The following is a 59,934-nucleotide window of genomic DNA, read 5'->3' on the forward strand; positions in this document are numbered from 1 at the left end:
ATGGTAAATATAGAGCCATACACTGATAAAATTTGTCGGCTCTATGAATTTGGAAAAATGTACTATGTCCATAGTACTGGACTTTGGAGATTCAAAAACAAAACAATCCCTCACCTCAAAAAACTTATATTCTATTATAAAAACAACACATACTCAGGTAAGTAAATATAGATTATATACAGTTAATACAGGTGAATGAGAAAGGGTGGCACTACTAACTAGGAGTATCAATATAGTCTTTGTTGAAATTCAGAAAAGTGGAAGTGAGCAGGATGTACATTCCAGATATAAAAGAGAATCCTTGCAAAAGCATGGAGGTAGAAGATGAAATTTCATTGATAACATACTATAAGCAGGAAGATTTGGTTAGAACCTAGATGGTACAAAAAAAGTAGGATTATGGAATCAGTTTGGAAAAATGGAAACACCTTTTGAAGAACTTTAAATAACAGATGAGTTCTTAGGCAGAGGAATAAAATGATTAGGGAAATATTAGGGAAATTAGGGGAATTTTAGGGAAATATTAATTTTACAGCTATGTGGAAAGTAGAAGAGAAAAACTGAGGATAGGGAAACAATTAGAACTCAATTGCAAAATTTCAGTCAAGAAGTAATGAAAATTTCTGATGTTACTTGCATTTCTGAGATCCTGTGCAATTTAAGATTATAAGTACCAAAAAATATCTGAGAAACCTCCTAAATATAAATATTGAGTCAATGAAATCACCTCACTTCTTTTTTTAATTTGTCCTTACCATGCCCATTTAGCAATTTAAATCTATCCATCTTACCCATATGATTCCAAAGACTTTGAGTCTTTTCTATCCTTCATTTAGAATTACTTCTAAATAATTTTATTATTATTATTAGTTTTATTAGCTTTAGTATTGTTAATTGTATTATTTATTAATGACAATATTATATGTTATTATTAAATAAAAATTTCTGAATCATTCTCTCAGAAAATGAATGAGATAAATTGAAGTACACCAATGTTTGTGGATTCTACAGGGTTAATAGCTCTATTAACTACAGCCTTTTAGATGTGGTACCTTTACTAAAAGAATTGTTCTGAGTCCAAAAATGTGGACTTTGTGCCAGTCCCTTATTAAAGAAATTTTGGAGTAAATATACACATCAGAATCGCACCATGTAACATGCTACTGTCCCATGCTTAGAAGGATGTAAGTGGCTTAGCAGATACAGTACAGAGCCTGGAGCCAGGAAGACCTAAATTCAAAGTTAGCCTTAAACACTAACTGTGTGACTCAGGGCAAAGCACTTACTCTTTGTGAGGGATCACAATAGCACTTATCTTCCAAGGATTTTGTGAAAATTCAGTGGAATTGTATTTTTAAAATAGCACAATGTCTGGCACTTAATAAATGCTTCTTTCCTTTCTCCTTCCCTTCCTCCATTCCTCCTGCTCTCCCTCCCCTTTCTTTTCTGTTAGTTCCTTCCTTCACATGTACACATAAGAATCAGGCGAGGTAACATAATAATAATAATAATACACATTTACATTGTGCTTCAAAGTTTGCAAAATGCTTACCCCAAAACAACACACTGTGTGTAATAGTGATAAAAAAAAGTAAGTGATAAAAGCATTAGCTTTAATTTACCAATGAGGAAATTAAAGCTCTGGAAAGGCAATTTGGTCCTTCTTCACCATAGTCATGTGGTCCATGGTCACACAGCTAGCAAATGTTAAGAACCCAACTTTGGAAAAAGTGAATATGAATGAAAAACTTATTTATTAAGTTATGATTTGGTGCCAGACACTTTGCTAACAACTAACAGTTCCAGCTCTTGTTTTTAATAGAGAAAGAAAACAGGGGGAATGCCAGAAAGGCCTGATTTAGTCTGAAAAGTCACAAGAATGGCAGTTGACTGACACATCTTTTCCAGGAATAGCAGGGTTGATATGATTAATTTTCCCAGAGCTAGGAATTTGGGGAGTGCTCAAGGGAAGGCAGAGGTAGGAGCTAGTCCAATTTAACCACATCATAAGAAATTAAGATTAAGGATAGACTCTAAGGTCTATGAATTCTGAGGCTTTAGTCTAAATTGCCACTCTCATTTATTTCTCAACTGTAGTGTAAAGACTCTCTGAAATCAGAGGCTCTGAGTTCAAATTACACCTGTGACACTATTTGTGAAATCTTGCTCAAGTCACTCTACTTCTCAAGGCCTCGGTTTCCTAATTTATAAAATGAGGGGATTAGACTCGATGGCCTCTGATATCCCTTCCAACTCAAAGTCTATGATTATTTTTTCTTGTTTCTCTTAGTCTGCATTTGAGAAATGTATTTCTCTCTGAGATAGTTAAGATATGAAATACCAGAATGACAAAAGCTCCTAATTGCTAAGAATTTAATATACTCCTTCCTGAATTCTCTGTATACCCCTGAATTTGCATAGTACATTACATATATTCAATCATTATTGACTGGTTCTTGGCGGAGACAATACTTTGATGTAAATGCCATTGGTTTATAAATGTGAATTTTAGATAAACATGAAATTGATTTATAGACATAGGACCATAATGGTACAGACAGTTTGGGGCCAATATTATATGAGCCAGGGTATATGAGGCACTGTAGAAGATATCAGGGAGGAGAGTGAAGAGGGTAGAGAAGACAATGAGAATGAAGGGTATGAGCCAAAAGTAGAAAAGAGATAATAAATCAAAGCTGAAGTCAATAGAATAGCAGCTTGAGCAATTGGACCAAGACTAGAAATTTATGGGAAAAAGAAGTTCATATGCTCAAAAAGTTATCACACTGTGCATACCCTTTGGTCCAGCAGTGTTACTATTAGGCTTATATCCCAAAGAGATCATAAAGAAGGGAAAGGGACCTGTATGTGCACGAATGTTTGTGGCAGCCATCTTTGTAGTGGTCAGAAACTGGAAAGTGAGTGGATGCCCATCAGTTGGAGAATGGCTGAATAAATTGTGGTATATGAATATTATGGAATATTATTGTTCTGTAAGAAATGACCAACAGGATGATTTCAGAAAGGCCTGGAGAGACTTACACAAACTGATGCTGAGTGAAACAAGCAGGGCCAAAAGATCATTATATACTTCAACAACAATACTATATGATGACCAATTCTGATGGACCTGGCCATCCTCAGCAATGAGATAAAGCACATCAGTTCCAATGGAGCAGTAATGAACTGAACCAGCTATGCCCAGCAAAAGAATTCTGGGAGATGACTAAAAAACATTACATTGAATTCCCAATCCCTATATTTTTGCCCACTTGCATTTTGGATTTCCTTCACAGGTTAATTGTACAATATTTCAGAGTCTGATTCTTTTTGTACAGCAAAATAATGATTTGGTCATATATACTTATTGTGTATCTAATTTATATTTTAATGTATTTAACATCTACTGGTCATCCTGCCATCTGGGGGAGGGGGTGGGGGAAACGAGGGGAAAAATTGGAACAAGAGGTTTGGCAATTGTCAATACTGTAAAGTTATCCATACATATAACCTGTAAATAAAAGGCTATTAAAAATTTAAAAAAAAAGAAAAGAAAAAGAAGTTCAGAAAAGTCTAGAATGGCATAGCACTGCAGGGATAGCAGTTAGAACCCAAATCTGCACAGTAAATCTAGAGATTAGTCAGAATAAACCTTTCTACAAAGATCAAAAACTGATCATACCTGGCCTAAAAATGCAATAGGCAAAGGTTTTTTTGTTTTGTTTTGTTTTAGAATTGAGCATGGGGATAAATAAATATGGATTGCACAATTGCTCTAGGTATATCAGAAGTGTCAGAATACTCTGTACAATTATTGAGTTTAGTTGGGAAATGTTTAACAAAATAAATAAAAATACAATTCAATGTGGATAATGTTAATTTGTACTTTTTTAAGTCAATTATTTACATTACCCACATTACCCACAAGGGTCTTTTTTTCTATTTGAGTTTGACACCATTGATCTATACCATAGGATCCTAATATTATAGCAAAGTATTTCATATATATTTAGTTTGAAATAAATTGATAATCATCTACAGTAAAGAGATTACTCTCCTCCCTCATCTACAACTCTGGAGTCTCAGGCAAGATTTAGCTAAAGTTTTACCTTCCACAGGAGGGCTTTTGCCACGCATTCCTACCTCCATGTGTTGGACCTTTCTTGTCTTATTTTGGATGTTTTGTTTTGCATACACATATATCATATGAATGTTATGTTGCATCAGTTCATATAAGTTTCCCCATAGTTTTCTAAATTATATATGCATATACACAAATGTATATGTGTGTTTGTGGAAGGATGGATGGATGGAAAATAAAGTAGATTGCTTACATAATCATCTTTGTATTCATAACAACTACTTGTTGCTTCTAATTGTAAGCATCTAAAGATACTTCATTGTTTTCTTTGTACCTTCAGCACATAGTAGGAACTTAGTAATTAAGTAATTGACTGGTCAATTGATATTAGACATGAATGGATGCCCAATCTCTACACCAAGGTATCATTCTTTTAGTAAGAATTCAATACCTATTTTCCCTGAAAAGTGGCTGTAGAAGCAAAAGCAGTCTATGACAGTAGAGTTGTATTTGATACAGGTACTGCCAATTTCATCACGAACTTAAATCAACACCTGCATCTATTAAAGATGTCAGTTGAATGATCAAAGTTAATAATATACTGGAAAAAGAAAAAGACATAACAAAAGAACAACCACCACTCCCAAAAACAAAACAAAACAAAACAAAAAACACAAACAAAACTCAGTATGGTGTATATATAGAGATAGAGAGAGATAAAGAACACTAGATTTGGAAAGCTAGATTCAAATTTCATAAAATGCTATTTAGCTTATATGTGAATGCAGATGTTTACCTCTCTTCCTGCTTTTTATCTCAATTTCTCTACCCACAAAATGAAGGGGATAGGATCAAATGATATTTAAGTTTCCTTTCAATGCTAATCCCATGATCCTGGCTGCTAAAAGGTAACATGTTATAGTAGATTCAGTATGAGACTGGGATTCAGGAAAATCAGTTTTGGATTCCCACCAGAGGTACTTACTTTCCAAGTAGTGTTTAATCTTTGTAAGGCTCATTTACCTCACCTGTATAAAGTGTATAATGATAATAATACCTCCGAAAGATTATTTTAAAGATAAATAAGACAATGTAAATCACTTTGGAAATCTTAAACTATTATATAAATGTACAGAATTATAATTGTTATCTATGATCCTATAAGGTAGCACAAATAATGCCATTTCCTCAGTAGTATACAATGTATATTGGGATGGGGAGAGACAATTAAAGTTAGGTGACTTGCAAGGGTCCCAAAACTAGTAACAGATTAGACCTGAACTCAAGTTTTCCCATCTTCAGGATGAGTGCTCCATCTACTGTGCTACCTAGCTACTTCTTAGACAATGTTATACTGAGAAATCTCCATTAACATCTCATTGATGCCTGGGATAATTGATTTTGAGAACTTCCAATTATCTAAAAAAAAGACTTTTTCTATACACAAAAATAGTAGGTCTTTATAAGGAAGTGTTCCAGAATTTCATACAGAAGTCATCCAAATTCATCAAATAGAAGGTTCATCTACCTTCCTGTATTTAAAAAATTAATGTTTACTGGAATTTTTTTTTGAAAATCCATAACAGAAGGACCATACAAAAATTAGTGAAATAGCTTCAAAGAATGTATTCTAGGTTTTTAGAGGGTTAAGGAAAGAGGTAGTCAGGTTTGTTTTTGTTTTGTTTTGTTTTGGTTTTTAGAAGAGCACTTCTTCTTTGTTTTTCCAGTGTCCCCTTCCTGGGGGGAAAAAAAGGAAAAAAATCTCAGTAATATCTGATTAGATATGTGTTTTGTGGGTATAATTAGTTAGCAGCACAAGAGAAAGACTATTGGTTTTGAAGTTTGAGAATGTGGTTTCATATCCTGACACTACTACTCCTTACCTGTTTGGCCCCCATCCCACTTTTTCTATTCCACCTCCCATTAATGAAGAATGGAAGAGAATAAGCATTGTCTAGAGACAATGTACTCAGTAAGCATTTTAATCTCATTTGAATTTTCATTCAAAACCTTGGGAGTTTGGAGATATGAGAAGCTAGGAAAAAGAGCTTAAGTGATTTGACCAGATTTATGTAGCTAGTAAGTGTCTAAGAGTGAATTTAAACTGAGATCCTCCTAAAATGCAGCATTTTATCCATTGTTCCCTCTACCTGCCTCTGAGGAAAAAACATTAGTTCAGGAACCAAGGAGTCATCTAGACAGGATTTTGGAGGAATGTTTTTCAGGTAAATGACCAAGAGAATTAGAGATACCAGATAGACATCAGAGTCCCTGAATTTACCTGTGATCAGATAGATAAAGATAAAGATGCACCACAAATTATCCTTCATCTGCAGTCTGACTGACCCTCCAGCCAAATGACAATTCAAGCTTCTTTTTTTCTTTATTAAAAATTTTGATATTTTTAGAAATTGCATCTCTTTGAACATTGTCCACAGGAATAACAAGATTATGATATGATCAACTGTGATGGACTTGGTTCTTTTCAACTATTCAGTGATTCAAGGCAATTCCAATAGACTTGGGATGGAACTCCATGCAGACAGAGAACGATAGAGACTTAATATGGATCAAAGGACAGTATTTTCACCTTTTTTTATTCTTATTGTTGTTTGACTAATTTTGAAGAAGTTTTAGTATTCTGGGTCCAAGTGGGATTTGGAAAAGATGGATGTATTTTCTGGACTTTCAGTAGAGATGGTTAAATATGTAAAGGAGCTACCAAAAAAGCAGTGAAGTCAAGTTAATAACCCCCTGAGCCAACAATGTAGTAGAAAGTTTTCCCTTTCTAGAAGAAAATAACTTCCAAAGAACCTTCCCTTGCAGGGCTGGGATATTAAAAATCTGCATTGAACTCATTTTCTTTTTGACTCTTCTTTCACCCAGGAACAAGGTGCAACAGAGTAAGTAGAATGATGCTGGAGTACAAGTGAAGAAGAAATGGGTAATTAGTTAGAATAATTTGACAAAAGGGATGAATATTGCAGGCCAAAAAGTTTTAAAAGTAAATAGATCATTTCTACCCTCAAAATCATGCCTTTCACAAACAATTTTTCAAAAAATATATTTTTTTCATAGCTGTTAGAAGATTGAAATGGAAATGCTTCTGAATCAACTACTCTTCTTTTTTTTCCTCTCTCTACAATTTGAGAGGTCAGAAGAGCCAATTTCTTTCTTTTGTGAGGAGAAACAGTCCACAGGTTTCTAAAGCAGAGAGCGAGAAATTGATTTCAGCTCAGCCGCACAAACGTTTTTAACACACAAAGGCTGAGTGTCTCTTTAACTCTGGACTGAGGAGGTTGTGCTTGCCCCTTTCTCACTGAAAGTGGCATTAAGCAGCAGGTGACTGACTCAAAGACAGAAATTCCATCAAAAGAGGAATGAGCACATTCACATTTCAGGTAAGTTTAGCTTAGAAATGGGAATTTCTGCAGTGCTGCTAAGATTCCCTGTAAGTAGCTGAGAGCCCGGCTTTCTGCCAGGTCAGTCTCTCTCTCTCTCTCTCTCTCTCTCTCTCTCTCTCTCTCTCTCTCTCTTTCTCTCTCTCACACACACACACACACGTGTGTGTGTGTGTGTGTGTGTATGAGCGAGCGTGTTTTTCAAAGTCCTCTTACTTAAGGTTGTCAGAAAAGGAATTCTCCAAAGAAAAAAATTTTGAATTGATGAATACTGGATAGGAAGATCATGTGCATGTGTGTGGGTGCTCTCTTTAAGGGGACGGTCTATCATTTGACAGCTTTACTGAAGCTGTATGGTCTGCTGTCCCTTGGAAAGGGCTGGGAGGGTGGAGAGGGTGGAGAGAACTGCAGTTCTGAGCACTGAGCAGCTGCCAAGTGAGCTCTTCATGAAATAAAGTACAGACAAGATTTTCTGCAAGACTAGGAACTTGGACCTGTTACCTTTTCATCTACCCAGGAAACTAGACAGTGCTACCAAGGACAAGGTAAGGGAAGAAATCCATCTATCCCTGTCTAGTGTGCAAGGAAAGATAAGCTTTAGGCAAAATTGTGGATCCTAATGTTTGCTATTTTATTACATAGGGACCTCATCTCTTTATAGGAAAAAGGGGAAAAAAGTGAATTGCCGAAATTACTGATGTTTTTCTCTGTTTTTTTTTCATCCTTATGCCTTTCCTTCTCACCTCAACAGTTAAGTTGGACTGTTTAAATTTTTATTTCTTTGTATTTAGCTTCTTGTTTTAGCATCATAGTCAGAATAAAGAGCTTTCCTTTTTAATTTTGTCCTCTCTCATTCAGTTTTCCCCAAGGAAGGGTAAGGTAGGGAAAAAAAGATTTCGTTCCTGTAAATAATGCCAATCTGCTGTCATATCTTACAACAGAAGGGTAATAGAGATGCTCAATGTCCCTCTGCTAGACATAGAAGGGGTAGAGGGAACTCAAATGAGAAGTTAAAGTTACACAGGAGGGACTGTAATTTGCTATGAAGTGGTAAAAAGGTGAATGAGTGTCTCATACAATTATTCATTTGTACCAACTTTGTTACAGGGAGGGCAGTGACACTGAATGAATGTGAAGACCCTGGAAGATAAGATGTACTGAGCAGCAGGGACTTGGGAGAAGCTTTAAGCTGCTAAAGATGGAAAATAAAACAGGAGGTGAACTGAACCAGACACAACTTCAGGCCCGAGCATTGGTATCCTTAGAATACCAAGTGGTCACTATCCTCTTAGTTCTCATCATTTGTGGATTGGGCATCATAGGCAATGTCATGGTGGTCCTTGTGGTAATGAGAACCAAACATATGAGGACCCCAACTAACTGTTACCTGGTGAGCCTAGCCATAGCTGATCTTATGGTGTTGGTGGCTGCAGGTCTCCCCAACATCACTGACAGTATCTATGGTTCCTGGGTCTATGGCTATGTAGGATGTCTCTGTATTACCTATCTCCAGTACTTGGGCATTAATGCTTCTTCTTGCTCCATCACAGCATTTACAATTGAGAGATACATAGCCATCTGTCACCCCATCAAGGCCCAATTCCTCTGTACCTTTTCAAGAGCTAAAAAGATCATTATCTTTGTGTGGGCTTTCACCTCCATTTATTGCATGCTTTGGTTTTTCTTGTTGGACCTCAATATGGTCACATACAAAGACGCCACTGTAGTATCTTGTGGCTACAAAGTATCTAGGAATTACTATTCACCTATTTATTTGATGGACTTTGGCATATTCTATGTTGTACCAATGATTCTGGCCACTGTCCTCTATGGACTCATAGCTAGGATACTATTCTTGAATCCCATTCCTTCAGATCCTAAAGAAAGCTCTAATGCATGGAGAAATGATCCAGCTTATCAGAAGAAGAATCTGAATGCTAAGACAGCTAGCAGATGTTTCAATAGCACCATTTCTTCCCGGAAGCAGGTAAGAAATCCAATTAAATGAGTAAGCAAAAGGAGGTAGAATACTGGAGTGAGTTGGGATTTTCTTTTAAGTGCTCAATTGATGAAAAACATAACATGTCCAGTTTTCCAGGTTTCCTATCTTCATGTTCCCCATGCTCTGCTAATATATAAACCATCAAATCTAATTTCAAAGCATCTATAAAAGCTGATATGATAAAATTTTGAGTATATATGTAAGATCTTATTAGTTGGGTTATTGATGAGATTCAAAGGAATACTAAAAATTTACTTTTAAATTTTGTATTCCTCTCTGAGAAATAAAGTATTAAGTTTAGCATATGTACCAACATCAAGAAGGCACTTTCACCTGATGATGTTAAAAGTATAGTTTAGTTGTACCTCAAGAAACTGACAAGACAATATGAGCAAAAATGGGAGAATTTTTTAAAAATTTTCTCATCATTCTATAGAAACTTACAATTCAGAAACAGAATTGTTGTTTTAAATTACAGTGAAGAGAGGCAGAGAAAAATCCTCTTCCCCAAAGGATAGGAATTCTCAAGAATATTATTTAAGAGACTAAGCAACAAGTCAAGTCTAATGCAAATAGTGATTGAATTTTGCAGATTACTTTTTAGTTTTGCAAAGCTGATTCTTATAATCACTTTGTATCAAATATAATAAAAACATATATGTTCACACACATGACAAAACTATAGAGTAATTATGTCTAACCATAATTATTCAATTAGTAAATGTTCATTGAAACAGAGATGGTTACCAGATTACTTATAATATATGTAATATGTTTACATTTGACTACTTTCCTTCTTTTCATATAGTGATTTTTTTGAACATGAAAGAGTATGTACAGAACATTCAGTCTTTTTTACACTTTTCTGAAGAGATAATGCTTAGTAACACCAGTTATCATTGAAAAAAAGCAAACAGTGGAGTGCTGCTGTTTTCACATGAATGCTGGATGTCGTCATTATATTTGGATGAAGAATGCAATTCTTACTATGTGCTGTCAAAAACACAGTGCTCTGTGTGTGTGTGTGTATGTGTGTGTGTGTGTGTTTTAAAGATTGAAAGCTAAGGTAGATACAAGTAAATATGATTAGACATAAGATACTCTTTTCCTTTCCAATCATTTCAAATTTGTGAAAGAGACCCTGAAAATAGGTAGCTGATACATGTTTGTTGAATGGGATGAATGGAATAGGATAGAATGGAATTGAAAAGGCAGCATATACAGAAAAAGGAGCAATAGCTGCACATGGAGGCCCTGAGTTCCAGTCAAGATTCTGACACTAAGTGACCTTACACAACTCACTGGTTCTCAGTTTCTTTCTCTTTTAGTCTAGATTTCCCAGTTTCCTTCCAGCTTTATATCTATAAGCCTATAAATATACTGAAATGAAAAACAATATAAACTTCCTCATCAGTGCTTCCAATACAAAGTTTCAGCATTGACCAATGCATTTGGCAAAAATAGTGAAAACCCTAACTTGATTTGAGGGATTGTCAAGACCAAATTACCAAGTTTATAATTGAAATAACAAAATAGTAAAGCAATGGGGGGAGGAAATGACATCAGGAAGGTCTGTGTTCAACTTCCATGTCTATAACCTGAACAAATTACTGAATGTCTTTCTGCCTCAGGCATCTGTCCTAGGACCAATTCATTACTATATCAAGTAAACAGACATGTAATAAGCAACTACTATGCACTAGTTTGCGTAGTATTTAGCATTTAGTTTGCATTAGTGAAGGAATTTTCCCCAGTCCATATGAAATTAAACATATCTATCACAGGTAAAAGTCATGATATGGACTAATATCTGAAGCAAAGAATGCCAATTAAGAGGTTCACTAATTATGCTCTTGTTTATAATTCTATTATCAATTCTTAGCACTTTAGTCTGAATGCCTTCAATGCTTAGCACAGTACCTGGCACATAAAAAGTGCTTAATAAATATTTATTTATTGATTGAAAGTTCCTATCCTTTTTTCTCAATATTAACACCTAAAAATGAAGTATAGTGTTTCAAATTTGATGAATATGCCATATTTTTTATACTCAATCATTTCAAAGCAGATATAAAGGATTCACTTCCCATCTTCTCCCCTCCCATAGCAACACCTGTATGCAAAATAGAGACATTTTTGGTTATTAAATCATTTTCAGTCATGTCTGAAATGTCATGACCCCATTTGGGATTTTCTTGGCAAAGATACTATAGACGTAGTGATTCTCAAAGTATGGTCTAGAGAATCCTGGGGATCTCCGAAATTCTTTTAGAGGGTCTACAAATTCAAAAATAATTTTTACTTCCAATATGGTAAATGTCTATAAATATAACCCAGATAAACAAAAACACTTTGGAGAGATCCTCAATAATTTTTAATAGGATAAAGATACTGAAAACAAAAGTTTGAGAACCACTGCTATAGAGGTTTGCCATTTCTTTTTCCATAGAAATACTTCTAAGATAAAATTTATTCATTCATTTATTTCTTCAACCAAAATTCTCTGAATCCTTAACAGTATGCATGACACTAAATATTCTGACTATTTCAACCCTAGATTCCTACTGCCCCAAGGATCTTCATTTAAATCTTTCTCTTCTTTTCCTTTACCAGGCAAGTGTAATTTACATTTTAATAAATGTCTTGTCTGAATCAGCTCTATGTTTATAATAAAGCCAATTTCATACAACTTAAAAGAACTACACATAAAGGATTTAAGAGTATTAACATTTCTAGGAAACGAGAAGTAAATATGAGTTTTTATGAATTTCTATGTAATTGAGGGACTGCAAAGAATGAGGTGTCATTGGAATAGTAGAAAGAATGTTAGACTAAAAATAAGGAAACATGGTACGAATTCTGGTTCTATTATTACAGATTTTGGGTCTTTAGTCACACTTACCACCTTACTGAGTCTCATTTTCCACACCTGCGAAACAGGGATAATACAGTTTCTCCTTCATAGGGTTATTGTGAGGAAAGTGTTTTGTATAATCCATTGTGGTGATTGTTGTAACATTAATTTACCTTGGAGTCTTTGCTGATGCCTCTTAATGGCTATGGAGTTGACCCTATATCCTCAAAAGTTATAATATCAGAGCCCATTTCAAGTAGGTACCATTAATCTAGAAAGACTCTGAAATCTGCTTTGTGTCTCATTTGTAGACTATTCTAGGTTAGTTCATTTAGCAACATAATCCCTGAGTGATATTTGGGGAACCAGCAGTTTTCCAGACCAAATGTCAAATCTGGAAAGGGTGTAATCTATGTTAATGGAGAGAGTGCTCTCACTGGAGGAGTTAAAAATCCATGAAATCATGAAACATTATTATTGTATGCATGCAGTGGAGAAAAATAGAGGCAAGATCCTTTTCTTAACAGGAACAAATTCAATCACATTTAAAGGTCATATTTAAATACCTGGTTAACTGAATTAAATCAATGCCAAAAAAAATTATCAAACTACTCCTTCAGCATCACAGGCAAAACAATCAACTGATTTCCCCCCTTTTCTCTTTATTAACTGGAGGATATGTAGACCTCACTTGAAAACAGGATCATTATCAAATCGTTTCCTTGCTGGTGATTTTTTTTTAACTTTGTAGGTTAAGGGTCAAAATAGCACTGAATTCAAACATTATTCAAATGATTAGTGTTATGTAAACAATATATCTCAATGGTGAACTGAATTCTATATTGATACAACTAGATATTTTCACATTGTGAGCACTACTACAGCAGGAAACACCTTGGTAAAAGACTGGTTTATAGGGAAATTGTGATGCAGTGTAAAGAACTTGAATTTAAATCCAGAGAACATAAGTTCAAATCTTTCTTCTGCTACCCTCTATGTGACCTTATACAAGTCATACAGTGACCCATAGTTTTCTATCTTCTAATAAAAATATTTATTTTTAAAATTAATCTGCTTTCTACTAAGTACAAAAAGAAGGAAGATATTTTTCACAGAAGACTTGTTCTTGTGTCTTCTGCCAATACCTGTCAAAATGCTTTTTTGCTTTTCTCAGAATGAATGGTGTGATAAGAATGTGATATTATCCAAGTGAAAAAACTTTAAGAAAACTTGGCAAAATATTTAGAATAAGTTTTACTGATTACAAGATGTTTTAAATTAGTATCAAGATCCATATATCCATCAATGTTTCAAAGACATTTCTTCAAAGGAATTATTTTAGTAGAAAAATAGAAAAACAAAAAGCAATCTTATTTTTATTCATACCAACAATGTTGCAGAATTTAAGTAAAATTTTGGAGAGAGTAAAATTTTCCCTCACTAGTCTCTCCTTCTTCATTCCAAGAAACTTTCTTATTTCCTTGGCTTATCCACTTTCCCTCTACTTTCATTGTTACAACCACAACTGTGTCCCTTTCATTCTCTCATTGCATATCAATTAATTACTTTTAAGGTGTTAATTGATTATTGTCCAGGGTGAGACCCCTTCCTAGGAATATTTGTATTTTAAAACGAAATTCTTGAAAATGGAAAAGCAAAAAGTATAATGGCACCCTAATAGCCCTTCTGAAAATCAGAGAGAAGAAACAAGCAATACTTCCTCAGCAGCTGTGAGAGAGTAACAGCTTAGAAGATGATCAGTTAATACATGCAAAAAAAACCATGTACATACTCCATAAATAGGGTATACCAAGAGTCTTCCTGAAATGTTTAGTTACAGAAAAATTATCTCAATGGATAATCAATAGACCAACAATATGGAGGTGAGGTGGGATAGGAAAAGCCTCCATCTGAAGGTAGTTTTTGATCTTCATCTTGAAGGAAGTCAGAGAAGCCAGGAGAGAATAGAATTTCAGGCATGGAGAACATACCCAGTAAACATGGAATCTAAGGTATGACAGCAAAAACACCAGCGTCACTGAAACAAAGTATGTCAAGGGGGAAAAACTATAAAACGACTGAAAAGGAGAAAAAAGCCAGATTGTGAAGAGATTTCAAAGAAAGCATTAAATATTTGGCCATTGGTAGCATTGGGGAGTCACTGGAGCTTACTGAGCATGGGAGTAAAATGATTAGAACTGTGCTTTAGGAAGAAATGTACTTTATAAAGAATTATATTAACAGTTGAATGGAGAATGGATTGGGGTGGGGAGAGACAGGAGGCCAACTAGAAGGCTATTAAAATAATCCAGGCATGAGGAAATGAGGGCAATGTATCTAGGAAGAAGGGAATACATACTAGAAATATAACAATTAGAAATGACAAGACAGCAATAGATCGGATGTTTGGAATGATTATGAAAGAATAAACTAGAATGATATTGAAGTTTTGAATGTGAATAACTAGGAAGATAGTTATGCCCTCAATAGCTATAAGGAAAGTCAGAAGAGGTGATGGTTTAAGGAGGGAAATAATGAGTTCTGTTTTGAACATGTTGAGTTTGAGGTATCTACAGGCTACCTACTTCAAGATGTCCAAAAAGTAGTTGTTGATGTGAGATTAGAGTTAGGGCTGCATTTGTAAATCTGGCCATACTCTGCACAGACATTAAAATAACTTCATAGGAACTGATGATATCATCAAGTGAGAGAGAGTAAAAGAGAAGAGGAGTCAGGGATAGGCAAGTTTAGTTACCATAACTTGGATAATTAACCATAAAAGGATACCAAGGAAAATTAGATAGGTAAGAAGAGAATGAAAAAAAGATCAGGGTTATAAAAAACTTAGAGTATCTAGGAGAAGATTATGATGAACAGTGTCAAAGTATTCAGGATGGTTCCAAAAAATCATGTGGATGGAGAAAAAGCTATTAGGTATTAAAGGGATCACTGGTGATTTTAGAGAGTTACAATTTTAGTTAAATGTCTAGTCTTCTCAAAGTGTTTATCCAAGAAGAGGAGGAAAGATATAGAAAAGAGCTAACAGAAATAGTAGGGTCAAGGGAAAGTTTTTTAAGGATGGGGGAGGTACAAATGTGTTTGTAGGCTAAAGAAAAGGAGCCAGTAGATAAAGAGAGGCTCATGATTAGAGGAAAAGTGGAGATGATAGAGGAAACAATCTGTTAAAGAAGATGGTAAGAAATGGGTTCAAGAATGTAGGTAAATGATTTTGCTTTGGAAAGGAAAAGGGTTCCTTCTTTTTGAGAGTGGTAATGAAGATAATGAGGGAAGTGATGTGAAATGAGGGAAAGAAGATGGAGCTCGTATGCCCTCAATTTGTTTTCGTTAAGCATGAGGCAAAATCATCACCTGAGAGAAATGGGGAATAAGATATTGTGAAAGGCTTAAGTAAGAATGAAAAGGCTTTCAATACCTACTATTGTAAAGGGGAGGGCAAATAAATTAAGGAGACAGAAAAGAATTGTCTTACTGCAGAGGGCCCATTTGAGACTATATAACATAACTGCTTGTCAATAGGCACTTAATAACTGATTGTTGAATCAAATCAAATTGTTGCATTCTATTTATACTCAAAAAGGGGCATAAAGAACCTACCAATGCAAATAATCATACTCCAAAGTGGATTCTGATATATAAACTAAGGGCTATAGGAATCAATAGGAAGGAGAAATCAATTTTTATCCTTGGCTGGGTTATTTGTGAAAAACTTATTGTGTCATTAGTAACTGGGTAGTTTGAAAGAAAGTTTGGGGTAGACTAAATATGATGTAAATCTAAAAAGCAAAACTAGATAGGAAAAGGTAAAAAGAGTAATTATCTTATACAAATGAGTAATTATCTTATCCAAATGAGAAGAAGAGACATAGAGGAATTAGATGAGAAAGGAGAGCTGGTAGTTCTAGAATCCTACTCTCATCAGTAACATGTTAAAAAGGAAACACTTACATTTAGAAGGGTAAAAAGTATTTTAAATTCAGAAAAACTGAGGCAAAAAATATAGGGAGGAGAGAGGTTAAGGGAGGGCTTTTTAGAAAGAACTCTACTCATATCAGATCTGAGTTAAAGAGAGGACAAAAAGATACATTTAGAAAAGAATAATTCTTCTAAACTTATAAAGAAAAAGATAATGAGGGAATAATATAAAGGAGGCAGGTATAAAAAAGTATATAAATTAAAGGGATAAGAGGGAACAACATATATATAATTATGTATGTGTGTATATATGCATGCATGTATATACATACATATATATATATATATATATATATATATATATATATATATATTAGGAAAGCTATAAACATTTTCTAAACTTCTATAGAAACAAGAGGGCAAATGGAAAGGATGGAAAAAAGACAAGGAAAAGATCCTTTGGTAGGTAGGTTAAGTAATAGAAGAACAAGGTAGCAGATAGAAGTAAAGCAGAGAAGTCAAGAATGATAGGAAATAACAAATACACACAAACATAAAATAAAGATCAGGAACTGAACTTATAGATTAAAAAGCAGGTATAGCAATCATGGTTTCAGAAAAAATTAAAGCTAAGTAAATTTAATCAAAAGAGAAAAATAAGGAAACTTCTGTGTTAATCATATTAATCAATATTTTTCTCCTTAAAATAACTATACAGTATAAGGTTGAATTATTTCTGTGGTGTAGGAAATGATGAGTTGGTGGATTTTAAAAAATATTCAAAGACTTAGACTTATGAAGGAAGATGTTTTCTACTTTCAGAGAAACAGAAGATAGATAAGCAAACTGTATAGTCTTACATAGATTCATATGAATGTATTTATATATGTGAATGATTATAGATATCTAAATTTATGTATGTGCATATGTGTATATATTTCATTTTCTTTTTCTATTTTTTATTTAAGTTTTAAATAAGCTAAAAAAAAATAGAAAAAGAAAAATTTAGGAGAAGAGGTGACTTTAACCTGGGACATGATATTTGACCTGTAAATCATAATAATAATAAAGAAGAGAAATACTGAAGTCATATTTATAGAATCCAAAAGTAGTTAAAGAATTATGTCTGTTATAAAAGACAATCTAAAGAATTTAGGCAAAATGTAACATATAAGTATAAATATTAAAGTACTTAATCTCCTGTGATAGAATATAAATTCCCTATGAAAAAAAACCTGTTTTGTTTTTATCTCTGTATCCCTAAAACCTATTAAAATACTTGGAACATAGTAGTTTATTAATTAATGCTTATTGAATTGAATATAGATGTCTATTCTCCCAACTCCATAACAAAAATTGCTAAAAGGAAACAATATGAAGTTAAAAGAAATGATAAGAGAACAGCTAGCTTCACTTGATAAATTTGTTTCTTGATTAAGAACTACATTCTCTGTATTAAAAAATCAACAGATACGTCAGTAATAGTTAAACAACCATGGCAAACAGGAGGAGTATAAAAGGAATGGAAGATACATATTGTTCTTATTTTAAAATGAGTGAATGAATGAGAATGAAATCTACAAACTATAGACTAGCAAGCTGACTTCCATTTCTGGCAAAATTCTAGAATGAAGTTGCAAAAATAAGCAAGTTAAAGTCTAGAAAAGGAAGTAGGAATCACAATGACCCAGCAGGATCTAATCAAAATTGGGTCTTTCCAAACTAATATCATTTCCTCTTTTTTGAATGAGTTACTGAACTAGGTGATCAGAAGAAAATTATAAGTATAATTAAATGAAGTTTTAGCAAAGGGGTTAACAAGCATTTCTTGTTGTTCTTGTGGAAAATATAGGAGCATGTTGCTAGACAATAGTGTGATTTCATGAAAAGCTAGACATTAAGTAGTTATTAATGGTTCCTCATCAACTTGTAAGTAGGCCTCTGTTGGAATTCTCTAGGGGTCTGTCTGACCTTGTTCTATTTACTACTGTATTAGGTAGTATTTATATTACTTTTTTAATGCCAGTGCTTTAGATAAAGGCATTTTGTTGAGTCATTTCAATCATGTTTGACTCTTTGTAACCCCATTTAAATTTTTCTTGGCAAAGATACTGGAGTGGTTTGTCATTTCCCTTCTCCAGCTTATTTTACAAATGAGAAAACTCAGGCAAATGCAATTAAGTGAATTGTCCAGAGTCACACAGCTAACAAATGGGTAAAACCAGCTTTGAACTCATGAAGATTAGTTTTCCTGATTCCAAATCCACTGTTCTACTTACTGTACCACCCAATTGCCTATAATAAAGGCATTAATGGCATATTTATTGAATTTTCACATAAAACTGGGAGAGACAACTAAGTGAGAATGAAGAGCCAAAAAGATTATGACAGACTTGAAAACAGGAATGAATTGAAAAGATGAAAGTTAATATATTTAAATCAGAAGTCTTTCATTTAGGTTCAAGAAATCAATCTCACAAGTATAAAATATGGGAGCCACGCCAGCTGTTGTAATAAAAGATATCTAGGGATTTTAATAGATAGCAAACTCAATATGAGTGAGCAGCATGACATAGTAGATAAAAAAATAACTAAAATAATACTGGGTATCATGAAGAGAAGCATACCTTTGAGAAACAAGAAAATAATTATCTCTATATTGCTCTATTGGAACTACCTCCAGAATATAATGTTCAGATCCAGGGGAAAAAAACAGGCATATCATAAAAGCTAGAGAACATCTAGAGATATAAAAGAGAAAAATCTTGACGCTGTGCCCTATAAAGACCTTAGATTTAGAGCTGGAAGGGACTTTAAGGGTCCAATGAGTCCTACCTCCTCATTTTATATAGGGATAAACTGAGACCCAAAGAAGTTGTGACTCATTGAAGATCACACAGCAGACCCAATTATGTTAATCTTAGAAAAAATGCTTCCTCCCCCGCCAATGTCCAAGAGAAAATAGGATCTTGACTCCTATAAATTCACCAATTTGGCCAAAGTAAAGTTGTTAAAATAACACAGCATTAAGTACTAGGAATGTAAAGCAAAATAATTTAAACAGTTATTGCCTTTAAGGAACTTATATTTTATTGGAACAACCCAACATGTGAGGAAAAAATATATTGTAGACATAAGGTTTTTGTTGTTACTAGAAGTTCAACCCAATTTCTGACAAATAAAAAGTGCTTAATGATTACTTTTTTGATTGACTGATTGAAAGGTAAGTGGAAATCAGATTATGGGAAACTAAATCCTTGTTCAAAACCTCTATTAGCTACCAGTTCCCTGCATGCAATCCATGTACTCTTTACTCCTAGAATATCTCTTTTCCCTCTCTTCTTCCCTCCATCGAGGACAGATAAAGAGTGCATCTCTCTCCCTAGCTCTCTTATTTTTATCCTAACTGATTTTGTGGCATCTATTTTGTCCTTTCCTGAGTTCCTCTTGTGGAATTGACCAAAAGTAAAGGCTAAGGGCCTCTTGTAGTCCTTTGGGATCCCCTTCTTCCCGTTTTGGATAAAGATATAAGAGCTGAACTGATCAAGTTGGTGTGGGCTTGTGGAGGTCCTTCAGTTGTTTAAATAGTTTCCCCTTTCATATCGAAGGATGAACCCTGAGAAGAAAAAGAAAAAGAAAATTATCTAGAGTTCATCATTAGGATTTTAGATCTGGAAGGATCCTGGAGGTCAAGTATATGAAACTCCTCACTTTACAAAGGAAGAAATTGAAGATCAGAGACGTGAAGTATTTTACTCACAATCACATAAGTATGAGGCAGAATTGAAAACTGAGACCCAGACTACCTAATTACCAATGCAGTGATCTTTTCATTAAACACCATACTTTACTTGGCAAAAGTGCTTCCCAATCTGATTCTACTACACCTTTGCTCCTATTGTTGCATATGAACCTGTAAATCCACCTGAAATGCCTTCCTCACCACTTCCTCTAAAGATAGAATTCCTTGCTTTCTGCACTGTGTTCAAGTTCCTAAAAAATGTAAAGCAAAATAGGCATCTTTGCTTCAACAGAAAAATACACTTAGCCTAGAGTTTAGAAGGAAGAACAATAATATCATTCTCTTCAAATATATGAATAGTTGTCCTATGAACAAAAGGATTCAACTTGTTTTCCTTGTCCCTATAAGGTAAAACTAGGACAAATGGGTAGATCTTATTTGAAAGCAAATTTTGACTCATTATTTAAAAAACTATCTAGTAATAATTCTATAAAAGTGGATTTGGTACCTCATGAACTACCAAGTTCCTGATCAATGGAGGTCTTCAAGTAAAGGTTGAATATCCTCAGAGCTATAATTATGTTTTATATATATATATATATATATATATATATATATATATATATATATATATGTGTGTGTGTGTGTGTGTGTGTGTGTGTGTGTGCGTGTGTGTGTGTGTGTGCGTCTGTGTGTGTGTGTGTGTGTCTGTGTGTGTGTGTATTATCAGGGTTTTTCATACTGTGGTACTAGCATCCAAATAGTAGGAATCCTGGAGCACAATGTCCTTGTGCCTCCATTCCTCTGCTTGGACCTTACTATGGAAGACCCATACACAGGCATATTGTTGCAGTACAATTGCTGCTCTCACTTAATGCAGAACTGCTATTCCTTACTGTCTTTCAGCACCATTTCCTGGAGTTTACATTCTCCTTTCGATAGCACTTGTGCCTGGGGCGTCATCTGTGGGGACATAAGTAAGATTCTCTGGAGAACCAGCTTCACATCCTTCACAATGCACTTGACAAACACAGGCTACTTGGGCCTCATTTCTTATACAAAATAAAATAAAATTAATTATTACTTATGACTCTACTCATGTTGAATAAGGACACAAAGAATTTAGAAATTTTACAAATATGAGCCAGCTAATTCAACTCATATGTTCAACAGCTAAAGAAATGATTACAATGGGTTTCTCAATTATAAATCCTTAATAAAAAAAAAAAATCAATTGACACAGTTTCACATAAAATCAGTCCTCTTTTACTTTTTAGAAATGTTTCTAGTAGGAAGAATCACTTAGTTGTGTATCTCTCCTGTTTTATAGCAGATGAAGTTTATTTTTCATTCCTCCAAATGCCCTCACCACTGCTTCAGTATCTTTTTGTTTTTAACAGGTTAAAAACAAAATACTGCTTGTAGCAAGTATCTGAGTTCTATGACTTTTTATTTTCTCTGCATTAGAAATAGATAATGCCTTAAAATGTAAGTATATAGCATATAAAAAATTGAGATTATCAGGGGTGGGATGCTGAATACTTTTCTGTTTGTTTTGAAATACATTTTTGTCATTCTTCCTCAAGAACTTGGAGAATGATAAAAGTAAGAATTTTGTCTATATATGTAAGTTTTCTACATCACTGCCTACCTCCAAAACTTTGTCTTTTTAGACTATATGTTTGTTTATTGCAAAAGGTACTTCTTTCCCAATTGAAGTTATGCAAAATAGGGAATATTCCTAAAATCCAGAAAGGTATAAATCTGTCCTTTTTAGTGTAACTGCCAAGCAGGAAGATTTTAGGTTGTTTTCATCTTCCATTATTTTCCAAATATATAACAAAACTGCAAGAAGTGTAATATGAATAACATTATTCTAATTTCTCAAAGAAGGGAAAGGGGACAGGATACAGATTGGATGTAATTTTTTCTCACTGGGCTTATTTTCCTCATCTGTGAAATTTGAAGATTTTCAGCATAGATGTCACAATGAAGTTTAAAATCTTATGTTTTGAAGAAAGTGATGGCTCAATGGGCAGGTAGGTGGCATAGTGAATAGAGCACTAGGCTTGCAATCAGGAAGCTTCATCTTCAATAAAGTCAAATCAAGTACATACTAGTTGTGTGACTTTCTCTTATTCCTATTTGACTCAGTTAATCATCTGTAAAAATTGAACTGGAGAAGGAAGTGGAAAACCAATTCAGTATCTTTGTCAAGAAAACCTAAATGGAGTCAGGAAAAGTGGGACACAACTGAAACAACCAAGCAATAAAAACAGAAAACTGAATAGTAAAATCATGGGTTTATTATGCATCATTAATTCTAATGCATAAAATTTTGGCCTATGGCTAAATGAGTTAATTTTTCTAAAAATTTAGTGGTTATAGTCAAAGAGGGAGAATATATATATAAAAGGGATGATGTTTTTACAACAGAATGATTGTATACAAGACTACCTCAATGAAGTTTGAAACTTCATTGTGATATCTATGCTGAAAATCTTCAAATTTTACAGATAAGGAAAATAAGTCCAGTGAGATGCAATTATATCCAATCTGTATTTTCAAAAGAGATACTAAGTAAATACATTGTAATTGGGCATCTATTAAGATAAGATTGGTGTCAGTTCTACACATCTAAGTCTACAATATTAAAAGGTCACAGCCTATGTAATCATTACATATTTAATAGCTACTTGGGTAACATGATCCCTATTATTGAGATGAGGGAAGGAAAATTATTTAGTGGTACAAAAGAACATGAACACTTTTTAAAAAGTGATTTATTTATTTAATGTTGTATTATAGAGTCAATTTGAAATTGAAGCTGCGATCAAGAAACTTTCCAAAGATTTCTCTTTTTTTTCCATTTTTCTTTTTTTATTAAAGCTTTTTATTTACAAAACATATGCATGGGTAATTTTTCCAACACTGACCCTTGCATAATCTTTTATTCCATATTTTCCCCTCCTTCCCCTCACTCCCTCCCCTAGCTAGCAGGTAGTCCAATACATGTTAGATACATTGAAATACATGTTAGATTCAATATATGTATATATATATATATATATATATATATACAGTTATCTTGCTGCACAAAACACATGACATCAAGAAGGAAGAAAAAGAAAACCTGAGAAAGAAAATAAAATTTAAGCAAATAATAGAGAGAATGAGAATGCTATATTGTGTTCCACACTTTGTTCCCATGTTTCTCCCTCTGGGTGTAGATAGCTCTCTTCATCACTGCACAAGTAGAACTGGTTTGAATCATCTCAGTGTTGAAGAGAGCCACATCCATCGGAATTGATTGTCGTATAGTTTTGTGTTGCCTTGTATAATGATCTCCTGGCTCTGCTCATTTCACTCTGCATCAGTTCATATAGTTCTCTCCAAGCCTCTCTGAAATAATCCTGCTGGTTGTTTCGTGCAAAACAATAGTATTCCATAGCATTCATATACCATAATTATTCAGCCATTCTCCAATTAATGGGCATCCACTCAGTTTCCAGTTTTTTGCCACTACAAAGAGGGCTTCCACAAACATTTTTTGCACATGTGAGTCCCTTTCCCTCCTTTAATATTTCTTTGGGATATAAGCAAAGTAGAAACACTACTGGGTCAAAGGGTAGGCACAGTTTGAAAACTTTTTAAACATAGTTCCAAATTGCTCTCCAGAATGGTTGGATCCATTTACAATTCTACCAACAATGTAACAGTGTCCCCATTTTCCCACATCCCCTCCAACATTTGTCATTATCTTTTTCTCTCATCTTAGTCAATCTGACAGGTGTGTAGTGATATGTCAGAGTTGTCTTAATTTGCATTTCTCTGATCAATAGTGATTTGGAGCACCTTTTCATATGAATACAAATAATTTCAATTTCTTCATCTGAAAATTGTCTTTTCATATTCTTTGACCATTTATCAACTGGAGAATGGCTTTAACTATTATAAATTTGAGTCAATTCTCTATATATTTTAGAAATGAAGCCTTTATCAGATCCTTTGGATGTAAAAATGTTTTCCCAGTTTATTGCTTCCCTTCTAATCTTATCTGCATCAGTTTTGTTTATACAAAAATATTTAACTTAATATAATCAAAATTATTTATTTTATGATCAATAATGGTCTCTAGTTCTTCTTTGGTCACAAATTCCTTCCTCCTCCAGAAATTTGAGAGGTAAATTATACTAGTTTCTTCTAATTTGCTTATAATATCATTCTTTATGTCTAGATCATGAACCCATTTCATCCTTATCTTGGTATACAACGTTAGGTGTGGATCCATGCCTATTTTCTGCCATTCTAGTTTCCCATTTTCCCAGTAGTTTTTGGCAAATAGTGAATTTTTATCTTTGAGTTTGTCAAATACTAGATTGCTATAGTCATTGATTATTTTGTCTTGTGAACCTAACCTGTTCCACTGATCAACTAGTCTATTTCTTAACCAGTATGAAATGGTTTTGATGACCACTGCCTTATAATATAGTTTTAGATCTGATACAGCTAAATCACTTTCATTTGCTTTTCTCTTCATTAATTCCTTTGAAATTCTTGTCCTTTTGTTCTTCCAGATGAATTCTGTTGTTATTTTTTCTAGTTCAGTAAAATAGTTTCTTGAGAGTTTGATTGGTATAGCACTAAATAAATAGATTAGTTTAGGAAGTATTGTCATCTTTATTATATTCGCTCAACCTCTCCCCCAGCATTTGATATTTTTACAATTAGTTAGCTCTGACTTTATTTATATGGAAAATGCTTTGTAGTTTTGCTTATATAGTTCCTGATTTTCCCTTGGTAAATAAATACCCAAATATTTTACATTATCAAGTTATTTTTAATGGAATTTCTCTTTGTATTTCTTGCTGTTGGATTTTGTTAGTGATGTATAAGAATGCTAGTGATTATGTAGATTTATTTTGTATCCTGCAACTTTGCTAAAGTTGTGGATTATTTCTAATAGCTTTTTAGTTGATTCTCTGAGGTTCTCTAAGTATACCATCATATCATCTGCGAAGAGTAATAATTTGGTTTCCTCATTATCTACTCTAATTCCATTAATCTGTTTTTCTTCTCAAATTGCCAAGACTAGCATTTCTAATACAATATTGAATAGCAGTGGTGATAATGCACAACCTTGTTTCATCCCTGATCGTATTGGGAATGGTTCTAGTTTATTCCCATTACATATAATACTTAGTAATGGTTTTAAGTAAATGCTACTGACTATTTTAAGGAAAAGTCCACTTTTCCCTATACTTTCTAGTGTTTTTAATAGGAATAGATGTTGGATTTTATCAAATACTTTTTTCTGCATCTATTGAGATAATTATATATTTTTTTTGTTAATTTTGTTATTGACATGGTCACTTATGCTAATAATTTTCCTAATATTGAACCAGTCCTGCATCTCAGAACAAGCAAAAGCATATATTAGGACATAATGACCTCAAAATCAAACGCAAAAAGGCAGAAATAGTAAACGCATTCTTTTCAGATCACAATAAAATAAAAACTACATTCAATAAAAAACCAGGGGAAAATAGACCAAAAAAATTGGAAACTAAATAATCTCATCCTAATGAATGAATGGGTGAAACAGCAAATCATTAATGCAATCATTTCATCCAAGAAAATGACAATAATGAATGTTGAGATCTTTATGTTCTAATATATGGTCAATTTTTGTATAGGTTCCATGAATTGCCAAGAAGAAAGTATATGCCTTTCTGTCTCCATTCAGTTTTCTCTAAAGATCTATTATACCTAACTTTTCTAGCATTCCATTTACCTCTTTAACTTCTTTCTTATTTATTTTGTGCGTTTGATTTAACTAATTCTGAGAGTGCAAAGTTGAGATCTCCTACTATTATAGTTTTGCTTTCTATTTCTTCTTGCAACTTTCTTAACTTCTTTAGGAATTTAGATGCTATACCACTTGGTGCACATATATTTAGTATTGATATTGCTTCATTACCTATGGTTCCCTTTAGCAAGATATAGTTTCCTTCCTTATCTCTTTTAATTAGATCAATTTTTGCTTTTGCTTGTTCTGAGATCAGGATGGCTATCCCTGCTTTTTTTTTTTTTTTTATTTCACTTGAAGCATAATAGATTCTGCTCTGGCCTTTTACCTTTACTCTGTATGTGTCACCCTGCTTTAAATATGTTTCCTGTAAACAAAATATTGTAGGATTCTGGCTTTTAATCCAGTCTGCTATCCACTTCTGATTTATGGGAGAGTTCATCCCATTCACATTTATAGTTATAACTACTAATTCTGTATTTCCTGTCATTTTATTATTTCCAAATTATACTTTTCTGTTTCTTTTTCTCCTTTCTCTTTTCCCCAGTATTTTACTTATGAGTACTACTTGCCTCAAGCAGTCCTCCCCTGTTAGAGTTCCTCCCCCTTTCTTATGCCTTTCCCCCATTATTTCTTTTTTCCCTTCTCATTTTCCTCTTCCCCCTCCCACTTTTCCATAAGATGAGAGATGTTTCTGAGTGAAACTAAATATATCTATTTCCCCTTCTCTTTTCCCCTTTCCCTTCCCACTTTTTTATAAGATGACAGATGTTTCTAGTTAAAACCAAATATATCTAACATTCTTTCTTTGGGCCAAATCTGATGAGAGTAAGATTCACACAATATTCATCACCTTCCCGTCTTTCCCTCAATTTTAATGTTTTCCTTGCCTCTTCCTGAGATGTAATTTCCCTCACTTTACTTCCACTTTCCCCTTTTTTTCTGCTACAATCTCCTTTCCATCTCTAGTTTCTTTTTTATATTATAACATTAAAATCAGATTATACATGTACTCTCAATGTATCCCCATAACATACAGTTCTCAAAGAGTTTTTTTTTCTTTTTATCTTTTTATGCTTCTCTTGAGTTTTATATTTGGACATCAAATTTTTTGTTTAGCTCTGGTCTTTACATCAAAAATAAATGGAATTCACCAAGTTCACTTAATATCCATCTTCTTCCCTGAAAGAAAATGCTCAGTTTAGCAGGGTAATATATTCTTGGTTGCATTCCAAGTTCCTTCACCTTTTGGAATATCAGATTCAAGGCCCTTTGATCCTTTAAAGTGGAAACTCCTAGGTACTGAGTAATCCTTATTGTGACTCCTTAGTATTTAAATTGTTTATTTCTGGCTACTTGTAATGTTTTTTCCTTAGTCTGATAGTTTTCAAATTTAGCCATGATATTCCTAGGGGTTTTAATTTTGGGGTCTCTTTCAAGAGGCATTTGGTGAATTCTTAAAATGGTCATTTTGCCTTTTATTTCTATGATATCCAGGCAGTTCTCTTTGATGATTTTCTGAAAAATAGTGTCTAGGCTCTTTTTTCCATCATGTATTTCAGGAAGTTCAATAATTCTTAGATTGTTTCTCCTAGGTCTATTTTCCAGGTTGGTTGTTTTCCCAATTAAGTATTTTACATTTTTTCTATTTTTTCATTTTTTTGGTTTTGTTTGACTGATTCTTTTTGTCTCATTGAGTCCTTCATTTCCATTTGTTCAATTCTGAATTTTAGTGAATTATTTTCTTCATTTACTTTTTTTATTTCTTTTTGTATTTGTCCAATTGAATTTTTAAATGAGTTGTTTTGTTCTATGCAATTTTTTTTTCCATTTAACAAATTCTGTTTTTTAAGGAGTTATTTTCTTTTTCCATTTCACAAATTCTGTTTTTTAAGGATTTTTTTTCTGTTTCACAAATTCTGTTTTTCTGGGAGTTGCTTTCTTTTTCCATTTTATTAAATCTATCTTTTAATGAGTTATATGTTTTTTACATTTCACTAAGTCTATTTTGTAGTGAATGTTCTTCAGATAGTTTCTGTGTTGCCTTTTCCAAACCCTCTTGCAAATTTTTCATTTCCTTTCCCCATTTTTCTTCTAGCTCTCTTTTAAGAAGCTTTTTAATTACTTCTAGGGAAGCTTGTCTGAGGGGGACCAGGTTATATCACCTTTTGGGGCTTCATGTAGAGACAAGCTGCTTTTACTCTCCTCTGGGTTTGAAATCTGTTCTTCATTTTCACCATAGAAGCTGTCTTTTGTCAGAGTTCTCTTTACTTTTTAACTCTTTTTTTTTTTAAGTTAAGGTCTGCCTTTAGGGCAGGGCAGGTTTTCCAAGTGTCTGTAACTGCATTGGGTCAGTGCTGGGCGGAAATGGTCAGGTCCTGTGAAATTCTGGCATTTGGGGGTTCACTATTGAGCTTTGGTTTTTGTGTTGGATGTTTTATAGCTTCTCTTCTGATTTACTGCCTTGCAACCAGAACAGACTGGCCAACACTGCTGTAGATTCCTGTAGATTCCTCCCAGTAGATTCTCTGCCACGTGGAGTCTGCACTACTCCCAGGACTCTGCACTACTCCCAGGACTCTGCACTGTCTGCATTGGCATTTGTAGTCAGATGTTTGTGCTTTGCTGCCTCTTCCCATTTCCACTTGAAATAGACCTTTTCTGGCAGTCTTCAAAATTATCTTCTGCTGATAATTTGTTGCACTTCCAATATTTGTGGGTTCTGCTGGTCCAGAGTTAATTCAGAGGCTGGATTTTGTAATTAGTGTGAGGTTTGTAAAGAAGGTCAGAGAGAAATGTTTGTCATCTCTACCATCTTGGCTCCACCCCCAGAAATCCCCCAAAATTTCTAGAAATAAATGAAATCATTGATATAAACTGTAATTCACCTGAGAAGCCATTGCTTTCTATAGTTTTAATCTGAGGGAAAACAGAATACTCAAGAAATCTTTTACACAAAATTCTCAGCTTTCCTGAGATTGCTTTAAGAGTCTCAGAATATCGGCTATCCAATAATTTTTATTTTTGCTGTATTTGAGCTCATTAGCACATAAAATTTGTTTGTCATATGCTAGTAGCACATTTAATATAATCTAGTTCAGGGTCTTCATGTCAGTGATGTCTAGTTTATATCAGATGAGGATGAAAGGTATGCGTAACTCTGGGTAGTATTTCAGCTCTGTGAAATTTGTAATGGTTTTTCTGAGGTTTGAGACACAAGGTCAAAGTGGTTTAACTTCAACAGCTTGGAAAGAACACTGGCCTTATTACTCTTAAGAAGACCTGGTTTTAAACCTCTATTCAATTGGTAGATGTAGGAAGAGAAGCATACAAATTTTGAGCTCAATTCCCTCATTGTGAAATGAAGACAATCAATAAATTAATCAACAAGCATTTATTAAATGCTTTCTCTATGCAGGCACTATATAGGTACTGAAGATATAAATACAAAGGATGGAACAATCACTGCTTATAATGAATTTTATTCTAATAATGGAGTCAAGGACATATAAAAATATGTACACATCAAAAATACAGTTAGGAATAATAATATTTCAATTATTGTTGTTATAATTATTATCATACTTCACATGGCTATTGTATATTTGGCAAACCATAAAATATTTTAAAAAGTAGATTTTTATTAATCAGTTCAAGTGTTAGAGGGGAGAAAGATAACTAGATTTGGGATTCTCACAGTCCTATTTCACTATTTTTTAGCTGTGTGACCTCAAATAAGTTACTTCATATATATGGGATTCAGTCATATCTTTAAAGAAAAAAGAGATTGGATTGGATTAGCTCAATGGACTCTTCCAGTTCCAGATTCTTTGAAATGAGTGTACCCAAATGAGTGTAATTTTCATCAAAGACTTTCTGAAGCTATTAAACCTTAAAATTTCTCTAAGACTTTCAGAGAACCTGTATATGTTGTAAATTGAAATCTCAGAATATTGTAACCACAGGGAACCTTAAAGGTCACTTAGTCCAAATATTTTTATTACATATGAATAAATGGAACCTAAGGGAGGTGAAGTGATTTCCTACCCCGGGTTTTATATATATATATTCAGTGTCTTACAATCAGGAAAGCCTAGAGAGAAGAGAAAAGATGCTTTTCAAAAACATCAAAAGTATCTTTATAATAATAACTATCCAGGATGTGTCTATTCCCAGGGATAGAAGAGACCAAGAATTTCTTGAATTTCAGATAGAGAGCTTATTAGAGTAAATGGCCCAGACTACCAAACACACACACACACACACACACACACACACACACACAAAGGAGCAAAGGAAGAATACAAGAAGGAAATTTTACTCAATCAAATTTTAAGTGATTTCTTAGTATACTATAGACACATAAAAAATATTCCAGACCAAACCTGGCACAATACAGAGTGAGCTATAGCATTATTTTACAGGGCACAAAAATGAATTCTGAATGTTTTTATTTTATAAACTGAGAAATTATTATAATTTGAATCCCAATTCTGCCAGCTGAGTTTTTTTTTCCTTTTCCTCTTTTCAGTATGTTTTCAAATATCCACCTTCTGTAAGCAAAACATGTCCAAGCAACAGGAAACTTTTATCATGTACAATTTATAGCCCTCTGTAGTCAATATTCAAGTTTGCAAGACACTATGGTTGCTGAAGCTTTCAGAACATTTAAACTAGATCCTTTAGTCCAACCATAGGGCTTACCTGGCCATAATTTCCCCTTTTCAGTAGAGGCATATCTTGTAACAAGTCCATGAGGTAGATAGAATCATAGTATCATTCCTATTTTATAAGTGAGGAAATTTAGAGGCACAGAGAGAAGTAATGCACCCAGAGTTACATAGCTAATATTAGATACACACCGGTATTTCTGCTTCCAAATTTATTAATTTTTCTAATATAACATGTCTTAGGAAATGTATAGATAGTCCATTTTTTTCTTCAAAGGGAAGGGAAAATGAGAGAACAAACATTACAGTCCCAGTCACTATCTCAAGTGCTTCACAAATATTATCTCATTTGATCCTAACAACTCTTGGAGATAGAAGCTATTATTATCTCTTTTTTAATGGTTGAGGAAACTTAGGCAAGCCAGAGTTAGATAATTTGCTTAGAGCCACACAACTATAAATGTCTGAGTTTGGATTTAAACTCAGGTCTATTCTTACTCCAGAGTCAGTGTCCTCTCTATTAGCTGCCTTCAAAGATAAGGGTATTTTATAAATATTAATATCCTTAATTATTGCATTATGCCCTCTTTTGTTTCTCTCTCCCTATGCATTCCCCAACAACCCCCTCACAAATATCATCACTATCAAGAAAAAGAATTATAGAATCTTTAAATTGATAGGGATCTCAGTCCATTCCTCACTCAAAATAATATTCCACCTAAAACATACTTAAGAAACCATCATTCAATCTTTGCTTAAAGACTTCTAATAAAAGAGAACCTTTTACATCACAAAACAACTCATTCAACATTTGGATAGGACTAATAGTTAAAAAGGTTTTATGTGCATGCAAGGTATATGTATGTGTATGTATGTATGTTCTTTAAAAATCTTAAATTTTGAACATTTTATAGGTTTTTTCATGGAAAAATTTAATATGCTCAAGTGAAAGAACCCATTGTACATTACTGGCAGACTAGCCAACCTAAATATGAAACATTTTTAATATTTTGCTTGACTGATAGAGAAGAGAATTTTTGCATTAGTCTTGGTGGCTTCTTTTCAAGAAAGACAAAAGCAATCTATACTGAAGGGCATAGCAGCTTCTAAAATTCTTTCACTATCAATCATGACTAAAATCATATCCATTTTTATTCATTTGAATGAATTTGGGTTGTGTCCCGACCTTTTTCAAGGTCCTATACTTCATTTTATTTAAAAATAGGTGGTGTCCTTGATTATTTCCTTCCATGATTCAGAATTCTCTACATGGATTATGTTTTTTTTTAATGTCCACTTAGACATCCAAGAGCAAGTGATAACCCCCAACTACAATGGCCATGACAAACAAAAGAAAAACAAACTCCAGAGGAGTTCTCTTAAAGCTCCCAGCTCATGGGAGGGTTTGTCTAAGTTCAGAGTTATTATATTATTCCAAATTCAGGTTATTTTTAAACTTGCTCAATTAATCTGCCAAAATTAAAAGATCATTGAACACTTTGCAAGACATAACCACCAAAACTTAAATATTGCCTGTGATTACTTTAGTATATACAGCAGGATTGAAGTCTATGGATCTAGCCCAAAGACAGAGCAATTGTATAAGAAAGCATTAAAGTATTAAAGAAAATTATTTGGGCTCTTTAAAAAGAAATAACCAAGCCAACTCTTTTTCTAGCATGAAGTAGACTCTTTAAACAGGAAGGAAGGAAACAGGAAGGAGGAAAAGAACCTGAGTAATATGCTAATGTGAAATGTAATAAATTAGAACTGAACTCTGCAACCATATTCTCAAATTGGAAAGAAATGTTACTATATATTTCAAACTTCCAAGATATAGTGTTCTCCTTCAGGACAAGAGAAATCTCAATTCTCTTTTTTTGTTTTTCATAGTATTTCATTATTCTAAATACATGCAAAGATAGTTTTCAACATCTGTCTTTGCAAATTTTTGTATTCCAAATTTTTCTCCCTGTCTTCCTTTCTCCCCCTTCCCCAAGATAGCAAGCAATCTGATATAAGTTAAGCATGTGCAATTCTTCTAAACATATTTACATGCTATTCTTTTAGTATTCAGTTCAATTCAATATGTCAAGCAGTGTGCTAGGTACCAAAATTAAGGTAAGGCAGTAAAGAAATTGAACCCATAATTTTATTGTTCTAAGAGAAATCCCCCTCTATCAGAGTTTCTCTGCAGTTTATAATTTTAGCATGTGGCCTAGAGTACTGAAGAGGTTAAATGTCACAAAGAAAATATGTCAGAAGTAAGACATGAATCCAGGTATTCCTTGCTTGGAGACCAGCTCTCTATTCACTCTAATAAAATGTTCTTCAAGACACTGTCAATACAAAGGGAAAATAAAATGAAATATTCTTTGCTTTCAAGGATTTTATGTTCTATTAGAATGTTATAATTTAAAACTAATATGGCTTTAGATTCAAAAATCTCACTAAAATGAAAACATCAATACTTAAAGTGTCTGCAGTATCCTCTGGGTAGGTTCTCCTTCTACTAGTGCAGATTGCTGCCTCTGGATTTAGTAGATAGTTCATTGGTCCATTTAGTAATGGACCAATTTAGTTACTAAATTGCCTATCTGGTTGATTTCCCAGAGTAGACACTAAATAAATAATTGATATTAAATTATAAGGCTACACACTGAATCTATTCTGATTTTCATACTGTGTTCAAGGTAACTGTTTAAAAGCATTCCAAGGGCAATTAATCAACAGAGATTTACTAAGAACTATTTATTGTAATTGGTAAATTGGCTTTAGGTAGGGCATTGCATTACTTCAACACTTTCAAAGATTTGTTATATCACTACATGGGGTACTCTCTCCACAGTCACTGATCATATCAGCATTATGACTTAGAGACTTTGAAAGTCACTGTGGCAAAATTTATTACTCAGAAACAGTAAGGCAGTAGATAAAGCTCTCTACCTCAGGTCAGGAAGACAATCTGGTCTCATACACTCGCTAGCTGTATGACTCAAGGCAAATCATTTGATCTTTCTTGCCTTTTATTTCCTCAATTATAAGATGAAAATAAAAACAGCACCTCACAGCATTCTTCTGAGGATAAAATAATATTTATAAAAAGCACTTAATACAGTACCTTATACATATTAGTTACACTGTAAATATTAGGTATTATTGTTACTCACCCAGTTTTTACCCCAATTTGCTTTCCACAACTGTGCTTCAGTGAACTGTGCTGAAATTTATATCCAAATAGTTGATCCCTATTAGTTAATTTCCCTTCATTCAATGGCTATTCATAGGAATTCACTCCTACCCCCACCTAGTTATTTTACTAATTGAGTTTCTTGAGGACAAGTACTATAATTATGTCTTTTTTGTAACTTCAACATGTAGCACAGTACCTAATACACAGTAAGTGTTTAATAAATGCTTGTTGACTAGCTGACTTGCTAACATGTTATTTGTTATCTGAGAAGCAGTCAGAGAAGAGATGGATTGAGGAAAGATTGTAAATGGTACCAGAATAAGTCATTCTATGTACTTGCCCTTTTGATAATGGGTCAATAATGCAATTTTGAGACATGAAGGATAGTACTTAAGATTTTTATTATAGAACCTAGAAAAAAGATGCAATAGTTAACTGTTAAGTAAAAAAAAAAAAAAAAAAAACCATAAGTAAATAGGGAGGGAAACTAGCAGCTCTGGGTATCAGAAAACATTAAAGAAACTCTGAAATAAATGAGTCTTTAAAAGAGGGAGAAAAGAAAGTAGTACAATCCAGAAATGACCAACATCCTGTGCAAAGGTATGGAGCTGGGAGATGGAGGGTAACATCTGAGAAAGAGTAAGGAGAAAAGATTTGTGAAGAAAGTTGTCTAAGGCCAAAATGAATGCTAGAATCAAGTTGTGAAAAGCTTTAAATGCCAAACAGAAAAGTTTGATATTTATAAACTTGAAAAATGAATGTATATCCCCAAAACAGATAGGACCAAAAGAAACCTTGTGATTCCATTGTGAGAAGTTCAAGGTCACTAGAGATGAGAGACTACCAGTGTCCAAAATAAGATTCAAGGTATTGGGAGGGGTAAAATCAATTAAGTAACTTCTGAATGAAATAATGGACCCTGATGGATTCCAGGCTAAGAGAGATGATAAAAGGGAAAATTAAATTAATTTTAGAAGTGACAGCTTAGGGAAAAGTTGAAGAAAGAGCTACCCCTTGGAAGAGCTGTGGCAAAAACAGCTGACCCAGAAGGCCAGAAAAATTTGGCAAGCCAAGCAGATGGAGGATAGAAAGCCAAGAAAATAAAGAGGAATGTTGTTCAGTGAAGGAATAGGGAAATAAATCAAAAGAAGAATTGAAAGTAATGGAGGAGCTGATGAGGAATGATAATGTAGGGGGAAGAAATGACCTCCAGTGAATGTATAAATGAGGAAAACATTTCATCCAGATGGAAGTTTTGTTTGAACACTGCAATTCATTATGAAGAGATATCATAGTTCCATCTCTTGCTCCTCATTGTGGAGACAGCTGTGACAGACTACTATTAAACTCTGAGCAATCCTGACTTGAAAAAATGAGTGAATGAATGATAAATAATTATTTATTATGCCTTAGGTACTATAATAAGGGCTGAGAATATGAAGAAAAGTTAGCTAGACAATTCCTGACTTCAAGAAACTTTTGCTTTAATATAATACAATACATAAAGAAGAATTAAAAAGAGGGGTATCAGATGTAATGACTTGGGATAGAAATGACTAAAAGTGTCCTAGAGGCCTGATTCCACAGGAGAAAAGACAACTCATCTTGGAAAGGCCAGATTTAGTTCAATGTCCTGATTGGGGAGAGAATAAAAAGAATGAGAACACTGACCAAAGAGGATCCCTTGATAGAACTAATCATTGTATGGCATAGTGATATGTTAATTGTTTCCTGGGTACTCAGAATTAGAATGGTTTTAAAATGAAATAGGATTGAGAATAGAGTATGTCAAGAAAATTGACATTGCAGTAGTGTAGTTAATTTTTTTTAATTTATAGAATAAGTTTTAACAGGAGTCATACCATTCCCTTCTCAGAAAATTATTAAGTACAAAAAAACAACATTTCCAAACCCATTCCTCCAGGACATGCTGCCTCCAGGACAAAAATTTGACCTCTGGCCCTGGAACCTTACTTCTTTGATAGGTGAGCTTCCACTTAATCTCGCCACAAAATAGGTCTACTCTTTTCTCAGACTTGTTCATTATGCTGCTTCAGGTATATATCTCTTTTCCCTCTCCTCCTCTGCTTTCTTGGAAATCTTTTGTATGACCAAAATACATTAGAATATTAATTCCTGAGATCAAAGGCTATTTTGCTTTCTTATACTTTTTTTTTTTTTTACTAATCCATAGCCCAGTGCCTGATACATAAGTAATATTTAATGGATGCTTTATTTAACTAAATAAATATTCCTGCACATTTTATCTTCTTCAGTCTTCTTACCTCAATGGTAACAACAATAGGTTGTTTGGTCTGAGGAGGACATTAGTAATTATCTAATCCCAACTATTTACTTTAAAAGTGAAAAAATTTAGACCTGGAGTAGAAAAGGACTTAAGATATATTTAGTTTATGTCAGAGGCAGAGGTAGGCCTAGAACACAGGTATCTAGAATGACAAAGCACTGCTTTTTCTATAAAAATCCCCCATTATTTTGTAATAATCACAGTAAGCCTATGCCTTGGACTTTTACCATCAAATAATCATAGTACCAACAACAATAAATACCAGAGTCATTCACTAAATTCCTCCTGCTTCATAGAGAACATTCATGGTGATTTTCCATGTAGCTTTTGAATTTGAAATGAGTTACTGGTATCTGTATAGATTGTTCATAGGACATCAGAGTTCAAAATAACACAAGTTTTGATCTAAGGGGAGAGAGTTATCAACTAAAGCTACTGATTGTGTTTAGATCGTTAAGTCAATCTTTATCAATCAGTTGCTGTGAACCAAAGCCCATTTAATCAGAACCCTCATTGGAATACTTAATTGGATTATTGCTGAATAAACAGATACTTCTGCGAGATCTTTTTTAATGTAGCATTTCCAATCATACTTTGTTTCAAATGGAAGATTGAATACACATTTGTCACATACTTTGTTATAAGAATCTATTTTTTTTTCCATGTGGTATATTCCTCACTCCCACCACATTCCCCATCCAAAGTTGAGCTAAGAGAGAAACTTAAATCAACTATGATAATGTGGTAAGGATAATAATATTGGCCTCAGGATCAGAATCCCTGAATTTTAACCTCAATTCTACAAATAACTTGCTGTGTGATCTTGGTCATTTTGGTTATTTTATTTTCTGCATCTCAGTTTCTTTTTCAAATAAAAGATTGAGATTTTAAAATATCACTTACAAAAATCTATGAGTTTAAGTTCTAGACTCAGCAGTGAATTCCTGCATCGGCATTTTACTCTAGATTAATCTCAAAGTCATCCACTATTCATAACAGAAAAGAATTTTGGAGTCAATAAAAAAAAAAAAAAAACAGCCAGCTTCCCTACTAGCCTCAAAAGAAATATCTAAATGTTATAAATATCTCATCATCATTATATCAATCCTCAGTGCAAAGATGATAATTTATTTCCCAGGTTCTTCATTTATTTTATTACCTCTCGTAATCTTTTTCTTGTATCAAGATTTATCTTTGGTGCCACTTCCTATACAAAGCCTTTCCCAATTTCCCCACTTGTTATTGCCTTCTCCCTCTTCAAATTTACTAATCTTACTTACTTACTAATCTGTCTATATCTCGTATACTCCTAATAGCATGTGACATCTTTGATGAGAAGAATCATTTGTTTTTTACCCCCAGCATTTAGCACAGTGCTTTGTAAGTAGTAAGGAAATAATAACTACTTGGTAAAATAAATTTCCTTCCCTCCTCTCCAGGTGGTCTGTAATATCATCACACAATATCATTTCCATTTTCCCCTGCATTATTCCACTACTAAATACTCTCTCTCATGCTTTTTTTCCCATTCAACTCAGGTCTTTTCACATTACTGCCATTGTATAAGTTTTTTTTTTTTAATTGATTATGTTCATTTTTGAATAAAGTTTATACTTTCAGAGTCACATACTAGTCATGAATATCATCCCAAGCAAGTTTCAGTAATAACTATGAGGTCAAATATACCTCCTTGTTTTATTATTTCATATATACTTTAATTATTTCCTACATTTTTATATTTGTGTAAATAAGTCGAATGATAGTTTTTATTTTTATTGCTACCTTTTTTATTGTATATCTTCTGAAATATAGTTCTTTTCTAATGACAATTTTACTCCTATATTGTTCGTATTAATCCTTTGAAATGTGAAATCAATAATAGAAATAATTATAATAAGAATTCACATTTAGGTAGGGCATTGCATTACTTCAACACTTTCAAAGATTTGTTATATCACTACATGGGGTACTCTCTCCACAGTCACTGATCATATCAGCATTATGACTTAGAGACTTTGAAAGTCACTGTGGCAAAATTTCCTTAATTATTGCATTATACCCTCTTTTGTTTCTAGAGTAAATGGCCCAGACTACCAAACACACACACACACACACACACACACACACACACACAAAGGAGCAAAGGAAGAATACAAGAAGGAAATTTTACTCAATCAAATTTTAAGTGATTTCTTAGTATACTATAGACACATAAAAAAGAATTCACATTCACTGCAACAGTACCAAATATAAACTCAATGAGATAGATTTATACAAGTATCATTATCACCATTCCATAAATGAAGTTAAAGCAAAAGGTATTCCAAAAGGGAAATTTGCTTAAGAAGTAGAGTGAATGCAAGAAGAACAGAGCAATAAAAACAAAATAGAGTTTGTCTGGAAAAATAATTTGTCAGTAATAAATAATAATTGTCAGTAGGATTAAATAAATTGCCAGTAGAATAGAAGTACAGTTTCCTAACCTTAACAAAAATTAGTCCTGCTGTCTGTGAATGAAGCTTCCCAGCTTCTCTTTCATGGATTGAAGAAAATTGAGGAATGCCATTCCTAAAAGTTTGGTCTAGGGAACTGGCTTCACAAAAATTTGCTCAGTTAATTCTGTGAAGCTAAACTAGCTTGAAATAGGAAGAATCCAAGGAATACTCTTGGGCTACAAGTTGGATAATATTGGCTTTAGTATGTGACATGAGAAGAAAATAAAGATTAGCAATTCATTTATCCTATCTGTAGAATCACCAATTATTAATGATAAGCTCCAGAAATATATATAAGCCTAACATGTGGTTATATTAATTTCTGACCCTCTATTGAGGGTCCCTCTATTGAGAAATATCTACTTGAAAAAAATTCCCAGTGTTTCTGACATTGGCCACACATAGAACATGACAGGTTTAAATTGGTTTCCATCCCAGATTTCATACTTTGGTGCCTTTGTTCACTTTAAGTCATTTCTCTTATTTTTTTTTTTTGTAATGGTGTAAGATGTTATTTCAGAACAATGTGACCTTTACATTACTGATTTTCCTATCACATTTTAAGTTTGATAATTATGGAATTATCAACTATTGAAAAGGGGCTCTAAAGATCGAGACTAATTGATTTGGTATAGAATGACATTTTTAAAAGGCAAAAGGAGTTCAAGATATATGTCAAAAAATATATGTACTGCAGGTTTAAGCCCAATAATCAATTAATAAAATTGAATTTCAACAAAAGGAATACATTCAAGGAAATTTTACAAACAATAAAATATAAAAAGAATATTTGGATTGAAAATACTCCTAATAACAGGCATACAAGAAACGTAAATATATAGACAGTAGAAAAATAAATATGTATTACAGTGCTTAGAGGTTATTTTTTTAAATGACTAAAGAATGACCAACAAGAGTAAAATAATAATAATAACAAAGAGAGTGAAGCAAAGAAAACATAACAAAAAATATACAAGGGGAGATGTGAATAATACTTTTTAAGAGGAAGAGACCTGATGAACTATAGACTAAACCTACAACCTACTGACAAATGAATTAATGTTTTTTGTGGAACATTTTGTGTATTGGTTTATGAAACATTTTGTGGAACAAAAATGGTTTTATGTAAAATGGTAAGATGCACAAATAGGAATGAGAAAGGTGTTATGATCATATATGAAGAGATGATGATTCCTCAAGTTTCTCAGCAATAAACATCTAGAAGAGAATGCAATCAATAAACATTTATTAAGAGTCTATTTTGCATCAAACACTGTGCTAAGCACTGGAGATACAGAAAAAGAAACAAAGCAAAAGGCAGTCCTTGTTTTCAACTAACTTACAGTATAATGGGAGAGATAACATGTAAATAACTGTGTATGGAGACAGGATTGGGAGTACATGTATATATACATATATATGATAAATTGAATATTATTAATGGAAAACATTAGCACTGAAAGGAATCGGGAAAGTTGAAAGTGAAATTTTAGTTGGAACTTGAAGTGAGCCAGAGAAGCCAAAAGTCAAAGACAAGAAGTAAACTCTGATCTAGATATATTGATAGAAAAATTCTACCCTGTGTTTAAAAAACAATTTGCAATTATACAAATTATTTTTTCAATTGAGAATGAAATTCCTCTACTAGTTTTCTTTTAAAAGATAAATATAATCCTAATGATAAATCAAGAAAGGATGAATCAAAGAACAAGGTCTATTGACCAACATAATTAATGTATAGTGATTCAAAAATATTAAATAAAATCTGACCAAAGAAACTATATACACTTTATCCAAAAAAATCAATCATTGTGATCAAGTTGGATGCATAGCAGAGATACAAATATAATTTAATATGAGCAGAACAATTATTATAATTAATTACATTAAATCATTCATAATGACAGTATAATAAATGAATATAGAAGAGAAAAAGCCTTTGAAAAATTGCAACATTTATTTGTGTTTTTTAAAAAAAAAACTCTACAAATTAGAAAATAAGTGATTATTTTATTTAAAAATAAATAATTATATAAAATAAAAAGTTAGCATTATATTCAAAATTGAAATACAAATTTTTCCCACATTTGTAAGAGTAAAATAAGAATATCTTCATATTCCTAGTATTTGTCACAGTTCTAAAAATGCTACCAATGAGAATGATAAAAAAAGAAAAAAAATAAGACATAGAGGTAAATAGCCAAGACTATTCCCATTTATGATGAAATCATGGTTTACTTAGAAAACAAAGAAAATAAAACAATAGTTTTTGCAAACTTGCAGCCTACAAAATAAACCCTCAAAAATCAATAGCATTTCAGTTTAGCAATACCAAAATACTGAAGTCAATAATAGAAAAGTCCTATTCAAAATAACAATATATGTATGTAGAAGGAATTATTCATTCAGAGCACTCAATAGCTGAATAGATTGAATTATTAAATTCTTAGATTAGCGTAGAAATAGTCTCTGGAGCCCTGGAAGTAATAGTTTCCAGAACATCATTCTTGCTTTTAGGTCAGCCTTCAGAGCCATTATCCAAAAGAAGTATCTCCTGTGGAGAAAGAACCAGCCATAAAATTACTACAGACAGGGCTGGGAAGCCAACCTAACTGAATCAGCAGGAAACTTTGAGAGACATGTGCAAGACAAATCAAACAATTACCACCACTTGACCATTATCTCCTCTCAAATCCTGATGGAGACACAGTAGGTCCCACCATCTAAAAGCCTTAGTAATAGATTCAACTAAGTGCCCTCAGTCATTATCCTGGGAATCAAACTCAGTGTAGATGCATGCTGGAAATAGCTCCTGCAGGTACAACAGTCCTGGTTATTGAAGATCTAGAAAAAAATGTTCTTGCCACCAAAAACATTGGCACTGGCATATGGCTCTATATCAGAAACTACTATCCTATTAACAAGGGAAATGATATTCGGAAAGATATTAACATCAGTTTTACTACTAAACTCAAAAACTATGGGACTTTTCTATCTCATTTGCAGCTGAAAACTTTCATGTGTGCTGGTCCTCTCTAGAATGCAATTCTAGAATTGCATTACTTTTCTATGGTAACTCTACAACTTGCCACAGTGCTTTCCACATTTCAAGAACTTAAATTTATTTATTATCTTTATTAATTTATTCATTATCTTTAAAACAAAATAAACAAAATCCAGAATAACTAAAAAGATAGATAGTTCTTATGGCCAAGTTCTGCTAATATTATAAAAATGATGATACTATCAAAATTAATTTATAATGTAATGCTTTATCAACAAGGCAAAAGAATATTTGACTAGTCTAGAGAAGATAATAACAAAATTCATTTTTAGTACCAAAAGATTTAGAACATCAAAATAAAGAAATGAAAAGAGAAATAGTACACTGCAAACTTGATTTCAAAGTAGTAATCATTGAATCCATTTGGTATTTAAAGTAGATGAGTAGAACAAACTAGACAAGGAAGAATCAGAGATAATCATATAATAATAACATAATGCTTGATAAATCTGAAAATAAATTATTTGGAAAGTATTTTCTACTTAAGAATTTCTGAGAAAATTAGAAAATAGTCTGGTATAAATTCGGTGTAGGTCAGCCTCTAGTACCATATATTCCAATAAATTCACAATTGAAAGTTAACTAAATATAAATGATCATACCATAAAAAATTAGAATTGAAGTAAATTGTATACCAGTGATGGTAACTAGGGACTGAATTCTCAAACAAGCAAGGGATGAGATGATTTTATGAGATAAAATAGATTATTTTACTTATGATAAGAATGGAAGTGGTTAATTACTGGAAGAAAAATCTTTATATAAATTATCTCAGATGAGATTCTAATATTAAAGATACATAGACAATTAACATTTATAGTAACACAAAAAGCCATTATTTGATATTCTGAAAACAATAGGAAACATGTCAAATGAGGGAATGCTTTACATAACTAATAATAAGATTAAACAAATAAAACAACTCTGGGAAAATGGAAAGAGTCAATGTTGGAAGATAGAATAATGTATTTGGTTGTGGAGTTAGGAATTAATTCAACTATTCTGGAAAACAATTTGGAAATAAAGAGACACTGATATATCCATACATTTTGGCTCAGTTTTTCTACTGCAAAGACTATACCCTCAAGGAGGTCAATGACAAAAATAAAGGCTGCATATATAACAAAATATTTCTAGCAGCATTTTTTATGATGGTAATTAGCTGGAAACAAAATAGGTGTCTGTTGATTCATAAATGGTAAAAAAAAAATTACCATGTTATAAGAAACAAATATAATAAGTACAGAAAAGAATTTCAAGCTTTATATGAAGCAGTGCTGAAATAAGGAAAAAAAATATATGAATACAACACTGATAATGGAAAGAATAATTAGAACAATGAAGTAATTAAAACTGAATATTGAAAAATTATAATGACCAAACTTGGTCCCAAAGAAAAGTTAATATAAGACACCCTTTCCTGTTTTGCAGATGTAAAGAACAATGATGTAGTAGGGAACAATGACTAAAATTAGATTTTTTTAATATATTGGTTAGTTTTGCAGAAATTTTTTTCCTCTTTCTTTTTGCCCTGTTATAAATGAGAGCTCTCTGGAGAGGAATTCAGAGCAGAAAGAGAGCAGAAAATGTAGGTAATATGAAAATAAAACATAAATAAACAACTTTTTAGTGGCTACCAAACTAATTCAAAATCTAACTAATTGGATTATTTTCTAAACTATATTAGCCTCACCAAAAAAATCATATTAGTTAATTTTATCAAAAGTGTTGCCAAAATTTAGGTAAGCTTTATGCCTAGCATCTTTCTCACCTACTAGTTTAGTTATTTTTTCACAAAAGAAAATAAAATTAGTCTAGAATAATGTGTTCTTGATGGAGTTATTCTGGTTCTTTTTAATCACATCTGCTTTTCATCTCTTTTTTGTACCTTCCATCTGTTGCTGTGCATGTCTCCTGAGGAAAGGAGGCAAAGAGTGTAATGCCAGAGAAGCTAAGGCAAGGTAGAGATTAGAGAGTTTTTAATATTTTATTTGAAAGAGAGAGATTTACTGGGACCAAATGGATTCATGGTTTGGTCCCAGGGCTGAATAAGACTAGCATCTCCAAGAATCCAGCAAACTATGTGAGTTCTCAATGATATATACATATATATTTTAGATACAGGGATAGACCAAGGCAGGGGCGCAGTGAGAGCACTGAGAGCAGAAACACCACTATGGATCTGGTTCTGACAGGGTAAGGGGAGGCATGGGGGACATCTGATAAACTGGGATTACAGAGTGGGGAAAATCACCCTACATTCTGATGATGCTAAGATGGGGTTTTCTCCTTATCTGGATCATCATGATTAGGAGGGAGGGGTAGTGAAGAACAATTAGGAACTGAAGCAGAACAATTCAGGGAAACTGAGTTAGGATAATAAAAGAGAACTATGGCACAACAAGAGCCGGGGCTACTTCCATCTACCCCAATGATTTCCTCCTACTGCCTTTCTCATCTCTATTCTCAATTTAGAAGAGCAAAAATTTCCTGATTACATGCCTTCCTTCTTTTGCTTCAAATGAACTCTTAAGAAAGGTGGGTTAAGGGGTCATGTGAGTACTATCTGCCCCAAGATTCAACATGAGGAATTTCTATCTTGTGCTTCCTTCATCTGATTTTCAGTCTCTGGAGAGAAGAGGAGTCTTTTTTTTTTTTTTTTTTTTAACATAATATGCCTCCTTCTCCATGTCCTTCTGCAAGTGTTCCCTGAGGGAAGGCTACTAGGGCCTTACAGAACAATTTCCATCTGTTCCAGCATAGTCACTTTCCAACTTCTGTAACCATCCTTATCTCTCAGCAATATAGTAGAGAGCTTCTTCTACAAAAAGGTTCAATTTTTCCTTTGACCATAAACCTCCCATATCCTGCTGCCCCATTTACCCAATCTGCAACTTTTAGAGGGAAGAATAGTGAAACAAGGTTTCTCATCTGACAATCTAACCAAGCACTTTCAATCTTGTCTTGTATTTGTCTACTGCCTTATCTCTATCACCCTGTGGAAAGCAGAACTTCACTTCCACTTAGTAATCACTATTCTCGTACCTGTTAAGACCCTTTATATACTAGTGATTATAAATTCCTGTAGATCATCAACCAAACTCCATTTCCAATTCTTTATTTCCTTATCCCTTATTCCCATTCCCCTCAAACCTATTCTCTCAAAGTCCTACCAAACACCATCTCTCCTTTCACTATGCTTTCTGCAATGCCTGTCCCATAGACAATAAACTTCTTTTCATCTTGAAACTTTTCTTCTCTTACTCCTTCAATATTCTAGAAATCATTGACACCTGATGACACCGCCTCTTTGGCTATCCAGAAAGAAGCTCGGAATTAGATTATAAAATCATAGAATCATAGAATTAAAGATTTTTTTAAAAAAGGATTTTAGAGATCACTTGAATGAGGAAGAAACACCAAAGCTCAATGAGGCTAACTGTTTTGCAAATGGTCACACAAGTTAAGAGCTATAATTAGAATCCGGAGCATCTTATTTGACAAACAGTGCTCTTTATTTTATAGCATGAGTCTGCCATTTACAAGAGTACATAATGATGGCTCCCAGATTTTCCATCTATGGGGAGAAAAGGATAGTTCACTATATGTTATTTGCCTAAGATTGAAATAGAATCTATCATCACAATCAATCATCAGTGAAGTCTAATTCCACAGATTGTACTCTTCAAACTATTTTTTAAAAATATAATCCTTTCCCTGTGTAAGAAAACTAAATTCTTTTAATAATTGATACACCTTTCTTACTCCTACAGAGTCAATTTTAATGATAAAGAATGAGAGAAAACTGCCTCTTACCTTATTTAGCCTGAAGAGGGTTCTCAATTCGTGTTTTGTCATATTATTCAGGATTATAGACAGTGGCAAAACAAGAAGCCACAGAGCCAACAGAGTGAGAAAGCTAAGCCCCTAAATCCTTATGTTCCAGGTATTTGCTCCTATGTTAATTCAAAGGTCTGGTTTAAAAAAAAAAAAAAAAAAAGTCAAAACTGAAACAATAAAATAGAATGAAAATCTTTCAGCATTTTAAAAACTCATGAGCTCTTAGCATGTATTCAATGATGACTGAAACATAACTATAGTGCCTAAAATAAATATGATATTGTCACCATCACCTTCAGTGATGTATCTAAAGACATTTGTTCTTTCTCCGTCACTGGTCACTGAGTGAACATGATACCCTCTTCATCAAAGCATAGTCCTACTCCCCCATCTGTACTGATCTTGAGAGATCCCCAGGTGTTACTCCCCTACTCTTCTCATGAAAAAAAAAAAAAAAAAGGTCTGATTATAATCCTATTGAGAACAAGGGGAAAGTTAGCATAGGTATAATACACCAAAAATGGAAAAGGCTTTGATGGTATGGTGCTATTTATGGCTAAAGAAATTTTACCATTACTTGACCCCATTTTCTACACACACACACACACACACACACACACACACATACACACACAAAATCTTACGGGTGACTAAGTCCATTCCCCTCATTTTACAAATGAGAAAACTGCCAGAAGAATGAAATAAATTTATCTAAGGTCACACAGATAGTGAGGATAACAGCTGTGTTTCAGTTTTCTTAAATCTAAATTCATTGTTGTTTCCATCACATCATTATAATACCTCTCCATTAACCTTATAGAATTCTTTTATTCCAGAATTATTTCCCCTAGCTTCCACTAGCTACTTCTATTCCAATAGACTTTATAGATCTGTTGGAATCAGCCAATCTAAAGCACTAAACAAAGGATTGAGTATTTCCAGAACAGTGTATCAATGAGATGGTTTGCCCATTTTTCTTGAGGCAAAAATATGTCTGTCTTTTGCCACTGCCTAAAGAGGGAATTGGACAGGGAGGGAAATCTAATTCTCCTATCTGTGAAGATCGTGTATTTTTACATCAACAGGAGTCAGGAATTCAGGTTAGGGGAAAATCGTCAGACTTTATTCTCAGTGAAGAAGGATCGGAGGTGGAAGAGAATCGGCGATAGCAATGTGTGCAGCTGAGTCAAGAAGCTAGCTCGACCAGCAGCCACACAACCAGCAGCTTGGATTCTCGAACCCAGCCCAATCTCCCCCAGCTTGTCTTCCTCCCTCTCTCTGCCTCCACCCACCAAAATCGTCATTTCCTATACAACACATCAGGACTTGCACGGAGAGTGGGCAGGGACCATTCTTTATCCAATCATGTATATTAATAGAGTATAGCCCAATTACTATCTAGCCTCATGTACTTGGGACCTCAGTGCATCAGCTCAAACCTCAGCCCATTACACCTATCCACAGGCGAAAATGAAAGAAACAGTGAAAATTTAAATAGCTGGAGCATATGGAAAAGGCTAACATCAGTGACTGATGTTTCAATGCACTGGAAAGAGTCTTGGAATTAAAAACAGTGGATGTAAATTGTAGATCTGGCTTTACTGTTATACAAAATTGGGGGATTCTTCTCCCCTCACTATGCTGATTCCTCACTCAGTAGAATGCCACTTTGAGAGTAGTGATCACTTCATTTTTGTTTTTATATCCCCAATGTCTGGAACACTTGCTCAACAATTGTCTGCTTAATGATTCATTAATTGCTGTAAAAATAGGATAATTATAAAATAATAATAGTATTGATAACAGCTGTTCTATCTATTCAATAGATATTTCATAGAAATTGAATGTGCTTTAAAAAGAAAAAACTAAAAGAAAAAGAATGTTTTCTATGTGATAAATAACACATAATTTTAAAGCAGTTTATATTTTAAAACATGAACATGCTTTAAAAAAAAAAAGAAAAAGCTAAAAGGCATGTTTTCTATTTATTGATAAATAACATATTTTAAAACCAGACCATTGATTCCAGCAGTACAGGGAACTTCAGTAAATAATTTTCACTATCAGTGAAAGTTGTACTTTTCTTTCAATTTATATTCATTAAAAATGGCCTGGGGCAGGGTTAAACAACTTGTCAAATGCACAGTAAGTATCAGAGGCAATATTTGAATCAAGGGCTTCACCATTCCAGGGCCAGGATTCAATCCATTCTGTCACACACTGCTTTTCAAATGTTGGATAGAAGGAGTAAATAAATACAATTCCAGAAACAGTTATGAGAACAATATAAATATATCATAACTAAAAATTAATTTAAAATAATTCCTGTTTCACTGAAGTGAACTGAGTATCCTATACATGCTCCTCCCCAAGACTAGAAAAACAAATAGATCTTATTTTCAGTCCAAAATTAGCCTTCCAGTTTTTTTTTTTTATAGAGGTAAATAACAAACTCCATGAATCTTTATTTATCCAAGCAAATCAGCACAAAAATCTTTGTGCTTGGAAATGTCCATAGGCTCAGTTTTGGTTGATATGCACAAAATTAATCAGAAGTTTGATTTCTGTGAGGATGGAAGTACATAATTCAAGTTGTATTGTTTTAAAACAAACAAAAAACACTGGCACTTCATAGAGACTCTTTCTACCCAAATGTATGCTTGCCAAAAATATTATTTTGTAGAGAACTCACACAGAAATCACAGTGATTTGAAAAAGAAATAATATATATATAATATATAATAATATATGTAATATAATATATATAATATATATAACACCTCCTATATAGATACATTTCTTTGTATCTATATATATTTGTTTCTATTTATATATATGTATGTATACACATATGTTTGCATGTGTATGTGTGTATCTGTGAAAACGTTCTCTTTGAGTTCCTTTAGGGAGAGATAACAGAAGCATTGCCATATCAAAGAAAATATACATTGACTTTTCTAAGACAATTCTAAATACTTTTATAGAACAATTGAACCAATTCATAGTTCCATTAATAGTTTGTTAGTATGACTCTCTACATCCTCACCATCATTTACCATTTTTACCTTTCAGACTGTTTCTTTAATGGATTTTTACTATTTACCAAGTAAAATTTAAACAACTGTACTTGGAATTCAGATATCCTTCACTATCTAGATGCTTAAATTTTTTTCCGGCTTTATTCATGTTACTTTTCAAAATTTTATTAATATTTATATATTCATAATTTTCCTTAGAAGACAATAAGCTATGAAAGGAAAGAGGCTATGTCTTACCTGAATTTTTTATTTCCCTCAATTCTTACATATTGATCTACACATAGTAGGCACTGACAGATGGACTCTTTCTAATTAACAGTTGTTGATCTTCTGTTGCTTACAAATGTTCCCTCCCCTAGTTTCAACCAACCTTTAAAAACTTTTATCCAACTTCTTTTAATGTATAAAAAAAGGAATTTTCACAGGTTCTGCAGCTATCTAAGTATAGTTGACTAAGAAACTATCTAGTGGTAAAAAGCTACTATAAATCCAGAAATGTTTTTAATATAAATTTGTATTTTATTAATTGCAGTAATATATACTTACATTTGAAAAATAGTAATACATATATGTCTGAGGTATTTTGCTTATTCAGTCTATGCAAAGTAAGCTTATTTATTGCAATGAGTCAGGCCATATTTTGTTGGAATTAAATACAGATCAAAGTAACAAATGCTTGGTGTATCTATGGATTTGTGGCACCCTTGCAGTAGCCCTGCAATTCTGAAAAGCTCAAGAGTTTTGAAATATTACTCTGAAAGAAGAGGATTGGATTAGGGAGGTCCCTTCCACTTTTATATTCTAGCATTATCTCTTTGCATTATTTGTCATAAAGTCTGTATCCCCAGCATTTGAAGAATAAAATTTAAAAGACTGTGGAAATGCTATCTATTCCTTTATCTGAGACATTGTTTAAAAAACAAATCAGGATCAAACACAAATCCTTATGACACTACTAGAGACCAACTTCCAAACTGATATCCAACAATTAATAACTATGTTGGAGTCTAGTCAATTAACAATTTCTAAAACTACTGCTATACTATAGTTTAAATAATAGTTTCTAAATTCTTTTTAATTATGTACCACAATTTTTTTTAAAAATTGAACACTCCTGCCCAATATGCATATGTTTGATTATTTATAAAATATGAATATTATTAATAGCTAATGTTTCTATAGCACATTGAAGTTTGAAAAGTGTTTTGGAATATCATCTCATTACAACACTATGAGAAAAGTGTTACAAGTAGCAAGTAGGTGGTACAATAGACAGAGTACATAGTTGGGAAAACCTAAATTTGTTTTAGATATTATTAGCTGTGTGACTTTAGGCAAGTCAATCTCTTTGTACCTTTATTTCCTCTTCTGTAAAATGGAGGTGAATAACAGCACCTACTTCACTCAATTATTATGAGAACCAAATGAGTTAATGTATAGAAAGCAATTTATAAACTTTAAAACAGTTTATAAATGTTGGTTATTATTATTCATTATTATTTTTTTATTCTAATTTTACAGATGAAGAAACTGTGACTGAAATTAAGTGACTTGGTCACACATTTAAAATGTGAAGCAGAATTTGAACTGAGCCTTTTCATAACTCCAAGGCCAGTATTCTATTTCCTGTACTATCCAGGTGCTTTTATGTACAATTATATTCATAATTAGGAATATCATAGAACTTAAAAATAGACATTTGAAAAGGATGAGATAAAAATGAAATTATATTTAATCTGGAAGGTTAATCATGAGTTTATTGAGTAGAGTATTATGTGATCAGAGCTGCACTTTAGGAAAATCATGTTTTGGCAGCATCCAAACAGATGAAAAAGTTTGAAAAGAGGGAAGATTTTTAGGCAAGTAGGCCAAGTAGGAGGTTATTGTGGTAGATTAGGTGAAAAGTGGGGTGAGGCAGAACTAGTGTCAAGAAAATAAAAAAGGAAGGTTCATCAACTGATTGGATGTGTGTAATGAAGGAGAATGAGAAAACAATAATATGAAACTGTATAAATGAGTGTATGGAAGAAAGTTGTGGCTTCAATAAGGAAGTTTGGAAGATGTTTGAGTTTGAGGAGAAAGATAATGTATATAACATAATGCAAATATCACAACCCATACATGTCTATTCCCTCAAGGTGATACTTAAAATGAGTAAAATGAGAAAGGGAAAGGTGGAGTTCTTATTCACCAGTCATTATACTCTATCTAAGGGGTGCTAGTGTTAAGAGTTTCCCAGTGAAACTATCATAGCCACTGCTTTGGATGTGTGGGTATTGGATAGGTTATAACAACCCAGAGTACCAATGCCAGGTCAGAAGTGGTGAGGATGGAAACTTGCACAGAGAAAAGAGAGGACAGAGTAGAGGAATGTTGACATATTAGCATAAATGGAATAATTTTGGAAATAAATCTAACTAAAACTATATAGAGAAGGTGAGTTATGTTTCATTTAATAATTAATAACCAGATCACTTACTTTGGAGACACTGATGTATTCCATTGCCCTACAAGAATGCCATAGAAGCATTTGTCAAAAAAGTTTTAAATCTAATGTACATCAATAGCATTTCCTCGATTAGTCAGTCTAGTAGCCCTATCTAAAAAAAGGAAATTGGATTAGTCAGAAATACCCATGCTTTGATGAAGGCATGCTGACTCTAAGTTATCTCTGTTTCTTTTTTAAAGATACTAAATAACCAAATGTTCAATAACAATTTTACCAGGCATTACAATTGAGATATTAGCCATTCCAGTTTTCAGACTCCTCATCTTTTTACTTCAGTCTCTTAAGGCTATCAGCTTTTCTGTACTAATTACCTACCCCAAGGTGTGACTGCATCTTTAGTTGTTCTTTTTTTTTATAGCTTTTTATTTACAAGTTATATGCATGGGTAATTTTTAGTTGTTCTTAAGGCATGCATGTCCTCAGCCTGTGACTGTCCTCCTATAATAGCTAAGATGGTAGAGAAATGGGAAATATCTGAGCACAGTCTTCAATAACACAATATTTTATATTTCTATGTTAGATTTTTCAAAAGTCTTTTGCATATTATCACTTAATTTTCACAGAAATCTACTGAGGTAGGAATTATTTGGAATATTTTAGTAGTGAGAAAACTGAAACCTAAAGATTTAGGTAATTTACTCAAAGTCACATTAATAGTAACTGAGGTAGGATTATAATCCAAGTATTCTGATTCCTAAAAAGTTACTTTTCTGGAGATACAGAGTTTATTTACCATCACTTTTCATTTTATTTCCTTTTTATCCCAAATAGGTTACCAAGATGCTGGCAGTGGTTGTGATTCTATTCGCTCTTTTATGGATGCCATACAGGACCCTCGTTGTAGTCAACTCATTCCTATCCAGCCCTTTCCAAGAAAATTGGTTCTTGCTGTTCTGCAGAATTTGCATTTATCTCAACAGTGCCATCAATCCAGTGATTTACAACCTCATGTCCCAGAAATTTCGTGCTGCCTTCAGGAAACTCTGCAACTGCAAAAAGAAGTCTTCAGAGAAACCGGTCAACTACAGTGTGGCCCTGAACTACAGTGTCATCAAGGAGTCTAGCCACTTCAACACAGAACTTGAAGATATCACAGTCTCAGACACTTATCTGGCCACTACCAAAGTGTCCTTTGATGATACATGTTTATCTTCTGAGGTAACATTTAGCTGAACTTGAGTCAGAATCTGAAACATGATGGATCACAAAGTGGAGGAGGCTTTTGGACCATAATGAGAGGAGAAGAAAAACTGCCATTTTGTTGGCTATATGTAAAGTGGACCAAAAAAAGATTTTCTCTAGGTTCTTTTGTCTCCCTTGACTTTGTTGCCCATCAGTTGTCCAGGAGAGGAATTCAGATCTTTCCCTTAATAAAATTATCATCCAGGAAAAAAAAATGAAGCTAATCAGAGAAATACTTTGGTTATAGCCAATCAGGAAAAAAAAAACTTCTTTAAATTAATTTAATCAATTCACCTTATTTTTTAGAACTCAGTAACTGAGTACAGGCTCTATGAGTTTTAGCCTCCTTACTTCTCCAAAAGACTGACTACATTATGCATCCAAATGACTTTAATGCTTAAAGTATTTTCCATAGACTTATTAAAAATGTTAATTAAAAATTTGTTTCTTTAATATTTCACTGTCCACTTATAACATTCAGATTCCTCCTTGCTAATGTATTGTTATTAAACTTTAATGTAAAATGCATCTCAACTATTTCCAAAATTGTGCATTTAATTACTAATGAGATTTATTTTTTGAAACTAAAGTCAGTTTCTTCCAACTATTTTAGCCTTTCATAAATAATGACTGGATAAAATATAAGAAATATGTTCAAGGAAAAACTTTTGGGATATTCTTAGGTATAAACTATTGAGTCATATAAAAAAAAAACTCACTTCAAAATGTAAATCATTTGTAAAAATTTAATTAATTTCCAGGCTGCCAAAATTCAGCTTCCAAATATGAGCTACCCACAGAATAGTCTTGAGTCTGAATATAAATTTTTTTCAATAACATTTCCCATCGAATATACTTTTCATTATTTTTAGATTCAACTTCTCTAGAGGTCAGAAATATATTGTTACACATGGACTTTTTAGAAACTGCACAATTTCTGTAGACTCTATACTTCCTCAGAATTTAGGCAAACTCTTCAATATCATTATTAAGATATGTTCAATATATGGCTAATTCTCTCTCTTCTCATGAACCATTAAACATGTTTGAATATGAATATGTCAGAACATTTTGTCAAAGCCATGCCTTGAAGGCATTCATGTTAATTCTTGCCCTGCCATTTGGTAGATTGTATATTTGCACTCACTGAATCACCATCAACCAGATCTTTCTCGTACAGCTGTTCTTTGTGAGTAAGTTAAGAACTCAGCAAGGAAGTCTCAAAAGCTAGACTCTTCCAAGCCATTTTCTGATGACAAATTTAAGAGATGCCAAGCACTAGAAGTACCATATTGTCTGGCAAAAGTCCTCTCCAACTGCCTTTCTGGGCCCTGAATTAATTCTAGAATCTCAATCTCTTTTCTTTATTGTGGAGTCAAATGTATTGCTCCTAGTTTTGAATCTTTCTTTACGATGATTTTACCTCTGGAAGTCCCTTCCAGCACTTGCTTTTGTAAAATAGACAATTGCTTAAAAAGGGGAGAGAAACAAAAAGCAGAGTGACATCAAATTCTTCATTATTAGGTCCTTCACTAGATTCTTGAAGTAGCATGTTACAGTGAAAATAATCCTTACTGCCTTGTGAATCAGACAAACTGCTCAAATTCCAATTCTATCTCTTACTTCTTTTGTGGTCTTTGATAAATCATTTAACCACTACCCCTAGATCTCAGTTTCCTTACTTTTAAAATGAAAGAGTTGGACTTGATGGCTTTTACGGTCTCTTCTAGCTCTGAGCCTGTGATATTTAATTCTCTGATTGAATTAGATTAAGCTAATGCTATTTTCGCAGAAAAAGTAAAATTGTGAGAGTAAGGTTAAATGAAAACATAGCATTGTGTAAAACCTATTAGACTCACGATCAGGAAATATCTGGATTTAACTCTTATCTCCAGTACTTCTTTCACTTGTGTGGTGGTGGGGAACTTAATCTCCCAAAGCCTCAGCTTCTTCATTTATAAAAAGTGGATAATCATAGATGCTATTCCTTATCTCATAGGTACACTGTGGGTTTCAGATAAAATCATAATGGACAGTGCTTTAAGATTAAAGAGCTATAGAGACCCTTTTATTAAATAGGTATTCAGGATTTGTAGTGAAAACTTCTAAGATCCTAAGATAAAATTAGGGGGTTTTTTTGTTTTTTTTTAAGTATCCTTGGCTTAGAAAAATGGTCCTATAAAGTAACAAATGGCCAAATTTTCATTTTATTGTACATTAAAAAAAAAACCTTTCTATTCCATTCACTTCAATCTGATATATGAGTTCAATTTTATCCATTTTTAACTTTCCCCAAAAGGTTATTAGCTAATTATCTCTCAGCTCTGGACAAAAAGGGGAATTCAAAAGAACAGGGCTCAGAGCATTTCAACTCTAAAGCAAATGTCATTACAAAATTAAATGTTCTCAAACAATGCCCTATAGACATGGTGCTTAGCCAGGAACAAATGATACATTTTAAATATTTGTCATCTCACAGCACTGAATCATTAAAGATTTTTGTAAATAATAAAAAAAAATTTAATATATGGTCAAATGAAAAATGAAAGGCCAGAACCACTGACTGTTGATGTTAGGACACTTTTTAAAAGCCCTTCTTCCCAAATGCCCTGCACTCTTGCTCCTTTATGTTTCCAGTTGTCAATGAGCTATCTTGTGTTTGAACTTGAAGCAGGAGATAATTTAGGCAAAGTCTAAAGAAGGTTATTTGACACTGCTTCTATGGACATATGTGAGGAACATAATTTCTCACAACTCTACCACTCCCACTCCTCATCCACTAATAGAAAGAAAAAACTTCCTAATCCTTAAGATGAATGGAAAATATCCAAATTTTAAGATAGCTAGAGTACAATACTCTAGCTAAGACACTACAGTATCCAAAGTGGTAGGGATTTCAGTCAAATATCCAGATAATCAAGTCAGGAAAAAAATATATGTGTATGTATATATGGTTGTTGTCCTTTATTCTTGAAGAGGACTAAAATAACTTCACTATGTTAGAGTCAAATTAGTGTGGCAGACTAAAGCTGATCAAACGAATGTGAACTTGAAATTTTCTGCTTCAGGTCAGGCACAAATAGTCCCTATGATCATTTGGGATGGATTCTCTAACATTACGCATCTTGCATTTCTTGTGATCTAATTCAATTCTGTTTTGTTCATAGAGCACAGTACCTTCTCTGATGAGAGCATGTCATACTGAGTGGTCTTATGCCAGTGTCTCCCATGTCATACAATCAATTCTAAATTTCTTAAGAGAGACCCTGAAAGTGTCCTTCTATTGCTTTTTCTGATCATCTTGTGAGTTCCCTGTGTGAGCTCCCCATAAAATACTCTTTATGGCAAATGTACATTTGGCATTTGAACAATGTGGTCAGCTCAATGGAGTGATGCTTTCTGCAGTAGAATTGTATATATACATATATATGCAGTTGTATATATACATACATGTATACATACATACATATATACATATATATCAGTCAAAATGGTGGGGATATGATCCATTCTAATCTATGTGATCATGAGCAAATCATTTTGTCCCTTTGAGGTTCAATTGACTCATGTATAAAGTGGGGACAATAAAAATACCCTACCACCTAAGTTTTGTACATTTTTGAAACATTTTGTAAAATCTAAAATACTTTGTAAAAATACAGTGCTATGTATAGAAAATACAGACCCTGTAGCAAATTTTCATTAGTGCTTTCTTGTTTCCTTGGAGATACAGAACAACTTATGAAAACATATAAATATGTCATTACCTGAGAAAGATTCTTTCAATTATTTCATTTTACTCTCAGAATTGAAAAAGGAAATGGTTGGAAAATTCCCAATATAAAAGTCCTTAATTACACATTAAAATGTAATTTGTAGTCACTGTAAATACTCTATTTTTAGGTTTGATTGCACAGCCAATATCTTTATTATATGCACATCTTAGATGATAATAACCCTAGAGCAATCTTTAAAATTATATTCACTTTCATATACAGAGATAAAAAGTATAGGAACTGTTTGATTATTATAAAGCAATCAAAAATTATGAAATCTCCCCTGGTCATATTAAAGCACTCTTTGTCCTTTGTTGCAAGTATTCAAAAGCAAATACCATTTGGTCTTGGGTTCCTAGAATTAGAGCTAGAGGGTCTTATAGGTTATAAGAAAAGTCCATAGAATGAAACCCCCTCATTTTATAGATAAAGAAACTGAGGGTGAGAGAGGTTAAAGGGCTTTCCAAAATCAGAAAACAAGTAAATATTGAAAGTCAAATTTGAACTGAGATCTGCCTGACTCCAGATCTATCTCTTTAGAGACTATGCATCTAGGAACCTTAGATGTCCTATAGCAGGATTGCCTTATTTATTGATTAAAGAAACTAAGGTCCATATAAGTGATATACTTCAGCAAGATCAAACAGCCAAGGAGGAGCCAACCCAAGATTAGGACTTAGGTCCTCTGATTTCAAACATAATCCTTACACCTCTACATTGCTTTGGATATTCCTGATTTTTTTTCCTGTGGCCTAATATTTCCCTCCCTCTCTGAGAGAACATTTAACCATCAGAGTTTGTTAATTTTTGTAAGCTTAATCAATCATATGTACTTTAGATTTGTGTTTTTAAAGTTTTCCTTCATCCATTCCCTAACTTGTGTGAATTTGGGCAAGATATATATTTACCTGAAGATGTAACTGTTTGGTATTTTTCAGACTCTAAAAATGAGACTTAAGAACTATGTTGTATGATAACAATTATGAACAATAACTGCATAAGCTCTTTCAACAACATTACTAAACTCTCTTACTATATTGTAGCAATTTATGAGTTGAAGTTTCCATTGATATTTGAGTGGATATTATTCACTGACTAGCTTTATACAAGACAAAATGGAAAGGGCTATAGCCCAATTGTATTCCTTATATTTTGTCTCTAATCTCTAATAATCCGTTAGCAAATTTCATGTGCCTACATTGAGTATCAATGAGCATTATTATGCTTGAAGCTCCATTGGTTTATGCTAGCTTAACCTGATACAGTATGTAACCTATTTAGATATTTCCATGTAATTATTATGTATTTATTAAGAATTGTACAGAAGGCTGTGTTGTCTATTTGTCTTCTCGGAGAAAGTACTCATGATATTGGACTCAATTCAGATTTTTATAATCACATCTGGAAATATAAAATGCAGAAACCTAGAGATTTCACACAGATGCCACAGCTCCCCATTGGAACCAAGATCTGAGTCTATCATGCTTTCAAGGGGTTAGTTCTGCTGTGAAATTAATACCTGCAACTGTTATTCTTGGAACCTCAAATTAAAAAATTCTTGTAGTGTGATATGGTGAGAACAGCTTAAAAAAATAAGCTTCCTTGTAAGCCACCAAGATCATGTTGTAGTGACTGAGAAGCACTTGTCATTGCTCAGGCAACATTAAAATACTTCCCAATAAATGGAACCACTGTGAATGTTCTTTGTTTGGATACAATTTACCTGTATATACATGAATTAAACTCTATGATTAATGCTGTAAGGAAAGTGGAGAATACTACTATGAAATCCAATAAACCTTTACTTAGGATTTAATATAATCAGTTCAAAATACAGTGCTAGATATTGAGAAAATAGACAAAAAAAAAGGGAAACTGCCTGTCTTCAAGGAGCTTACTTTTTACAGTATGATGCAGTATGTAAACTGCTAAAGACTTTTCAGTATTATGCAAAAATGGCAAAAATATTAAAGCCAAGAGGATGAAAAGAAACAAATTAATAACCATCAAAAAATAAAATACAATTCAAGCCCTCAAGAATTTTACTGAGTAGTGAGAGAGGGGAGTCTAACCTACATGAAAAAAAAAAAAAAGTGATACAAGGCAGTCAAACAATTAGATATTCATCTGTGTGGTCCAGGCCATAACCATAAATAAGTAGAAGTCAAATCACTGAGTGGAATGGTTGGCCAAGGATGGTTTCATAGAAAAGGTAGCATTTTATACTAGGACCAAAATAATATACATTTCTTAAGTATAGGCACCTTTATATTTTTGCCTTTGTGTCTCCAGTACCTGATTCACAGTAGGTACTTTATGATTCAATGAAGGATTGAAAAGATTTAAATATACAAATGAGGGAGGGAAGAACATTCCAGTCAAATAAAAAAACAAAATGTATGTAGTAAAAAACTCTCTTAAATCCTTACATATGGTAATCATTTAAAAAATGCTTATCAAACTTAGAATGACATGGAAATGAGTAAGCTTTATTCTTTGAGAATAAAAGTTTCATAATTGGAAGAAAAGAAAAATTGGAAGTATAGATGCACATGTGCTTTCATAAGAAACTGCACAATACAGAAGAATATGAAATAAGTTTGCTTATATATATAAACCTAAATCAATTGTGATTATTTCCCAAACATTGTGAATTGTATTTATTCTCTTAATAATAAATATTGTACTATTTATTCTAAGTATGACATGATACAAGAAGTAATTTTATGTTTTGTTTTTCAAAGAGGAGATATATTATCAATGTATTATGTACTCTCAAGCATGATATATGTATATGTATATATACACACATATATATGTATGTACATTAAATATTTAAATGTGTATTTTTTGCAAATTCTTTAACTAAGTCTGTATAAACATATTACATCACAGTGGGGATTCAGGGAGACCTGGGACCCTGTAATCCCCATAAAATGAATTTTAAAGTTAAGCCTTGAAGATTCCTAAATATTTAGAAGAGCTTGCATGGATTTTGCCAGATTACTTATAGCCTCTTTTTTTCCATTGTATGTAACTTGTGATCTAGTTATGAGAATGAAGATATATGCCTCTGACTACTTTTTTCTTCCTTTAGAGAGGTATGTTCTTAGGAGTAAAAAACCCAAGTCTCAGCATGAGACAATAGTCTTTCAGGAAATGGAATATTATATACTCTCTATGATGTCTCTGACCTAATGTTTGTATGATAGGTAATAAAGTATCAAAATGAAAGTTATAACTATACAGCTTTCATTCTTTATTTACAATATTGTTTTTCTGGTAAAATTTGCCTGCATATGATCAAGCTAAGTGAAATTTCTTCTTCAAGCAACTGAATTTAATAGGCAGCAAGATGATGCAGGGAATAGAACTCTGGAGTTAGGAAGACTTGAATTCAAATCCTGCCTCAGACATAAATGAGGCAAGTCATGCCTCAGTTTCCTCATCTGTAGTTTGGGATATTAATAGCAACTATGTCCCAAGGTTACTCTAAGAATAAAATGAGATGATATTTGTAAAATAAGTGAAACCTACTATTGTACTCTTCAGTGTCAAGATTCAAAGTTTGGAAAGGACCTTAGAGGTTATATAATCCAAACACAGCATTTCCCAAAGGGCCACAGAGTTTAAATATTTTACCTAAGGTCTCATAGTGAGTAAAAGGTAGATTTAGAGTCAGGTTTTCTGGCTCTGAATCTTGTACTCAGCACAGTCTGCCCAGCAGCATAAGAATCACAGTAACTTCCCCACCAACCTCTTCTCACCTCCTCATTCTCTGCCCCACCAATACACATAAACACACAAACTGAAAGACTGTGCCATTGAGTCTTATTGCAGATTATTGTTGTAGCTGTTGTTCAATCATTTTCAGTCATCCTTGACTCTTCGTGATTTTATTTAGGGTTTTCTTGGCAAGGATACTAGAATGGTTTGCCACTTCCTTCCCTGGATCATTTTACAGATGAGGAAACTGAGGTAAACATGGTTAAGTGACTTGCTCAGGGTCATACAGCTAATAAGTGTATGAGGTCCTA

The 59,934-nt window shown here is 33.1% G+C and overlaps 1 protein-coding gene across 1 annotated transcript; it reads left to right on the top strand.

The window, feature by feature from the left end:
* Positions 1 to 7,706: 7,706 nt before the first annotated feature.
* TRHR (thyrotropin releasing hormone receptor) lies at positions 7,707 to 54,354 on the top strand. The gene is made up of 3 exons (XM_031947120.1): positions 7,707 to 8,027; positions 8,590 to 9,469; positions 51,711 to 54,354. The coding sequence occupies exons 2-3, from the start codon at positions 8,681 to 8,683 to the stop codon at positions 52,110 to 52,112; spliced, it is 1,191 nt and encodes a 396-aa protein (XP_031802980.1). The 5' UTR covers positions 7,707 to 8,027; positions 8,590 to 8,680; the 3' UTR covers positions 52,113 to 54,354.
* The last annotated feature ends 5,580 nt before the right edge of the window (positions 54,355 to 59,934 follow it).

The sequence above is a fragment of the Sarcophilus harrisii genome, chromosome 1 (genome assembly GCF_902635505.1).
Source record: "Sarcophilus harrisii chromosome 1, mSarHar1.11, whole genome shotgun sequence".
NCBI lineage: Eukaryota > Metazoa > Chordata > Mammalia > Dasyuromorphia > Dasyuridae > Sarcophilus > Sarcophilus harrisii.

Bases quoted from the DNA above. Each gene is read 5' to 3' on its own strand.
- TRHR (XM_031947120.1), top strand. From the start codon at position 8,681: ATGGAAAATAAAACAGGAGGTGAACTGAACCAGACACAACTTCAGGCC. The intron at 9,470-51,710 runs GTAAGAAATCCA...TATCCCAAATAG, and splicing joins CCATTTCTTCCCGGAAGCAG to GTTACCAAGATGCTGGCAGT.